This window comes from Helianthus annuus, chromosome 2 (assembly GCF_002127325.2).
Source record: "Helianthus annuus cultivar XRQ/B chromosome 2, HanXRQr2.0-SUNRISE, whole genome shotgun sequence".
Taxonomy (NCBI): Eukaryota; Viridiplantae; Streptophyta; class Magnoliopsida; order Asterales; family Asteraceae; genus Helianthus; species Helianthus annuus.
The window spans coordinates 13,515,383-13,587,471 of record NC_035434.2 but is presented as its reverse complement, the minus strand read 5'-3'; positions in this window follow the sequence as shown (position 1 = coordinate 13,587,471).

Below are 72,089 nucleotides of genomic sequence, written 5' to 3'. Positions count from 1 at the left end.
AGTGTTCATCTTATGTTCTTATGAGAAACTCGAAAAATTCCTATATTTTGGAACTAAATTTAGATTATTAGGTGTTTTTCCTAGTTTTGATCTAAATTTTATCTCTTAGAATTCGAAATCTGTTATAAAAGTTAAATAGATATTATCTCGAAATCTTTTTGATAAACTTAGATCAGCATTAAAAATAGGAAACTTAATCTCATAATCCCTAAACATTCGAATTTCCAACCTTATCACACTAACAATTGTTGACAGTAGATTTCGAGACTTGGAAAACAAGTTTCGATACTCATAAGAGATTTCGATATAAACATACAACTCGAAATCTCATCAATAACTCGAAACCATGAGATTTCGACTCGCAATCATAAAGGTTTTTAGTCTTCATGACTCGAAACCATGAGATTTCGACTAAGATTGCGACTCGAAATCATAAAGATTTTTAATCTTCATGACTCGAAACCATAAGATTCCGACTGAGATTTCGACTTGAAATCTCACTAAAATACAAGGACAGCTGAGACTGCGACTGAGATTTCGCCTCGCAATCAAGTGGTTGCGACTAGAAATCTCATAATGAAGTCGAAATCTCATTAAGGCATTAATCTTCATTACTCGAAACCTCGAGATTTTAACTGAGGTTTCGACTGGCTTTAGTGATTCTCAATCAGATTGTTTCGACTCGAAACCTTAATGACTTGAAACCTCATAATGATTCATAATGAGTTGAAACCTTACTCGAGATCTCAAAATTGAGTCGAGATCTCATAAACCGAGTCGAGATCTTACTCGAAATCTAAGGTTAACTCGAGATCTCACTCGAAACCTTATTACTTTATTAAGCTGTTAATGTGAATTAGAATTTGGCGCTAACAGGTGGTTTGCTATTAAATACTTGGTTTTGTAAATACTTAATTACTTAATTAGAATCAGATAATTTTTCACAAAACCAAAATAGCTTAACTTGAATAAGCTTCTGATGTATCATTTCTGGCCAAAGCTGATTTGATGCATCTATTTATTGTTCAAGTATTATAAAAGCTAGGTTAAGTATGCATTAGAAACGTGAATGTCTTAATTTCTGGCCAAAGCTGATTTAATTCATTCATGTATAGCATACTTAACAAGTGCATAACTAAAGTGATTGTCTCATTTCTGGCCAAAGCTGATTTGTCATGATTACTTTGCACATATACTTAAATGATTACACTTTTGGCCAAAGCTAATTTGTCTTCGTTTAAGTAGAATTTAACTAAGTCTATTATTTTGATGTTAGTAATAGACAATATCACAGCTTCATAATTAAAATGGTCATTATTTATGCCTGCCTTAGTATAACATGCACTTAGATCACATTAGGAATTCTTGATTAGTTTCATAATTTGCTCATCTTATTTCCACTATCAGCACCCAATTTTGGGATTCCACCTTTGACTGGTGATAACTTTGCTACATGGAAGGACTCTCTCATGCTTACGCTTGGATTGCTGGACTTCGATTATGCTCTAAGAGAGAATAAGCCAGCTGACCTTACTCCTCAGAGTACTGCTGCTGAGCAGATGATTCATGAAAAGTAGACTAGGTGTAACTGCATGTCTCTCATGTTTATGAAGCAGTCCATAAACAATGCAATCAGAGGAGCCATTCCTGATTCTGATGATGCTAAAACTTACTTGGCTTCTGTGGAGGAGAAATTCAAGGGAACCTCAAAAGCGCACGCTAGTACTTTAATCCTCAAGCTGGTGAAAACTAAGTATGATGGGAGAAGCGGCATTCGCGAACACATCATGATGATGAATGACATGGCCAATAAACTGAAGGGGCTAGAGATGGAAATTAGTGATGGTTTTCTTGTCCACTTCATCATTACTTCGCTTCCTTCGTCCTATGAAGCATTCAAGATCAATTACAACACTCAGAAGGACAAATGGCCGATGAGTGAGCTGGTCGCTATGTGCGTACAGGAGGAAGAGCGTATGAAGATGGATCACACTACTGATGTTGCTAACTTCACCACCTCCAACTCTAAGAAGAGGAAGAACAATTATCAAAGAAAGAATGCTTCCAAAGTCCAAAGGTCCAATCCTAATACAAGTGCACCTTCCAGCTCTAAGAACTCCTTAGGCAAACCCTACTGCAAGTTCTGTAAGAAGACAGGAAATAAGAAAAAGGAATGCCCTGACTTTAAGGAGTGGTTGGCTAAGAAAGGTAACGATTTTTTCATGATACTTGAGTCCTATAATTTAAATGTTCCTGCTAATTATTGGTGGTTTGATTCTACTTCTATGGTTCATGTAACCAATTCTACTCAGGGATTCCTTTCAATCCGGAAGCTGGGAAGAAACCAAAGAACACTTAAAGTTGGAGATGATTGGGAATTAGAAGTGAAGGCCATAGGAACATTACAATTAATTTTGAAAACTGGTTTATGCATTGAACTTTATGATACCTTATATATTCCTAAGGTAACTCGGAACCTTGTATGAGGACCAAAGTTAGACATGGATGGTTTCGTTGTTTCCCATGGTCATCGCAAACTCTCTATTCTCTATGATTCCGTTGTTTATGGTACCGGCATTCTGGATGGTGGTCTCTATAGATTAGAACTAGATGATTACTTTTCCAAATCTTTGTTGTCATATAATATTAAAGAATCACTCACAAAGATGAAACAGAATCGAGATTTAGAGACTTGATCCATGTTGTGGCATTAACGTTTAGGCCACATCTCAAGAGAATGATTAAATCGTCTCGTAAAGGATGAAGTCTTATCTCCTCTCGATTTCACTGATTTTGGAATATGTGTCAAATGTCTTAAAGGTAAAATGACATTAACGAATAATAAAGGTGCCACTAGGAGCTCTAATTTATTAGAACTCATTCATACCGACATTAGTGGTCCTTACCAAATCGCTGGCATAACTGGACATACTTCATTTATCACTTTCATTGATGATTATTCTCGTTACATGTACTTGTATCACATTAAGGAAAAATCTGAATCTCTTACAACTTTTAAAGATTATAAAGCTGAAGTTGAAAAACAACTAGATCGTAAAATTAGAGTTGTGAGATCAGATAGAGGTCGGTGAATATTATGGAAGACATATTGATGTGGGTCAAGCTCCTGGTCCATTTTATGAGTTTTGTAAGGGCCAGGGGATTGTGAACCAATACACCATACCTGGTACACCTCAGCAGAACGGTGTAGCTGAACGAAGAAATCGTACCCTTATGAACATGGTGCGCAGTATGTTAGCCAACACTAATTTACCATTATTCCTCTGGACTGAAGCGTTAAATATAGCTGTTCATATACTCAATAGAGTTCCTTCTAAGTCTGTCCCTAAAACTCCTTATGAACTTTGGACAGGAAGGAAACCGAGTCTTAAATATATGAAAGTATGGGGCTGCATTGCTGAAGCAAAACTTTACAATCCTTTCCTAAGGAAACTTAACCCTAAAACAGTTACCTGTTTTATTATCGGGTATCATGATCACTCAAAGGGTTATCGTTTCTATTGTCCTTCCCATGTCACCCATATTGTTGAAACCAAGCGTGCTGCGTTCCTGGAGGATTTCAAGGTCAATGGGAGCAGTACCAATCCTTACGAAGAATTGCATGAAGTATAAGACGCAGGGGGGGGAGACTCGTCACTTACCATTACTCCATTTACTCCTCTTGTACCCAATGCAACTACTACACCTGAAGCTACTACACCAACTCCAAATTTACCTCCACAATCAGACCCCATTATACCTAATAACGAAGGCACATCAAACGCTCAAAACCAAGACAACGCTGAACTCGATAATCAACTTAGGAGGTCATCCAGGAAAAGAAGGCCTACTAATTGGGATGATTATGTTACCTACCTGACTGAAATGAATGCCAGAAAGCTCAATGATCCTATCTCTTATAATGAAGCCACTAGCAGCGATCGGTCTTCTGAATGGAATAAAGCAATGATTGAGAGTCCAGGATCCGACGAGTTTGACGGAGCTTTGGTCGCGAAAAAACCGGTTCGGTGATAAAGAAATGAGTAGAAGTAGAAATCAACACCGAACAAGTCAATTTAATCTGGTTTCTATTAAATGTTTAACAGTTACATACCCGTGAAACCAGTTGGACAACATCTCCCCTCAGGGAACCAAAAGCTTGTCCAACACAAGACCCAACACCCATATATATAGACATCATAGGTGTCACACCCCCAAAAATCCACCCGCGAAGTATCACCGCTTGGAGGCGTGACTGACCAGGACCAAGCCACCAATCATATTGAACAATATATAATAAGTAAATGTAATTCAACCAAACCAATATAAGAGGTGTTCAAAGCATAAGTATAAGTTCAATGTTTAGCGGAAGCATAAAAGTAAACCCAATCATAAGTATAAGTATGAAATGTCATAAAGTTTAACAAAACATTCGCGATCCTTGTCCACAACGACCGCGCCTCCCAGTGCAAGCTCCATGTGTACCTAACGACCTGCAAGGCATGTAACAGAGAGTCAACAACTAGTTGAGCGAGTTCACAGTGGGTTGTTTAGTTATAGTGTTCATTTCGTAAACCGTCTGTTTATTTAGTAACCCATGTATCGTTTATAATTACATCACGGCCCTCAAGGCATGTTTGCGAAGATTAGTGGGAGTTTCCCATGTGTTGTAGACTAGTTATATTTGTATCGCGGCCCTCCAGGCATGTGTGCGAAGTTTAGTATCAGTATCGCGGCCATTCCAGGCATGTGTGCGAAGTTTAGTATCAGTATCGCGGCCATTCCAGGCATGTGTGCGAAGAGTGGTGGGGAGCTTCCCCATGTATCACTAGTCTAGCAGTATCTATAAGTGACCTTTCTTTAACAAGGTCAGTAATCCGTAATTCCCAATAACAATGTAAGTACAAATAACCATTCAATCCGTTCCCTACCCCGGGAATCCCATGCCTTGGTAAAAGTGTGAACTCACCTTGGTTTGCTCGGTATGCTTAACTATGTGCTCGCAAACAATAAATCAAGTCCTATAGTATGCACGTATACTCAGTCAGTTCAAGTTCGTATGTCATTTATGTCACGACGTGTGTGTTTAAGCAGTTTTCACATATCATATACGCAGTTAGTCAAAACTGTACAAATCATACTTGACAGGATTAGCAGGCAGTTAACATACTTCACTAAGTTAACACACTTACAGGATTCACACACTAGCAATGTTACATGTCTAACAGAGTTAATCATGTTCACTGAATTAATAACTAACAGAGTTGATAACTAACAGAGTTATCTTGCTTAACAGAACATCTTAGTTAACAGCGTTAACAAGGTTAAATGCATATCCCTAACAGAGTTACATACTTAACGCCGTTTGTACTTAACAGGGTTAATTATTTAACATCGTTTCCTTAACTTATTAGTGTTCACTGTACAAAAAATCAACGAAATCACTTTGTGGGTGAAAACCCTTGGACGAAATCACTAGGTGGCCGAAATCACTTTGGGCCGAAATCCAAGCTTGGGCCGAAAACCCTTTTGGGCGAAAACACTTTAGGACGAAAACTGTTTGGGCCGAAAACACTTTGGGCCGAAATCCCCAAGGTGTTTTCGTCAAGATAGTGTTTTCGTGGAGGGTTTGGTTTTCGTCGGTTAATTGGTCATCATTACTAACAGTTACAAGTTTTCCAGAAACCCTAAACATCACTCACAGTTGCATGATCAGTTATCGATGGACCCATATAATCAATTCATGATATGTAACACATAATCTAGCAAATAATTGTGAAACCAAGATCATAATTCAATCCGCATATCATTCATTAACAGACACACACTGTTGATCAAATCATCCAACATACCAGACAGTTCGTAGACATTATATATCAATCATGATTTCTTACGTTCATAGAGCAATCATAGTTAATACATTTAATCAAACAACGATGCATATATATACATGATGAAACCAAACAGATACTAGCCACAGTTGGTTACTAACCAGCAAGATGAACAACGAGTCAGTTCGATACGAGAGGTTTCGAGATCTTAAACTTGCCGTCGGGTTCCAAGGTAGCGAGAGAAAAAGAGAGATAACGTGATTTAGGGTTTTCTAATTGCCGTTCACGCGTACAGGTTAAGCAAATCCTATATACAAACACTACTGGGCCAAAGCCCATTTGGTTTTCGTTGGTGAGCAGTGGACGGAAACACTTAGGTGTTTTCGAACATGATATGTTTTTGGGTGGGGGCATTTGGATTGGGGTAATTTCGTGAGGGGGGGGGTCGGCTAGAGGGTTTCACATTCACAACAATACACATACACATATATTACCCATACAACCATACAAACATATATCAACAAATACAGTTATGTTGCACCTCAAATACTCAAATCAAACACAATACGATTCAACGTATTACAAACGTATACAGTTGTGAAACAAACCAGTCGTGTAAACAAACAAACAATTAATGTGCGATTAATGCAAAGATGTAAATCTTGGAAACTCGAGTTGTCACATTATCCCCAACTTGAAAGAAATTTTGTCCCGAAATTTAGCATGCGGTTACTGAGGAAGCTAGTTGTGTTGCGTTGTTTCCTGGTTTTCCTGGGGTGTCACATCATCCCCCGGTTGATTTGGAATTTCGTCCCGAAATTCTGTAGTAGCTTCAGCCTCAGTAGTAGTTGCATTGTTTTCGAACAACTGGGGATATTTGAGTTCCATTTGGTCTTCTCGTTCCCAGGTATACTCTGGGCCACGACGGGAGTTCCAACGAACTCGAATAAGAGGTATTCTGGTGTTCTTGAGGACTTTAACATCCCGGTCCTTGATTTCAATAGGTTCCTCGATGAAATGTAACTGTTCGTCGATAGTGAGCTCCTTCAAAGGAACTATAAGGGTCTCATATGACAGACACTTCTTCAGATTCGACACGTAGAAAACGTTGTGAACTGCACCGAGTTCTGCTGGTAGGTTCAGTCTGTAGGCCACTTTGCCTATTCTTTCTGTGATTTCGAACGGTCTGACATACCGCGGATTGAGTTTGCCTCGTTTACCAAAACGAACCTCACCCTTCCAGGGTGAGACTTTGAGTAGCACTCGATCCCCAACTTGGAACTCGAGCGGTTTCCTGCGCTTATCAGCGTAACTTTTCTGACGGTCACGAGCTGCCGCCATGCGTTGTCGTATCTGTGCAATCCGTTCAGTAGCATCAACTACCATTTCTGGGCCTGTGATCTGACTATCACCCACCTCTGCCCAACAAAGAGGTGATCGGCATTTACGTCCGTACAATGCCTCGAATGGAGCGGCTTGAATGCTGGTGTGGTAACTGTTATTGTACGAGAACTCCACTAACAGGAGATGTTTTTCCCAGTTGCTGCCGAAGTCGATAACGCATGCACGTAACATGTCTTCCAGAGTTTGAATAGTGCGCTCAGACTGCCCATCCGTCTAAGGTGATAGGCTGTGCTCATGTCTAATCGAGAGCCAAAAGTTTTGTGCATTGCTTGCCACAGTTCTGAAGTAAAGCGCGCATCACGATCAGAAATAATGGAGGTTGGCATTCCGTGCCTCGAAACAACTTCTTTTAGGTGTATGTCTGCTAAAGTAGAGAACTTGTCTGTCTCTTTGATAGCCAAGAAGTGAGCAGACTTTGTGAGTCGATCCACGATCACCCAAATAGTATTGTTCCCACGCTGGGATCTAGGCAGGCCAGTAACAAAATCTATGGAAATTTCCTCCCATTTCCATTGTGGTATCCTTGGTTGCTGAAGTAGGCCTGATGGTTTCTGGTATTCCGTCTTGACCCTCGCACAAGTCAAACATTTGCCGACGTAGGTTGCAATGTGGGCCTTCATACTAGGCCACCAATATGTAGTTCTGAGATCGTGGTACATTTTGTCCGAACCTGGGTGTACCGAGTAGCGGGAGTTATGAGCTCCATCCATCACAAGCTCGCGTAAGTCGCCATAAAGTGGGACCCAAATGCGTCCTGTTACATAATAGGTGTCGTCTTCCTTCTGTTCTAATCGTTGCCTTGAGCCGCGTAAGGCTTCAGCCCTGACGTTTTCTGGTTTCAATGCTTCTACCTGAGCATCTCGTATCTGTGCAGGGAGACTAGACTGAATAGTGAGTTGCAATGCTCGCACACGTCTAGATACAGTATCCTTTCGACTGAGAGCGTCGGCCACAACGTTGGCTTTGCCTGGATGGTACTTGATGGCGCATTCATAATCGTTAAGTAGCTCGACCCATCGACGTTGTCGCATGTTCAATTCCTTCTGCTTGAAGATATGCTCGAGACTCCTGTGATCGGTGTAGATAGTGCACTTGGTACCGTACAGGTAGTGTTGCCATATCTTAAGCGCGAAAATGACAGCTCCCAGCTCTAAGTCGTGTGTAGTGTAGTTCCGCTCATGGATCTTAAGTTGGCGCGACGCGTAAGCAATAACTTTATCCCGTTGCATCAATACGCAACCAAGACCCTGTATTGATGCGTCACAATAAACCACGAAGTCGTCTGTGCCCTCTGGCAATGAGAGAATAGGTGCGCTGCATAATCTATCCTTTAAGTGTTGGAAAGTTGTTTCCTGTGTATTACCCCAACGATAAGTAACACCTTTCTGTGTCAACAGTGTAAGCGGCTGCGCAATCTTTGAGAAGTCTTTGATGAACCGTCTGTAATAACCTGCCAAACCCAAGAATTGACGAATTTCTGTTGGTGTACGTGGTGCAGGCCAGTTCCTGATCGAGTCTACCTTGGATGGATCAATACGATCGATAAAGACTGCAGGCGCGTTTGTTAACCCGAATGGCATAACTAAAAACTCGTAATGGCCATAGCGAGTTCTGTATGCGGTTTTAGAGACGTCCTCATCCCGGACTCTCAGCTGATGGTAACCTGACCTCAGGTCAATCTTTGAGTAGTAGCTCGACCCTTGCAACTGGTCGAATAAATCATCAATACGTGGCAGAGGATAGCGATTCTTCACGGTCACCTTGTTCAGTTCGCGGTAATCTATGCACATACGGAAGGTACCGTCTTTCTTCTTTACAAATAGTGCTGGAGCTCCCCAAGGCGAAGATCTAGGACGAATAAAGCCCTTATCCAAGAGCTCTTGTAGTTGTTTGGACAATTCTTCAAGTTCAGTGTGAGCTAAGCGATACGGTGCACGAGCTATTGGTGCTGCTCATGGAGCTAGTTCAATCTGAAATTCGACCTGGCGATGAGGCGGTAGGCCAGGTAAATCTTCAGGAAACACTTAAGGAAAATTGCGTACAACTGGTATATCCTCTAGTATCTTTTCTTTCGTTGATGCGTCTGTAACAAGTGCCAAAATGGCAGTGTGACCCTTTCGCAAACATTTCTAAGCCTTCAAAAAGGAGATGATGCCAACCACGGCACCACTCTTGTCGCCTTGAACTTCGAGAGATTCTTTACCAGGACGGGGAATACGAACAATCTTCTCCTTGTATAAGATCTCTGCTTGCTGTTGGGATAACTAATCCAACCCAATAACGATGTCGAAACTACCCAGAACTATAGGAATGAGATCGATGGAGAAAGTCTGACCCGCTAAGACGATGTTACAACCCCTGACTACGTGTGTGGCCTCTAAACTTTTACCGTTGGCTAACTCTACGACATGTTTGGCGTTTAAGGGTGTTGGTGTACGTTTTAACATTTGACTAACTTTTAGAGACACATAACTTGTATCCGCACCCGAATCAAACAGTACAGTAACATAAAAGTCGTCGAGAAGAAACTTACCCATAACCACGTTAGGATCATTCCTTGCGTCACCTTGCCCTAGCACGAACACACAACCCCTAGCGCCGTTGTTTCCATCATTATTTCCCCCGTTGTTGTTCCCATTGCCCTGATTATTGTTGTTGTTGTTCTGGTTCTGGTTTAACTGGGGGCGGTCTCGCTTGAAGTGGCCTTCAGAGCCACATTGATAACATCCCATGTTGCCTCGCTGCTGTTGCTGCTGCTGGTTTCGTGGAGCAGGTGGTTGTTGCTGCTGATTCTGATTTGCTGGCCGTGAGCTCCTACAATCTTTAGCCTCATGACCCATCTTGAGGCATCGCTGACAACGACCCTTGTTGCACTGGCCATTGTGGTGCTTGTTGCAAGTATTGCACCTTGGAAGGTTTCCTCGATATCCACCCTGTCTTTGATTACCCGAAGTTTGCTGACCAGGGCTCTGGTAGTTATCAGTCTTTCGCTGCTGAACCTGAGACTGAGCTGTAGCTGAACCTTTGCTGGAATCCCCATCCCATTTCCGCTTGTTATCACTGGGAGTAGCGGAAGTAGTAGCATCGGTAGCACTGATACGTTTAGGCAGCCTGTTCTGTTCCACTGCCTGATCTGTGAGGCGATGAGCAAGACGTTGAATATCCTGGATATTATTAAGGTTGGCTGATGTCACGTGGCTTTGAATTTTTGGTGCCAGCCCTTTGAGATACAACTCAATACGTCTGATAGGTGGGTCCACCATAGTTGGACACAGGACGGCCAGCTCGTTTGACTGTTTAGTATATGCCTCGATTTCCGACCCCGTCATCTTCAAATGAAAGAACTCCACTTCTAACTTGTGGATGTCATCACGTGTGCAGTATTCCCGCTTGATCAGTTCCTTGAAATCATGGTAGGGTTTGCACACTCTGTTCATAAGACCCATAAAGACTGCAGGCGCGTTTGTTAACCCGAATGGCATAACTAATAACTCGTAATGGCCGTAGCGAGTTCTGAATGCTTTTAGAGACGTCCTCATCCCGGACTCTCAGCTGATGGTAACCTGACCTCAGGTCAATCTCTGAGTAGTAGCTCGACCTTTGCAACTGGTCGAATAAATCATCAATACGTGGCAGAGGATAGCGATTCTTCACGGTCACCTTGCTCAGTTCGCGGTAATCTATGCACATACGGAAGGTACCGTCTTTCTTCTTTACAAATAGTGCCGGAGCTCCCCAAGGCAAAGAGCTAGGACGAATAAAGCCCTTATCCAAGAGCTCTTGTAGTTGTTTGGACAATTCTTCAAGTTCAGTGGGAGCTAAGCGATACGTGCACGAGCTATTGGTGCTGCTCCTGGAGCTAGTTCAATCTGAAATTCGACCTGGCGATGAGGCGGTAGCCCAAGTAAATCTTCAGGAAACACTTGAGGAAAATCGCGTACAACTGGTATATCCTCTAGTCTCTTTTCTTTCGTTGATGCGTCTGTAACAAGTGCCAAAATGGCAGTGTGACCCTTTCGCAAACATTTCTGAGCCTTCAAAAAGGAGATGATCCCAACCACGGCACCACTCTTGTCGCCTTGAACTTCAAGAGATTCTTTACCAGGACGGGGAATACGAACAATCTTCTCCTTGCATAAGATCTCTGCTTGCTGTTGGGATAACCAATCCATCACAATAACGATGTCGAAACTACCCAGAACTATAGGGAATGAGATCGATGGAGAAAGTCTGACCCGCTAAGACGATGTTACAACCCCTGACTACGTGTGTGGCCTCTAAACTTTTACCGTTGGCTAACTCTACGACATGTTTGGCGTTTAAGGGTGTTGGTGTACGTTTTAACATTTGACTAACTTTTAGAGACACATAACTTGTATCCGCACCCGAATCAAACAATACAGTAACATAAAAGTCATCGAGAAGAAACTTACCCATAACCACGTTAGGATCATTCCTTGCGTCACCTTGCCCCAGCACGAACACACGACCCCTAGCGCCGTTGTTTCCATCATTATTTCCCCCGTTGTTGCTCCCATTGCCCTGATTATTGTTGTTGTTGTTCTGGTTCTGGTTTAACTGGGGGCGGTCTCGCTTGAAGTGGCCTTCAGCGCCACATTGATAACATCCCCTGTTGCCTCGCTGCTGTTGCTGCTGCTGGTTTCGTGGAGCAGGTGGTTGTTGCTGCTGATTCTGATTTGCTGGCCGTGAGCTCCTACAATCTTTAGCCTCATGACCCATCTTGAGGCACCGCTGACAACGACCCTTGTTGCACTGGCCATTGTGGTGCTTGTTGCAAGTATTGCACCTTGGAAGGTTTCCTCGATATCCACCATGTCTTTGATTACCCGAAGTTTGCTGACCAGGGCTCTGGTAGTTATCAGTCTTTCGCTGCTGAACCTGAGACTGAGCTGTAGCTGAACCTTTGCTGGAATCACCATCCCATTTCCGCTTGTTATCACTGAGAGTAGCGGAAGTAGTAGCATCGGTAGCACTGATACGTTTAGGCAGCCTGTTCTGTTCCACTGCCTGACCTGTGAGGCGATGAGCAAGACATTGAATATCCTAGATATTATTAAGGTTGGCTGATGTCACGTGGCTTTGAATTTCTGGTGCCAGCCCTTTGAGATACAACTCAATACGTCTGATAGGTGGGTCCACCATAGTTGGACACAGGACGGCCAGCTCGTTTGACCGTTTAGTATATGCCTCGATTTCGAAACCCGTCATCTTCAAATGAAAGAACTCCACTTCTAACTTGTGGATGTCATCACGTGTGCAGTATTCCCGCTTGATCAGTTCCTTGAAATCATTCCAAGGGGTGGCGTTAGCAGCTGCCAACCCTAAGATCTGTACTTGCGCATTCCACCAAGTCAGTGCAATGCCTTCTAGAGTACCAGTGGCGTACTTCACCCTGCGAGCCTCAGGGCATTCACACATCACAAACACAGACTCGAGCTTTTCAAACCAATGGAGGAGTCCTACTGCTCCGTCCGTGCCACTGAACGTGCTAGGACGACAGTCCATGAAATTCTTGAAAGTGCAAACAGGTGGCTGAGCGTGTTGACCTCCTGCTTGTGCGGCTGCAAGTGCCGCAGCAACTTGTTCGTTAATGAGAGCCGTCAACTGGGCTTGTGTCAAGTTAATGCGTCCAACCATGATCTTCATAGCAAATGTAACATAAGTGAGAGAGGTTCGCGAACAGTGCGATGACAGAAGAGAGTAAGCACACAAGTGTTCTCAAGCAATAACGAATAGTAGGCAATATAATCTAAGCATACCACGAGCAAAGTTCTATGTAATCTAGCAAGTAGGCAATGTAAACATGAATAGTAGTACCTATGGTGTTGAGTCTTGCATGTGGAGCGAAGCGTCGTTGTGGATCGTTGAGCATTGTACTGGTTATATTCTGGTTTTAATAAAAACGTTTTCCCCTTATTAAAACCGAGTTCTCTATAACCAATGGCTCTGATACCAATCTGTCACACCCCCAAAAATCCACCCGCGGAGTATCACCGCTTGGAGGCGTGACTGACCAGGACCAAGCCACCAATCATATTGAACAATATATAATAAGTAAATGTAATTCAACCAAACCAATATGAGAGGTGTTCAAAGCATAAGTATAAGTTCAATGTTTAGCGGAAACATAAAAGTAAACCAATCATAAGTATAAGTATGAAATGTCATAATGTTTAACAAAACATTCGTGATCCTTGTCCACAACGACCGCGCCTCCCAGTGCAAGCTCCATGTGTACCTAACGACCTGCAAGGCATGTAACAGAGAGTCAACAACTAGTTGAGCGAGTTCATAGTGGGTTGTTTAGTTATAGTGTTCATTTCGTAAACCGTCTGTTTATTTAGTAACCCGTGTATCGTTTATAATTACATCGCGGCCCTCAAGGCATGTTTGCGAAGATTAGTGGGAGTTTCCTATGTGTTGTAGACTAGTTATATTTGTATCGCGGCCCTCCAGGCATGTGTGCGAAATTTAGTATCAGTAATTCCAGGCATGTGTGCGAAGTTTAGTATCAGTATAGCGGCCATTCCAGGCATGTGTGCGAAGAGTAGTGGGGGGCTTCCCCATGTATCACTAGTCTAGCAGTATCTATAAGTGACCTTTCTTTAACAAGGTCAGTAATCCGTAATTCCCAATAACAATGTAAGTACAAATAACCATTCAATCCCATTCCCTACCCCGGGAATCCCATGCCTTGGTAAGAGTGTGAACTCACCTTGGTTTGCTCGGTATGCTTAACTATGTGCTCGCAAACAATCAATCAAGTCCTATAGTATGCACGTATACTCAATCAGTTCAAGTTCGTATGTCATTTATGTCACGACGTGTGTGTTTAAGCAGTTTTCACATATCATATACGCAGTTAGTCAAAACTGTACAAATCATGCTTGACAGGATTAGCAGGCAGTTAACATACTTCACTAAGTTAACACACTTACAGGATTCACACACTAGCAATGTTACATGTCTAACAGAGTTAATCATGTTCACTGAATTAACAACTAACAGAGTTGATAACTAACAGAGTTATCTTGCTTAACAGAACATCTTAGTTAACAGCGTTAACAAGGTTAAATGCATATCCCTAACAGAGTTACATACTTAACGCCGTCCGTACTTAACAGGGTTAATTATTTAACATCGTTCCTTAACTTATTAGTGTTCACTGTACAAACAATCAACGAAATCACTTTGTGGGCGAAAACCCTTGGACGAAATCACTAGATGGCCGAAATCACTTTGGGCCGAAATCCAAGCTTGGGCCGAAAACCCTTTTGGGCGAAAACACTTTAGGACGAAAACTGTTTGGGCCGAAAACACTTTGGGCCGAAATCCCCAAGGTGTTTTCGTCAAGATAGTGTTTTCGTGGAGGGTTTGGTTTTCGTCGGTTAACTGGTCATCATCACTAATAGTTACAAGTTTTCCAGAAACCCTAAACATCACTCACAGTTGCATGATCGGTTATCGATGGACCCATATAATCAATTCATGATATGTAACACATAATCTAGCAAATCATTGTGAAACCAAGATCATAATTTAATCCGCATATCATTCATTAACATACACACACTGTTGATCAAATCATCCAACATACCAGACAGTTCGTAGACATTATATATCAATCATGATTTCTTACGTTCATAGAGCAATCATAGTTAACACATATAATCAAACAACGATGCATATATATACATGATGAAACCAAACAGATACTAGCCACAGTTGGTTACTAACCAGCAAGATGAACAACGAGTCAGTTCGATACGAGAGGTTTCGAGACCTTAAACTTGCCGTCGGGTTCCAAGGGTAGCGAGAGAAAGAGAGAGATAACGTGATTTAGGGTTTTCTAATTGCCATTCACGCGTACAGGTTAAGCAAATCCTATATACAAACACTACTGGGCCAAAGCCCATTTGGTTTTCATTGGTTAGCAGTGGACGAAAACACTTAGGTTTTTTCGAACATGATGTGTTTTCGGGTGGGGGCATTTGGGTTGGGGTGATTTCGTGAGGGGGGGGGGGGGTTTCGGCTAGAGGGTTTCACATTCACAACAATACACATACACATATTACCCATATAACCATACAAACATATATCAACAAATACAGTTATGTTGCACCTCAAATACTTAAATCAAACACAATACGATTCAACGTATTACAAACGTATACAGTTGTGAAACAAACCAGTCGTGTAAACAAACAAACAATTAATGTGCGATTAATGCAAAGATGTAAATCTTGGAAACTCGAGTTGTCACAATAGGTTCGTACGAACCCACTATGCTGCCTTCGTACGAACCTACTATTCTGCATTCGTACGAACCTGGGTTGGTCTTGTGGATTCGTACGAACCGACTCAAGTGTCCGTTCGTACGAAGGGACTCCCTTCGTACGAAGGCACTATTACATCACAGAACCTTTCAGTTCGTACAGGATTTCACACTAATCTATACAATATTCAACACACGCTCTATTTAGCCTATTCGCACAGTGGCGGACATACACAATATGCACCAACAATGATTGATGAGCTTGAATCCACGAAGAAAAATGACGTTTGGGATTTGGTAGAATTACCCAACAGTGTCAAACCCGTAGGATGTAAATGGGTGTTCAGAACAAAACTGTATCTGAATGGGAATGTTGAACGCTACAAAGCGAGATTGGTTGCAAGGGGCTTCACTCAGAAAGAGGGAATTGATTATCAAGAGACGTTTTCACCTATCTCTCGTAAATATTCATTAAGGATCGTTATGGCCCTAGTAGCTCATTTTGATTTAGAGTTGCATCAGAGGGACGTTAAAACCGCTTTCCTTAACGGGGACTTAGATGAAGATGTTTACATGAAACAACCTGAAGGCTTTAAACCTGAAGGTCAGGAGCATCTAGTCTGTAAGTTGAAGAAATCCATTTACGGGTTAAAACAAGCATCACGTCAATGGTATCTCAAGTTTGATGAAGTCATGAAGAGACAAGGTTTTATAAAGAATTAAGTGGATCAATGCACCTACCTCAAGATGAGTGGGAACAACTTTACTATACTTGTCCTTTACGTAGATGATATTCTATTGGCAAGTAATAGTTTAGACATGTTGCATGAGTCGAAGCGGTTACTCTTGCATAACTTCGACATGAAGGATCTCGGAAATGCTTCTTACATCATTGGCATCGAAGTTCATCGAGATAGACACAAAGGGATCTTAGGACTGTCTCAAAAGACTTACATAGATCGTGTCCTTACATGTTACAACATGCAACAGCACAAGCCCTCAGTCGCTCCAGTAGTGAAGGGAGATGTTTTCGATTCATTCTAGTGTCCGACAACAGAGGTTGAGAAGGAGCAAATGAGCCAGATACCTTACGCGTCAGTAGTCAGGAGCCTGATATATGCTCAAGTCTGTACTCGCCCAGATATCGCTTATATTTCTGGAATGCTAGGCCGTTATCATACTAATCCTAGCCTAGATCACTGGAAAGCAGCTAAGAAAGTACTTTGATATTTGCAAGGGACGAACGACTATAAACTGACTTATAGAAAAAGTGATCACTTAGAAGTGGTAAGTTATTCTGATTCTGACTTTACCAAATGCAAAGATGACAAGAAATCCACTTCGGGCTATATCTTTATGTTAGCAGGCGGACCTATCTCATGGAAGAGTCATAAACAACAGCTAACCACAACTTCCACAATGATGACAGAATACATTGTTGTTTATAACGCAACCTGTCATGGACTGTTGCTTAGAAATCTGATCATTGGACTCAAAATCGTTAATTCCATTTCTAGACCATTGAAGCTTTACTGTGATAACTCAGCTGTCGTTAGTTTTTCGAACAGTAACAGTTCGACTAGAGCTGGTTTATATCTCGATACAAAATATATGTTCGTATGTGAACGAGTTGAGGAAAATAATCTTTGTATTGAGTATATTAGTACTAAAGATATGCTTGCGGATCCGATGACTAAAGGTCTCCCACCTAAAGTTTTCGAAGAACATGTTTCGAATATGGGACTTACTATAGACCTTAATTAATGGCATATTGTACTAGCGTATGTTTTAATTAATGAAATTTCCTCAGTTTGATTTTGTATGTCTCTAACATATGTTCTGCCGGTGTAATGACATATAGACAAATATAAATCAAACGCTAAAGGGCTTATGCGTATTTTGATCATAACTATTAGGTTTTAAATTGAGGCTGTAGTATAACTAATGGGGATCCTGAGTCGCATAATGATTCAACGGTTGTATTTCTCTGCTACGGTTCTTGGTTTAAAGCTAAAATGAGTGTTAACTCCTGGTCAGGCTCATCTAATACTCATGATAAATGATTACTCGGCTAAGTGGGAGAATGTAAGATTAAATATATTATTGTAATATTTAATCTTGTAGCCATTATAATCATTTATATTATATAGATCAAAATATATTGGCAAATCGGATTTAAATAATCCCAACTCACTGTTATTGGCCAATAATAATCCCAACTTATTTAATCACCAATAATAATCCGAACTATTCACTTTTGTTTGTAAAATACTCCCAGTTAAAAAAACACTAACTAGGTTAAAAAATTGCTAATGTGGCATGCCACGTCACCTGCCACATCAGTTGCCACGTCATCAAAAATGGCACGTAGACAGCCACATCAGCTACCACGTCATCAAAAAATGCCACATCAACTGCCACGTCAGCAAATTTGCTGATGTGGCATGCCACGTCACCTGCCACGTCAGCAATTTTTTAATCTAGTTAGTGTTTTTTTAACTGGGAGTATTTTACAAACAAAAGTGAATAGTTCGGATTATTATTGGTGATTAAATAAGTTGTGATTTTTAGTGGCCAATAACAGTGAGTTGGGATTATTTAAATCCAATTTGCCAAATATGTTAATAACCTATTAATAATTAGTTGGTAATTGTTGATGGACCGTATTACCCTTATTAACTAATTAGGTTTCCTCTTGGGTGTATATATAAAGAGATTATTAGAGAGTTTAGAAGGTTACACAATTACACAAACCTAATAATCATAACATCATTATCGGCTCTATCTCCCTAAACCAAAACCTCCATTGTTTCGGTTCATCACCATCATAATCTTACACCCTAAGGAGGAACCAGATCATCCTGACAAGAATGTCGAACTCAATGGCTGCATCTCTGACTGGATTCTCTACTGCCCTGTCTGTTGTAACAGGTATGTTATTCATGTTTTCCATTAAGTTTAAACAGAACTGATCAACAATAATGATCAATTCAAAGGTTATGATCATATACATAACTAAGAAAGTTGTAATGATGCCACCATGAATGTTGTATGGGTATAATCTATTCCTTGAATATAATGTGATGATATAATAATTGGTGTAAAGTTCATGATGATGGTAATTGAGGAAATTATTATGATGATCTGTAATATGATCAACCATGTTAATAGTGCAATCACTATACAATGATCGTTATAAAGGTCATGATCATGGTAACTAAGGAAATTGTAACAATCCTCATGTTGACAACCATTTTAATATTGAAATCGACCACAAAAAGTGGTACACTTAGGGAGTGATTATACGAACATAAAACATGGGAAACATGTTATACCATGAATGTTGAAATAATATTACATTATTCTCTCATACTTCCTATCGTGTATTGAACAAACACGATTGCAACTAAAACATATACGATCATAAACCAGAAGTTTATGGATCGTGGTTGTTTAATTCAATGGCATGACCGGTCAGACCTTCTCGAGTCATTGATGATGTGAAACATATTGAAGAACTGGAAGGAATTAGAAGATTCTTCAAGATAATAATTAGCATGTAATGTTTGCTCTCAAGGGAAATTATATATTTGCAAAATAAACGAGGGTGTGTATAACTAAATATTCTGGAAGCGATTAAACGATATGCATATCCCAACACGATACCATTGGGTATAAATAATCGTCTATGATTAAATACTTAAAGCCATTAGTGAGAAATTCGTTTATGGCTCATTGGTTTTCACTTTAGTGAATGAATGTTCCCAACATTAGGGGGAGATAACAAGCAGTTGGAAAGTGAAAATTGGAATGAATTATCATGTAATCTTGATCCTCATACTATAAACAGTGAACCAGAAGTTCAAAGGATAATTCATTTACCAATATTAAAAAAACAAATTACCAGACAAGTTCACTGACCTAAATAGAGTGACTAAGTAAGTCACATAATCAACTGTTTATGCTCCAGTCATATTTGTATCCCAAGAGGACAACCACATATTTTGTAATGAGTCTATTGCACGCCTAAAGTGTAGTAGACTAGGTGATTCCAAAAAATAAAATTTCTCGAAAATTGGAGCAAGTAATGAAAATGGTCAAGTCGAGGTTATAGTAAGAGGGTCTCCTAAAGAGACATTAGACATGATGGTTTAAGAAGAACCTCAGGTACCTGAAAATAAAGAGATCTCGATAAGTTGTATCATGTCTAAGATATGTATGGAATCGAAATAAAAATCAATGTCGTTATACTTTTATATATAATGTAGCGCTTAAAATTATTAAATGATGAGGATCAAGATTTATGCTTATGAATGAATATTAAGAAATTATTGGCCAAAATAGAAAGACGTAAATAAAGCAGAGTTTAGTTCTCTAATGAAATGGAAAGTTTCTGGACCAACAGTCCATACAACTGAAGTTGTAAAATATGTTGGATAAAAATGTGTCTTTTACGCAAATCATGTGAAAATCAAATTAACTGATATAAGTCAAAATTGGTGGTACAAGAATTTTCACAAAGACCTATGATTGATTATGAGGAAACGTATTCTCCAGTGGTGGATCCATTGACTTTCCAATATTTTATTAGTCTGGTAATATAAAGAGAGAATTGATATTCGTCTTATGAATGTTATGTATCTCTTGATACTGAAAGTTTACATGAAAGTCCCGAAGGATTAAATTATGTAAGTCATGTAAAGTAAGTTCTCGAGAACAATGAGATCATTCTATACATATTCGGATTTTGAATAGGTTATGATTTTTTACATGTTGGATATAACTGAAACTCCTGATGAGTTTCTAAAGCAATTGGGTGCTTAAAAGGTTAATTGAAACATCTTAACGATGTAATACTTATGCACCAAGAAACGTGCATAGAAACTTGTACCCAGTGATTGTGATATCTCAATAAATAGTGTACACGCATGGTATGGATTTTGAAAGCAAGTGTTCATGACATTTTGCATATGATATAGATATCTATGTGTTATATGGGTAAGTTTATGTAGCAAAACTCATGAAGAGTGAATGTGTGACAACTCGAAATTCTGAACCTATCTTTGTGTAACGTTTATGAACATGTCATGACTATATGAACTTGACTTATTAAGTGAATGATTATTTGATATGTGCTATGTTTAATATGTGTGCTTACCATGTGTGTATTAATTGAGCCCAACCCGAACCGCACAACACCGTTCGACCGCACAAGCCCAATTGGGCCGCACCTCTTGTACTCGGAACATGGACAACCCATTAAGGGGTTTTGGCCCACTTCTCCTTAGCGAGTAAAACACCCGTAAGGGGTTTTGTTCTCTCATTTGTCACTAAACACAAGAAAACACACAAGAACCCTAGACTCCTTTCTCTCTCTCGTTTGCTTGGAACCCGACGGCAAGAGCATCCCCTATTCGGATCACTCTCTTCTCCTCCTCTAATCCGGTTAGTGGTTTATGTTATTGGTTGTGTTATTGTTGTACGTTGATTGTTACCGGAGATGTTTGCTTGTTACCCGAAGGATTCTTGTTAACATGTTGTTTATGTTAATAGTTAATAGTGGTTGTGAATCGGTTCACATGTATGGTTACTATGATTGATTATGTTATTGTATTATGATTAGGATGGAAAGATGTAATCGGCTGTTATGTATTGTCATAATCGGATGTAGTTTGGTAATCGAGAATCATGTTAGAATGTTTAAGTATTGTTAAGATGTTGTTCATATTATGGTTTGATTAGGGTTCATGTGATTTGGTGTTGCAATTGTTCTGTTTGATCGATGATAGGTTAACCGAATAATAGAAATTATGTTAATTGATTGTGGTTTAATCGGATTGTGAAACTGCCAAACTTGTTAGCTGTCATCAAGGAAATCTTGTGCATGAAATCAGGAAAGTTGTTACAGTTGAAAGCCTCACGGTTGCGAGTCGGTACCTCCAGTTGCGACTCGAAACCTCACACCGACACAGCAGCACGAGCCGCAATCACGGTTGCGAGTCAGGTTGCGACTCGTAACCAGACCATGACGAGCCGAGACCAACCATTGCGACTCGAAACTTCCCGTTGCGACTCGAGACCGCTGGTTGCGACTCAAGGCCCATTAGCTCGCACACACTGTTTTGGATTCACGCTATCACGGGCCCAATTGATTGGGCCAAGTAATTGGACTTGTTTTCATATTTGCTAATCGGACTGCTATAATTATTTGGATCGGGCTTTATGGGAATTCGCACAACAGGTTGGGCCGATTAGTATTGGGCTTACGTGTTTAAACCGTACAAGTTGTATGTATTGCTTAACTGTCAAATGTTGCCATGATTTATACGTGATTAGTAACGTGCTAGACTATGTGAAACAAACGTGTAATATCTAAGTCAAGACCTGACTCGTATTGTAACCATGATAGGACGTGGTTGACCATTTACTAGCTTACCTGTACTCCTTGTGTATCTGCCGAGCAAACCAAGGTGAGTTCACACAGCCAAGGCATGGGATTCCCGGGTTGGGAATTGGGTTGGAAATGTTGATATGGAATGATTACTCGTACTTACGCATTTACTAGACTATAGACCATCGTCCTCAGGATAGTCAGGACACGTTACGTAAAGCCTACGTAACCCAAGAAATTGCCATTTGGCTCCCGGGTCGGGAGGACACGTTACGTAAAGCCTACGTAACCCAATACCTTCTACTGTCTTCCGGGTCGGAAGGACACGCTGCGTAAAGCCTACGTAGCCCCCACACGTACCACTGTCCTCGGGGAAGGGCACGTCACGTAAATCCTGCGTGACCCAGTACGTATTCCTGTTCTCGGTTTAAGAAGAACACATGGTTGCACTAGTCTAGTAAGTACCATAATGGGAAACCCCCATTATTAAGAATAACTATGAGAATCCCTCACCAATAGTATATACATGTATGGGAAGCCCCCACAAGATGAACTTACGCATTACTGTTAAGAACTTACTTTCTGTGAACTCGCTCAACTAGTTTGTTGATTATTTGCTGCATGCCTTGCAGGACCTTAGGTACATTATGGAGCTTGCACAGGGAGGAGCAGGTCGTTGTGGGATACGGATCGTGAACGATATCTGAACTTATAACTGTTTTGAGATTACATTACTATGCTTCCGCTACTTAAATAATGTTTGGTTTGAAACATCAATCATGTCATGATGAACTACCTTAATTACTTTTATTATTATTAAATGTTATGTTTGATATGATTGATGGCTTGATCCTGGTCATGTCACGTCTCCAAGCGGTGGTACTCCGCGGGTGGATTTTGGGGGTGTGACAGATTGGTATCAGAGCCATTGGTTATAGAGAACTTGGTTTTAATATGGGAAAACGTTTTTATTAAAACCGGACTATAACCAGAACAGTGCTCTCAACGATCCACAACGACGTTTCGCTCCGCGTGCAAGACTCGACATCCTAGGTAATAAGGTTTATGTTTATTGCCTGTTTGCTAGAACTGCATAGAACCTTGCTCGTATTGCGCTTAGATACACATGATACTATAGCATGAGAATCCCTACGTGCTTACACTTTTCTGTCATCGCCCTACTCGCGAACCACTCTCATTTACGTTACTTTTACTATGAAGATCATGTCTGGAAGAATTAACATGACTCAAGCCCAGCTAGAGGCTCTCGTTCAAGCTCAAGTTGCTGCGGCACTTGCAGCTGCTCAAGCAGGTAGTGTATCCTGTAGTCATAACTTACGCAAGGATCTTTAGATCCTACACTCCTAAACTAGCCCTTGTATTTAAAGTTTGCCCTATTCGTACACAATAGGTCAACCAGCGCAGCAAGTTTGCACCTTTAAGAACTTCATGGACTGTCGTCCAAGTACCTTCAGCGGCACAGAGGGGGCAGTGGGACTCCTCCACTGGTTCGAAAAGTTAGAGTCAGTATTCGAAATGTGCGAGTGCCCTGAGGCTCGCAAGGTCAAGTATGCCACCGGCACCTTGGAAGGAATCGCGCTAACCTGGTGGAATGCGCAGGTACAAATTCTTGGGTTGGCAGCTGCTAACGCCACACCCTGGAACGATTTTAAGGAACTTATCAAGAGAGAATATTGCACGCGTGAAGATATTCACAAGCTGGAAGACGAGTTGTATAATCTGAAAATGGTTGGATCTGAGATCGAAGCGTATACTAAACGGTCAAACGAGCTGGCCGTGCTGTGTCCAACTATGGTAGACCCTCCATACAAGCGCATTGAGATGTATCTCAAGGGATTGGCGCCAGAAATCCAGAGCCACGTTACTTCGGCTAACCTTGATAACATCCAGGAAATTCAACGCCTCGCTCATCGCATCACCGACCAGGCAGTGGATCAGAATAAATTGCCTAAGCGTGTCAACGCTACTGCTACAGTCACTCCTTCAGCTACTCCTGCTACTACTAGCGACAGCAAAAGAAAGTGGGATGGAGATTCCAGTAAAGGTTCAGCATCTGTTCAGTCTCAAGCTCAGCAACAGAAGACTGACCACTACCAGAGTCCCAGTCAGCAATCCTCTGGTGGTCATAGACGGGGAAGATATCAGGGATTTCACCCCAAGTGTCACAATTGCAATAGGCACCATAGCGGCCCATGCAGCAAGGGTCGTTGCCAAAGGTGTCTCAAGATGGGTCACGAGGCCAAAGACTGCAGGAGCCCACGGCCTGCAAATCAGAACCAGCAACCACAACAACCAGCTCCACAGAATCAGCAGCAGCAGCAGCCACAGCGTGGAAACCGGGGATGTTTCCAGTGTGGGGCTGAAGGTCATTTCAAACGCGACTGCCCTCAGTTGAACCAGAATCGCAACAACAATAACCAGGGCAACGGGAACAACAACGGTGGAAACAACAACAACAATGGCAACGAGGCTAGGGGACGCGCTTTTGTGCTAGGTCGAGGTGACGCAGTGAACGATCCCAATGTGGTTATGGGTAAGTTTGTCCTCGACAATATTTACGTTACTGTTTTGTTTGATTCGGGTGCGGATACAAGCTATATGTCTGTGAAAATGTGTCAACTGCTAAAACGTGCACCAACACTTTTACCCACCAAACATGTAGTAGAGTTAGCTAACGGTAAAAGTCTAGAAGCCACGCACGTAGTTCAGGGTTGTAATCTTATCCTAGCTGGTCAAGCTTTCTCTATCGACCTCATTCCCATAGTTTTGGGTAGCTTCGACGTCGTGATTGGGATGGATTGGTTATCCCAACACCAGGCAGAAATCTTATGCAATGAAAAGATAATTCGTATTCCTCGTTCTGGTCAGGAACCTCTCGAAGTTCAAGGTGACAAGAGTGGTGCTGTGTTGGCATCATCTCTTTCTTGAAAGCTCAGAAATGCTTACGAAAGGGGCACACTGCCATTCTGGCTCTTGTTTCAGATGCATCAGCAAAAGAAAGGAGACTGGAGAATATACCAGTCGTACGTGACTTTCCTCAGGTATTTCCTGAAGACTTACCTAGATTACCGCCTCATCGTCAGGTCGAATTTCAGATCGAGCTCGCTCCAGGAGCAGCACCCATAGCTCGCGCACCATACCGTCTAGCTCCATCAGAATTGGAGGAACTGTCGAAGCAGCTACAAGAGCTCTTGGAAAAGGGTTTCATTCGTCCAAGCTCTTCGCCTTGGGGAGCTCCAGTACTTTTCGTGAAAAAGAAAGACGGTACGTTCAGAATGTGCATCGACTACCGTGAACTCAACAAGGTGACGGTGAAGAACCGTTATCCTCTTCCACGCATAGACGACTTATTCGACCAGTTGCAAGGGTCGTGTTACTATTCGAAGATAGATTTGAGGTCGGGGTACCATCAGCTGAGAGTCCGGGATGAGGACGTCTCCAAAACTGCATTCAGAACTCGCTACGGCCACTACGAGTTTCTTGTCATGCTGTTCGGGTTAACGAACGCGCCTGCTGTATTCATGGACCTTATGAACAGGGTGTGCAAACCCTATCTTGACAAGTTTGTCATAGTATTCATCGACGACATCCTGATTTACTCCAAGAGTCAGGAGGAACACGAGCAGCATCTTCGCCTTATTTTGGAACTCCTTCGGAAGGAACAGCTATACGCTAAGTTTTCGAAATGCGACTTCTGGCTTCGTGAAGTCCATTTTCTATGACACGTAGTAAACAAGGATGGGATCCATGTCGATCCATCCAAGGTAGACTCGATCAGGAACTGGCCTGCACCACGTACGCCAACGGAAATACGCCAATTCTTGGGTTTGGCGGGTTACCACAGACGGTTTATTAAAGACTTTTCGAAGATTGCTCAGCCGCTTACGTTACTGACACAGAAGGGTGTCACCTATCGCTGGGGAGAGCCCCAGGAGACAGCTTTTCAGTACCTAAAGGATAGGCTTTGCAGCGCACCTATTCTCTCATTGCCAGAGGGCACGGATGACTTCGTGGTATATTGTGACGCATCAATACAGGGTCTGGGTTGTGTATTGATGCAGCGGGATAAAGTTATTGCCTACGCCTCTCGTCAACTAAAGATTCATGAACGGAACTACACGACGCACGATTTAGAGCTGGGAGCTGTAGTTTTCGCGCTTAAGATATGGCGACACTACCTGTACGGTACCAAGTGCACGATTTACACCGATCACAGGAGTCTCGAGCATATCCTTAAGCAGAAGGATTTGAACATGCGTCAACGGCGATGGGTTGAGTTACTGAACGATTACGAATGCGCTATCAAGTACCATCCAGGCAAGGCCAATGTTGTGGCTGATGCCCTCAGCCGGAAAGACACTCTACCACGGCGCGTGCGAGTGCTACAGCTTACAATTCAGTCTAGCCTTCCTGCACAGATACGAGATGCTCAGGCAGAAGCATTGAAGCCCGAAAACGTCAAGGCTGAAGCCTTACGCGGCTCACGACAACGAATGGAACTAATGGAAGACGGCGCCTACTATGTAACGGGGCGTATTTGGGTCCCACTTTATGGCGGTCTACGCGAACTTGTGATGGACGAAGCACACAAGTCTCGCTACTCGGTACATCCAGGGTCGGATAAAATGTACCACGACATCAGCACTACTTATTGGTGGCCTAGTATGAAGGCCCACATTGCTACGTACGTTGGAAAGTGCTTGACCTGTGCGAGAGTCAAGGTTGAATATCAGAAACCAGCTGGCCTACTTCAGCAGCCTAAGATACCTCAATGGAAATGGGAAGAAATTTCCATGGATTTCGTTACAGGCCTACCTAGATCCCAGCGTGGGAATGATACCATATGGGTGATCGTGGATCGACTCACCAAGTCTGCACACTTCCTACCTATAAAGGAAACGGATAAGTTCTCCACTCTCGCAGACGTCTATCTTAAAGAAGTTGTTTCGAGGCACGGGGTGCCCATCTCCATCATTTCGGATCGCGATGCACGATTCACGTCAGAGCTATGGCAAGCGATGCACAAATCTTTCGGCTCACGACTAGACATGAGCACAGCATATCATCCTCAGACGGATGGGCAGTCTGAGCGTACGATCCAAACTCTCGAAGATATGCTTCGGGCGTGCGTTATCGATTTCGGCAATGGCTGGGAAAAGCACCTCCCTTTGGTGGAGTTCTCGTATAATAATAGTTATCACACCAGCATTCAAGCCGCTCCATTCGAGGCATTGTACGGGCGTAAATGCCAGTCACCTCTCTGTTGGGCAGAGGTGGGGGATAGTCGGATCACGGGTCCAGAGATTGTAGTGGACGCCACAGAAAAGATCGCACAGATACGACAACGCATGGCGGCAGCACGCGACCGTCAGAAAGCCTACGCGGACAAGCGTAGAAAGCCATTGGAATTTCAGGTCGGGGACCGGGTTTTACTAAAAGTCTCACCCTGGAAGGGTGTGGTACGTTTTGGCAAACGGGGCAAACTGAATCCGCGGTACGTCGGACCATTCGAAATCATAGAAAAGATTGGCAAAGTAGCATACAAGCTAAACCTACCAGCTGAACTCGGGGCAGTTCACAATGTCTTTCATGTGTCGAACTTAAAGAAGTGCCTATTAGATGAAACCCTCATCATTCCTTTTAAGGAACTCACTATCGACGAGCGGTTGCAGTTCGTCGAGGAACCAGTTGAAATCACGGACCGGGATGTGAAGGTCCTCAAACACAAGAGAATCCCTCTTGTTCGAGTACGTTGGAACTCCAAACATGGCCCAGAGTACACCTGGGAACACGAAGACAGGATGACAGAAAAGCACCCCCAGTTATTCGAAACCAATGCAACCACTACTGAGGCTGAAGCTACTACTTCGGAATTTCGGGACGAAATTCCAGATCAACGGGGGGAGGATGTGACACCCCAGGAAAACCAGTGAACGTTATAACTTACCTAGCTTCCTCAGTGAGTGCATACCAAATTTCGGGACGAAATTTCCAATTAGTTGGGGATAATGTGACAACTCGAAATTCTGAACCTATCTTTGTGTAACGTTTATGAACATGTCATGACTATATGAACTTGACTTATTAAGTGAATGATTATTTGATATGTGCTATGTTTAATATGTGTGCTTACCATGTGTGTATTAATTGAGCCCAACCCGAACCGCACAACACCGTTCGACCGCACAAGCCCAATTGGGCCGCACCTCTTGTACTCGGAACATGGACAACCCATTAAGGGGTTTTGGCCCACTTCTCCTTAGCGAGTAAAACACCCGTAAGGGGTTTTGTTCTCTCATTTGTCACTAAACACAAGAAAACACACAAGAACCCTAGACTCCTTTCTCTCTCTCGTTTGCTTGGAACCCGACGGCAAGAGCATCCCCTATTCGGATCACTCTCTTCTCCTCCTCTAATCCGGTTAGTGGTTTATGTTATTGGTTGTGTTATTGTTGTACGTTGATTGTTACCGGAGATGTTTGCTTGTTACCCGAAGGATTCATGTTAACATGTTGTTTATGTTAATAGTTAATAGTGGTTGTGAATCGGTTCACATGTATGGTTACTATGATTGATTATGTTATTGTATTATGATTAGGATGGAAAGATGTAATCGGCTGTTATGTATTGTCATAATCGGATGTAGTTTGGTAATCGAGAATCATGTTAGAATGTTTAAGTATTGTTAAGATGTTGTTCATATTATGGTTTGATTAGGGTTCATGTGATTTGGTGTTGCAATTGTTCTGTTTGATCGATGATAGGTTAACCGAATAATAGAAATTATGTTAATTGATTGTGGTTTAATCGGATTGTGAAACTGCCAAACTTGTTAGCTGTCATCAAGGAAATCTTGTGCATGAAATCAGGAAAGTTGTTACAGTTGAAAGCCTCACGGTTGCGAGTCGGTACCTCCAGTTGCGACTCGAAACCTCACACCGACACAGCAGCACGAGCCGCAATCACGGTTGCGAGTCAGGTTGCGACTCGTAACCAGACCATGACGAGCCGAGACCAACCATTGCGACTCGAAACTTCCCGTTGCGACTCGAGACCGCTGGTTGCGACTCGAGGCCCATTAGCTCGCACACACTGTTTTGGATTCACGCTATCACGGGCCCAATTGATTGGGCCAAGTAATTGGACTTGTTTTCATATTTGCTAATCGGACTGCTATAATTATTTGGATCGGGCTTTATGGGAATTCGCACAACAGGTTGGGCCGATTAGTATTGGGCTTACGTGTTTAAACCGTACAAGTTGTATGTATTGCTTAACTGTCAAATGTTGCCATGATTTATACGTGATTAGTAACGTGCTAGACTATGTGAAACAAACGTGTAATATCTAAGTCAAGACCTGACTCGTATTATAACCATGATAGGACGTGGTTGACCATTTACTAGCTTACCTGTACTCCTTGTGTATCTGCCGAGCAAACCAAGGTGAGTTCACACAGCCAAGGCATGGGATTCCCGGGTTGGGAATTGGGTTGGAAATGTTGATATGGAATGATTACTCGTACTTACGCATTCACTAGACTATAGACCATCGTCCTCAGGATAGTCAGGACACGTTACGTAAAGCCTACGTAACCCAAGAAATTGCCATTTGGCTCCCGGGTCGGGAGGACACGTTACGTAAAGCCTACGTAACCCAATACCTTCTACTGTCTTCTGGGTCGGAAGGACACGCTGCGTAAAGCCTACGTAGCCCCCACACGTACCACTGTCCTCGGGGAAGGGCACGTCACGTAAATCCTGCGTGACCCAGTACGTATTCCTGTTCTCGGTTTAAGAAGAACACATGGTTGCACTAGTCTAGTAAGTACCATAATGGGAAACCCCCATTATTAAGAATAACTGTGAGAATCCCTCACCAATAGTATATACATGTATGGGAAGCCCCCACAAGATGAACTTACGCATTACTGTTAAGAACTTACTTTCTGTGAACTCGCTCAACTAGTTTGTTGATTATTTACTGCATGCCTTGCAGGACCTTAGGTACATTATGGAGCTTGCACAGGGAGGAGCAGGTCGTTGTGGGATACGGATCGTGAACGATATCTGAACTTATAACTGTTTTGAGATTACATTACTATGCTTCCGCTACTTAAATAATGTTTGGTTTGAAACATCAATCATGTCATGATGAACTACCTTAATTACTTTTATTATTATTAAATGCTATGTTTGATATGATTGATGGCTTGATCCTGGTCATGTCACGTCTCCAAGCGGTGGTACTCCGCGGGTGGATTTTGGGGGTGTGACAGAATGCACATGTATATTTTGATAAGATGGGCCGAATTCCCTCATGGATTGATAATGTTAGAAGCATTGATATAAAAACCTCAAGAACGTACTATACGAAGTTGACAAAATACGTATGGGCTAAAATAGTTGGGTCGAGTGTTGTACAACTCGAGACATTCTCATAAAGAGGGATATAAGTTTGATTAAATTAGCCATGTTCTATGAATATTCTAGTTTTAAAAGTTCACTATAATCGCAATTTACAATAATGATGTCTAGGCGTCATCGAGAGAAATTGTCGAGTTTTAAAAGGGAGAATTTTTGAATAACCTTGGCACGGTCTAATTATTACTCGAACTGTAGTTCGAGTATATATGTAATTATATTTTACTAATCCTTCAAGTACATCTAGAAAATGATGTTTGGATATTTTAGTATGGACATAGTTGAACCTTAAAGAATATTAAAGGTTGTTAAGTCATTTGTTATAAGAAATGCCTATTATCATCTCCTACCAAAGTAGAGATTCTTATAGGATCGATTTCAGACCCGAACGAGTCGATCAGAAGAGTTTTTCTCCAAAACAAGAGGCGGAAACAAATGTTTTGGTGCTATCTCAACCGTATTCACTTTAATCTGTTGTTTTATTGATCAACAATCCGTTTACACGCTTGACAACACTTCGGCAGCACTTCGTGGCTCACCGGAAGACAATGACACAACTAACTAATGATTTCGCTCCAGGAGACACTATATATAGTGTATGCTATTCCGCTTGAACTGAACAAGTAGTGTTCAAGCGGAATTACAACTTAACAACTCAAGCGAAATCATGAGTTAACCTCTCAAGCGGAATCAGCAATCTATGTGGTTTCGCTTGAAATGACATAGGGTCATTTCAAGCGGAATCACTTACAAATACAAGTTTCTTGGATTCCGAGCCATAAACAGACTAATCCTAATCAAGACTCGATACAAGACGTAGGCGACAGACGGATGCACCAACAAACTCCCCCTCGGATGTTGACGGAGTCTTCAGTGTCGAGTCTTCGGTTGTCAAACCTTCAGTCTTTATCAGTCTTCGTGCTTCTCTCCGAAGTATTCACCATTGTTAGCATCCTTACTCAAACTTAATCACCAACAAACTTCTCTCCCTCGGATGTTGAGTCTTTAAAATTCATGAGCATTAGCAATCTCAGGATTAAAATTCATGATTAAATCTTTAAAAATTTAGAAATCAATGTGGTAAACATTCAAAATGATTTATTCTATGAAATCTTCTTTTGAAAAGAACAATCATTTTCACTCACTCTTTATCCAAACCTGTTCATCAAGTTTAGCACTTGGGATTTTGAAAATCAGCTCTTCAACACCAGTTGTCGAAAATCTTTTTGGATTTTTCAAAATTTATGCTAAAACACACTAAACTCTTTTTGGATTTTTAATGAAAATAAATGCAGTAAAGAAACTATTTACAGACAATATTTTTGTGAGTTCGTGCAAGAGGATCATATCAGTTTTTGAGACACATCACCAACACCGTTAAGCTTGATTTCATTTTAAGTTCTAAACAATTCACCTAGATTGTCAGTATATTGGTCCATTTAAATTTTCACACAAATTTCAATTGTTCCGAGATACTATATTAATGTCTTAGATACTTAAGCTTATTCGCGTGTCCCATTACTTGAATATACTCCTGTATCCAGATCCCAATATTTAGTCTTACAGGTGATTATACCACAGATGATATCTGTAAAGGGGTTAAATTGCGAGGGCCGTGAGAGCTCAGGTCGATACTTCCTTATACGCAGAGAGATGACGGCTTCGACTTTTTGAGTGTCCCCTTTAGAGGATCTTTTTTACAACAGCAATGATTATCAATTTTATTGTTTAATCAATTTGCTGAGGGCAATGCTATGTTTCAAGCATTTGCAAAAAGTATTATACAGGGACTAGGTCAGAATTTCCATTCAGCAGAAGTCCCAGTATAATACCCCAGATATCACTGAGTATAAAGACCTAGTATCTCAGAAAGAGGGACCTTTCAAACAAGATTTCGGGGGTTACCCATATATCCAAGAAATGTTCCCCACGAGATAAGCAAGTTTGAATTTAGTTTTATATCTCGTTACAATATACTAAATGTGTAAAAACCTACTGACACATCTGCAGTGAGATTGTTTATCACGTTTTGACTTTCCATTTCTTTAGCGTGTTGTGATAGTCCACTGATGTACTATCATTTCCTCTTTTATGCAACAAAAACTCATTTTTCATTTTATCATGTTTTTGGCTTTTTCAAATTTTCTAATGTTTTTGGATTTTCTGAAAAAATTTCTTACTCCCCCTAAAATTCAAAAACATTTAAAGAAATTGAAAACAAACTGTACAAAAACATGACAACTGATATCGAATTGCCTCAATTCTCCATCCACTTGGCATAAACAATCAGAACTCCCCCTCACAACAAACTATTTTCCCATTATGATTTCAAAACACTTAAGTTTGTTTTAATCAAAATGGTTTTTCTGGAAAATAAGTTCGTTTATCAACCACTTGTAGGTTTGGGGTCACTTCATCACTCTGTTTACCAAAACTTTTGAATAGATAGTTAAATCAAGTTCAACTTAATGACTTTGATTAACCACTTGTAAGATCAACTATCAAACATTTTCAACCAATTACCATCTGTTGGTTGAATCTCAAGGTGCCGATTCCTACTCCACACTTACCAACCTGGGAGTTCCGGCAATTCACACTTCTCAATTTAAATTTCAAAAACATTTACAAGAAAGATGCCGACTCATGCTCCGCGATTACCAACTTGGGAGCTCCGGTAAGTCAGGTTTCTATTCAACGAAGAATATATCCACCCAAGCCTGACCAGCCTTGGGTGTAACCTTCTCAGTCTCATTTGGGGTTGTATCTTTTCTTTTCAATTGATAAAATTCCTTTACCCCTTTAGCCTTTCCCTCAATCATTTTTCCAAAAATATTTTTCACAGCAGGATTAAAGGCTTTTTCAATATTCAATTCTTTCTCTTTAGGAAAGAATTTGTTTGAAATTTCAACTTTTCCAATTTTAGATTTCAAATTTTTAGCATTCAGTGGTGGAAAATTCACGTCATCCACTGTCAGAACTTCCTTCTCATCTTTCACAACAACCTGTGGCTCCTCTGATTTTATGGAATCAGATTCATCACCAGAACTGTCTCTTGATTTCTTAACAACCCATATTTGATTGTTAAGTTTCTCCTTCTTTTTTAAAACATTTTTCGAACACTCACCAACTTCATAAATTGAATTTTCAAAAACTTTAAGTTTGTTCGTTGGTGGTTCAACTTCCTGTTTTGGTTTGAATGTTTTCGGACAGTTCCTAGCAATATGACCAGTAGTTTTGCACTGAAAACAGGTTCTTGTTTCTATCTTCTTCTGAACAACATTCTTCTTCAAATCTTCTTGCTTATTGGCAAGAAACTCTTGATTCGTCTGCTTCCTGAATGCTTGTTCTTTCTCATCCTCGGAAGATTTTCCTGAAACAAACACAATTTTTGGTTTATAAACTTTTTCATTTTTATGATTTTTCTGTTGATTAAATCCAAGACCTTTCTTTTTGATATTACCATTATGGTTTGGTTTCTTTTGGAAACAATAACCATAATTGTAACCCATTTTCTTGTTAATTCTTTGTTGGTCTCTTGAAGTGTATTGTTTCGGTTTTCCAGAAAGATTTAAATTTTTTATTTCAGAAATATTAATTTCTGTGATTTTGAAAACCTTTTTAATCATTTCAAGTTTAACACTTCTTATTGGAAAAGCTTCATCAGAATATAATTTGTCAGAATCTTTCAAAGTATATGCAACTTTGACCGGTTTGTCATTCAAATTAGATTTCGATAACAAAAACTCTTTATCATAAACCTGTTTGTCCTTTTTGATTGTTGGCTTTGACACATCGAACTCAGACTTTGACTCGGGTTTGGACTCTATTTTTGACTCATCACTTTCATCTTTATCCAACACCTGATCGACTACACTTTTTATCAATTCGGACTCATGATCAGTGTCAGACGATGTGTACGTGACATCAATATTTTCTGGCAAGTTATCTGACGGCCCAGACTCCCATTGTAAGTTAATTGCCTTTTTGACTCTTTCGGAATTTGGATTTCGAGGCGAATATCCATTTTCGACCGGGGGCGGACATCTATTGTAGACACCACTTGGTTTCTTACCAGAAATTTCTACTTCATCCTCGTCTTTTGTCTCTGACTTCTTTTCTTCTGACGTCTTCTCTTCTTCAAACGTCTCCAATCTTTCCACAATCGGATAAATCCTGTCAACAACAAAAGTAGAACATGAGTAACTTTTTAATAAATTGTTAACTCTCTCAGTTTCTATTCTTTGTGTTGCCAACTTCAATTCCAATTCAGCACACTTCTTTGTATGGAAGTTGACATCATCAAGCTGTCTCATGTAAGCTCCTTTTAGTGTATTCATTGCTACAGCTTGTTCACTGTTCGACTCAGTGTGCTTGTTAATCTCTCTATTCACGGTATCATATTATTCTTTCAACCTTTTAATGTTGTGTAGCAACTCATTGTTTTGCTTGATCAAAGAATCACAATTTAAGCACTTTTCAGGAACTTTGACTGCTTCAGTATCAGCTTTGATTTCAAATTCTGGAACTTCTTTGACTGTTCTTCTCACTTGGAAAAACTCAGCTCTTTTCTTTTTCTCGGCTTCAGCTTCAGCTTTTATCCTTTCTTCTTCTTCTTCCTCTTCTTCAATCTTTCTCCATTTTTCTTCTTCAGCTTCCCTGACTTTTCTGTATTTTGCAGCCCAATATTCATCATAAGCATTAGCAACAAAGGCTTTAACATTTGACATCTCTTTGGCCATGAATTCTTGGTCTGGGCAAAAATTGTCCCAACTAAAACCTTCAGCCAACTTTTCATCGCCTTGATCTGCCAAACACACTTTGCTGTCTGTTGGAATGTATTTATCCAAACTGAAACCACCATCCTTTCCCTGATTAACCAGACATGCTCTCTTTGAATCTTCAAGCACATTTCTACCATGTGCAGTTTGTGCTTGATGCGGTGCTTGTTGTTGTTGATATGGCTGTTGAGTGACTTGATGATAAATTGCCTTCTTGTGGTAGTCGTTGTTTCCGAAACGGTTTTGTGCTCCACTTGCTTCTCGATTTGTGCACTCTCTCTTGAAATGCCTCTTTTCCCTGCAACAAAAACAAGTAACTTTAGACTTATCAAAACCTAAAGTTGACACATAAGCCTCGCGAAAATCATCTCTGCCTGTAATTTGTTTGAACTTTTCAGCCCGTCTCAACACACTAGCCATGCACCATTTTATATCCATCAATTCCATTTCCTCGGCATCAATTTTGTGACACCTGTGTCACCACGACCATCAAACAAATACCAAGCCGATGAAATATTGTATTTCATACTTGGGATCTTGTATAAATATGTGTATGTTTTGCACATATCAATTATTGTTCAATTTCAAACTCTACATTGCTTTCTAGAGCATTATACGCAAACTGGTGCATAAACGTACTCAGTTTAATGCGACAAATACTCCGGAACATCAACATATACTCAACATACCTCAAATAACCTTTACATAACTTAGAAATAAGTTTTGAAGGCTTGGGTATAGCAAAAACAAGTTAATTCGCTTACAGGGACTAAACTTGACAAACTGCGAAAGTATGCCAATTTGAACTGTAACGAACATTCCGGAACATGTTCATAAGTTAAACATACCCTAAATATCCTCTACATAGCTTAGAAATAGGCTTTGAGGTGTTTGGTATGCTAAAACAAACTTTTGGATCATTCAGGGACTAAAAGTGTCAAAAAGTGCACAAGTTTGCACTTTCGCGCATAACTTACGTTCTGAATACATCCGGACATCCAAAAATTTATGTAAGCATCCTTATATTATGCCTTAGTGTTGGGCATGAGAAAAATCCATTCGTCGCCTCATTTGAATCGTCTTTCGCGCTTATGCGCATTCCGTCGTAATTAAGCGAACATCGCAATTGTACGGCCAAACGAACCGACATCCGGAATATTTTTGAGCATATTTCATGTCCCCTACACTTTAACTTCATCTTAGAGCCTTGAAATGAGGTTAACGGGGCTTAAACGTGCCAAAAATGGGCCAAAATACGTGTTTCTGAAGTGCAGGGACCAAAATTGTAAATTCTGATCTGGGAACCTTAGGCGGGGAGCGTAAGGATTTACCAAATCCTTACGCGGGGCGCGTGAGACTGTCAGACAGAAAAATCTTTGCATTTAATGCAGTTTGGCCTTTCGTTCGATCAAGGGGCAATGCCCTTTCACCCAATCAGGAGCCAAGGGCCAAGTTCTGACTTACCACAAGAATTTGACAAGTGTACGCTCGAGATCGCGGCACGATATTCGATAAACGATCCTAACGGTTCCACTTTTCCTATAAATACCCCCCCTTTGTTCCAAAAACCCACAAAATCTGATCTTAAGGCTCTAAGTTGGAACCATTGTTCCATACCTGAGCTATTTGATCTAGATTAGCACTCGGGGACCTTCCGTAAGTCTTCTTTCGCTCTTTTATCGCTTTTCGAGTCCGAAAGTCAACATTTTGTTGACTTTCTGCATTGACCAGCTTATGGTCGATGCGAAATTCATGGAACTTCATAACGTGAGCGTGATCACGATGGTTATAGTCCGTAGTGACTATACCTACTGATCACCACGTTAACTAGGCTCAGTGACGGTTCGTAGTTTCAGCCGAAATGTGCATTCTTGCATATTTTGTAACCAAACTACTCGTGAGCATCAAAGCCGTTTGTTTTGATGTCAAACCTGTTTTCTAAACTTAGTTAAGCATGTTCTAACATGCTTAGCTCGTCACTTTTAGTTTAGTGCTTATACAGGGTCGTAAGGTAAGCGATCTAAACCATCGCTTATACTTTCGAACCCGACCCATTTGGTCGATCTTTAGGATCCGACCAAACACATTAGGTGACCATAGCTATAACCTTCCGAGGTTATACCTTGTGGTCACGATGTTAGGCGTTCCAGACGCGTTCTACGCGAACGACGCGTTAGGGTAGCCTAAGCTACCTAAACGGGTCATGATGGGGCGTAAGCACTTAGGTTAGGTTTCATTTTAGTATGTAGGCTTTGTTAAACCATATTACACGAGTCTCCATACTCGTTTGGTTTACGAACCCGCATACTATCCGACCCTCCGATTTTGGTCCGGTATATTAATATAGCTACCTATTAGGTGCCGTTTGATATCCCGTGACCTCTAGCATTATCTGGTTATTATACAAGGAATTCAAAGCAATCTCAGGTGAGTACATTGAACCCCTCTTTTACTGTTTTCCAAACTGTTTTGGGGTGAAACACATGTGCCTACTTGCTACTTTCATGCTTTCCGGTTTTCACATCATATACTGCTATGTTCGATAGTACATATATAGTACATGATTTCATTGTGTTTATGCTATGTATGCCCATTGTGTGCGTACTTAGTACATTGCTTTACATCACATTTATGCTACGTACGCCCATTGTGTGCATACGTAGTACATTGTTTCACATTGCATATCTGTTGCATATGCTCATCCAGCATATGAACACATTATTCTACATTTTGAACCGTTGTACTCTACAATACATTTCATGCTACGTACGCCCATTGTGTGCATACGTAGTACATTGTTTCACATTGCATATCTGTTGCATATGCTCATCCAGCATATGAACACATTATTCTACATTTTGAACCGTTGTACTCTACAATACATTTCATGCTACGTACGCCCATTGTGTGCATACGTAGTACATTGTTTCACATTGCATTTCTGATGCATATGCTCATCCAGCATATGAACACATTACCCTACATTTTGAACCGTTGTAACCATTTGACTATGTGAACCGTCTTACCCTTTTGATTTCATGAACCGTCTGTAACCATTGAACCGTGTAAACCAGTTGTATCCGTTGACATGAATTACATTTGACAATAGACATTTAACTATACATGAACATTTCTACCGTTGTTAAACATTTCATTCTGATGGTTTGGTTTGAGTAAGTGATTTAAGTAACGAGGCATGTGTAATATGATACAAGCATGGTGGATACGCCGCTGGTACTTCCTATATATAAGTGTTTGTATGGTATTACATATCGTAGCGTTACTTGAATCATTTCAATTTGAGACACATAACATTTTATACAAATAACACACTTTTCGCAAGACATTGATTTACAAACAACATATCTTATACAAACTCAGTTTATATGGTTATTCATTTAACCATACATTATTCTCCTACTTATACATATCAATTGATCTTACCGTTTTTCAAATGATTTATAAGACAAAGCAAAATACAAGGTTCATGACTAAACATTTTCTCAAACATAAGTCATGAATTCTGTTCTCACAAAACCAATGTATCTCACAGGCATTTTTATGCTGACGTACCTATTTTCACATGTGTTTTCAGGAGATGACGCATAGGACTTATCAAGACATACTTAGGCAGACCTGTGCCTTAGTGACTTAAAACAAAGACAAGAACTAGTTAATTTATGTTATGTACTCTTTGGTTCTTGTTTAAACAATGTAAACCTTCATGTTTGATTAATAAAACGAAACTTCGTTTACCATGGATTTGAAACAATTGATTCTGTTACAACACTCCCTGACGTTTCCGCCACGTTTTGTATGTTCTACGTGGTCAGGGTGTGACAGAAAAGATGGTATCAGAGCCAATGGTTATAGGGAATTAGGTTATTAGTAATGCTTTGACCTAGTCTATAACCTTCCTAGGAACCTAACGCGAGTTTACTTGCGTTTAGTCACAAAACAATACCGTCACCTACCCTTAGGCGACGACCACAACAAGAACATAAATTTCAAAACCGCCTTGAAAGCTAATCATCTGTTCTAGGATGATTGATTACTAGGTTTTGAACCCTCTATTGTAAGGTTTTGAACCCTTTGTTATAAGGTTTTGAACCCATTTGAATTTTCAAAACTCCCGTCAAAGTTTTGGGTCCTAAATAGTGTGAACACGTGCGAACTGGAAGGGTGAATGCCTGTACCCTGGGTTTTCTGTCTAAGGTTAGAGTGTTCGTACAAATCCGCATAATCGGACCAGTCACTCTTACCTGGGAACTCTTGGGGTGAGTGTCCACTTATAGGCGAGCATGTCTTCGCGATACACTATGAGGATCTATTTGCTTTGATTCAGCCCTGGTGTTGTTTGTTTGCTTCATGATTCAAACAAGTGACCATCAACCGTGATTATGGTCAGTGATTGTAACATCCTATTCTTACCCAATACCATTTTATTTGTTTCCTTTCATGTTTTCCTCTTTTAGAATGCCTCCTCGACGCGAACACCAGATAGCAACTGCCGAGCTGGCAGAAATTATTGCGCAGCAGATGGCTGCTCAATTCCCAAATCTCTTTGCTCAATGGAACCAAGCCAACAACAACAACAATGGTACATGCAATTTCAAGAACTTTAACTCGGCTAAACCACTCAAGTTTAGTGGTTCTGAGGGAGCAACTGGGCTTCTCCAATGGTTCGAGAGCATCGAGAATACCTTTCGCCACGTGCAGTGTCCGGAAAATCGCAAGGTCGAGTTTTCTTCGAGTGTGTTTCAGAAGAGGGCTCTTACATGGTGGAACGGGGTAATGAGAGACCGTGGTGCAGATGTTGCTCTAGCACAAACATGGGCTGAACTGAGAGCACTTATGATGAGAGAGTTTTGTCCTCGTCATGAACAACGAGCGTTGGAGAAGGAGTTTGATGATTTGAAACAAGATAGTGGCGAACACAGGGCATATACTGGTAGGTTTGAGGAGTTGAGTCTACTTTGCCCGACTATGGTCGCCCCACTCGACAAGGCTATCGAAAGGTACATCGACGGCCTGCCTGACTCGGTACAAGACATTGTCACTGGTAGCAACCCTACCACACTCCGTCAGGCCATTGAGCTATCTGCAACCTTGACTGAATCGCAGATCAGAAAGCATAAACTTTTTCGAAAAGGTGACAAGAAATCGGCCGGGGAATCGAACCCAATCGAGGAATCAAAGACCATGGATGAACAGACTGAATCTCCTAAGAAGTCAAGGAAGCGAAAGGCTTCTCAGAACTTCGCCGTGGTCGCTCACAATGGTCAAGCCGTCCTCAACCAACCAGCTCAACCCCCTGCTAGAAAACCATACAATGGAACTGCACCCTTGTGCAACCAATGTAGCCTCCATCATCACGGCAATGTACAGTGCCGCAAATGCCAAACTTGTGGACTTATAGGCCACACAGCAAAAGTCTGCCCAACTGCAGCTGCACCAAACCAAGCTGGCAACAATCCTGCTCAAGGTCGCTTTCTACCAGGCTCTTGTTTCAACTGTGGCGAGATGGGTCATTTCCAAAGAAATTGCCCGAAGCTTGCTAATGCAAATCCAGCATAGGGATGAGCAACTGACTGACTAGAAGACAACAACATTTAGAAATAATCATGTCTTATGTATTAGTTTCTTTTGTTGTCAAGATCCAAGGAACAGTTGATATCGTTGTTTATAAATAAATCTTTCATTTACATTGCAATGTATTTGTGTGGTTACATGTATAAACGACATATCCCTTTACAATACCGACAATCAAGAAACCGTATTCCTTGAAGAACAAACTACCCCCAAAATTCTCCCATTCTATAATCGCTTGCGTCTTCCACAAAATTCCTAAGTACCCGTTTGTTCTAAGGAAACAAAGTACAAGGCGCAGATTACAACACAAGACGAATACCCAATGTACCAATATAAACCCGTAATAGGGTGCCTAAGGATTTCCAGTAAGTCTTTGATTGTTGTATACCTTCATTCGAATGTGGTGATTCTTTGTAATCAAAAATCGAATTTTGGGAAATCTGTCTATCTTCTCAGATAGATTCCAGTGAACATTGAGACCCGTCGATTGGTTTCCATATCCGTATTCAATCAATAACAAGTTAATAACAAATTATAATCAAGTTAAACAATTATGTGACTGTGTGCTTATGTGTTTCCTTATGTGTTGTTGTGTGATCCAAATCATGCTATCCAAATCCTCCTAGAATCTTACATATCCTTGTACAAGAGATTCATCGTAGGATACCCAGGGGTATTACTTAAAATCCTCAATGGACTTCTATGTTATAGTTAAGTCCCTCGGATTATAAAGTACTACTTCATAATTAGACCCTTGAGTGGTCTAGTTAAACAGATTCATCCAAAAATCTGGATAAGGATATCATGTGATGATATAGCTGAAAGGACTCTTTGGTGGCCTAACTAAGAAGATCCCCTGTCGATCTAATTAAAAGGAACCGATGGAAGTCTAGTCACCCTCGTCACAAGTTTGATATCCTTCCCCAAAACATTACAAAACAAATTGTGCGGACTGTGCAAGGGATTACGTAATTATGGATGCATACATAATTATGGAATTTAGTGCACAGAAATCACAGCAAGTTCTGTCATGTGTCTAGAGTTAACCCTATTCATTTCCAATTCTGATGAAGCATCCGTTGAGGAAAAATGAACTAGCTATTCATTTTTCACTTCTGAAGAATATTCGTTGAGGAAATGAATATCCGTTTATCCTTCATTTCCAAATCTGAAGAATACCCGTTGAAGATGACCCCGTTTGTTCATTTTCGTTTCTGAAGATTATCCGTTGAGGAAATGAATATCTGTTGTGTAATCCTTCATTTCCAACTCTGAGGAAGCAACCGTTGAAGATGACCCCGTTAGTTCATTTTCGTTTCTGAAGATTATCCGTTGAGGAAATGAATATCCGTTGTGTAATACCTCATTTCCAACTCTGAGGAAGCAACCGTTGAAGATGACCCCGTTTGTTCATTTTCGTTTCTGAAGATTATCCGTTGAGGAAATGAATATCCGTTGTGTAATCCTTCATTTCCAACTCTGAGGAAGCAACCGTCGAAGATGACTCCGTTAGTTCATTTTCGTTTCTGAAGATTATCCGTTGAGGAAATGAATATCCGTTGTGTAATACTTCATTTCCAACTCTGAGGAAGCAACCGTTGAAGATGACCCCGTTTGTTCATTTTCGTTTCTGAAAATTATCCGTTGAGGAAATGAATATCCGTTGTGTAATCCTTCATTTCCAATTCTGATGAAGCAACCATTGAAAATGACCCGTCTGTTCATTTTCGTTTCGGAAGAATGACCGTTAAGGAAATGACAAGATATTGCCTTACATATCATTGGTGGTTATTTGGCAAATTCACAAATAGACTCCTACGAATAAATTTCGGGACGAAATTTCCTAAAGTAGGGGAGACTGTGACACCTGTGTCACCACGACCATCAAACAAATACCAAGCCGATGAAATATTGTATTTCATACTTGGGATCTTGTATAAATATGTGTATGTTTTGCACATATCAATTATTGTTCAATTTCAAACTCTACATTGCTTTCTAGAGCATTATACGCAAACTGGTGCGTAAACGTACTCAGTTTAATGCGACAAATACTCCGGAACATCAACATATACTCAACATACCTCAAATAACCTTTACATAACTTAGAAATAAGTTTTGAAGGCTTGGGTATAGCAAAAACAAGTTAATTCGCTTACAGGGACTAAACTTGACAAACTGCGAAAGTATGCCAATTTGAACTGTAACGAACATTCCGGAACATGTTCATAAGTTAAACATACCCTAAATATCCTCTACATAGCTTAGAAATAGGCTTTGAGGTGTTTGGTATGCTAAAACAAACTTTTGGATCATTCAGGGACTAAAAGTGTCAAAAAGTGCACAAGTTTGCACTTTCGCGCATAACTTACGTTCTGAATACATCCGGACATCCAAAAATTTATGTAAGCATCCTTATATTATGCCTTAGTGTTGGGCATGAGAAAAATCCATTCGTCGCCTCATTTGAATCGTCTTTCGCGCTTATGCGCATTCCGTCGTAATTAAGCGAACATCGCAATTGTACGGCCAAACGAACCGACATCCGGAATATTTTTGAGCATATTTCATGTCCCCTACACTTTAACTTCATCTTAGAGCCTTGAAATGAGGTTAACGGGGCTTAAACGTGCCAAAAATGGGCCAAAATACGTGTTTCTGAAGTGCAGGGACCAAAATTGTAAATTCTGATCTGGGAACCTTAGGCGGGGCGCGTAAGGATTTACCAAATCCTTACGCGGGGCGCGTGAGAGTGTCAGACAGAAAAATCTTTGCATTTAATGCAGTTTGGCCTTTCGTTCGATCAAGGGGCAATGCCCTTTCACCCAATCAGGAGCCAAGGGCCAAGTTCTGACTTACCACAAGAATTTGACAAGTGTACGCTCGAGATCGCGGCACGATATTCGATAAACGATCCTAACGGTTCCACTTTTCCTATAAATACCCCCCCCCCTTTGTTCCAAAAACCCACAAAATCTGATCTTAAGGCTCTAAGTTGGAACCATTGTTCCATACCTGAGCTATTTGATCTAGATTAGCACTCGGGGACCTTCCGTAAGTCTTCTTTCGCTCTTTTATCGCTTTTCGAGTCCGAAAGTCAACATTTTGTTGACTTTCTGCATTGACCAGCTTATGGTCGATGCGAAGTTCATGGAACTTCATAACGTGAGCGTGATCACGATGGTTATAGTCCGTAGTGACTATACCTACTGATCACCACGTTAACTAGGCTCAGTGACGGTTCGTAGTTTCGGCCGAAATGTGCATTCTTGCATATTTTGTAACCAAACTACTCGTGAGCATCAAAGCCGTTTGTTTTGATGTCAAACCTGTTTTCTAAACTTAGTTAAGCATGTTCTAACATGCTTAGCTCGTCACTTTTAGTTTAGTGCTTATACAGGGTCGTAAGGTAAGCGATCTAAACCATCGCTTATACTTTCGAACCCGACCCATTTGGTCGATCTTTAGGATCCGACCAAACACATTAGGTGACCATAGCTATAACCTTCCGAGGTTATACCTTGTGGTCACGATGTTAGGCGTTCCAGACGCGTTCTACGCGAACGACGCGTTAGGGTAGCCTAAGCTACCTAAACGGGTCATGATGGGGCGTAAGCACTTAGGTTAGGTTTCATTTTAGTATGTAGGCTTTGTTAAACCATATTACACGAGTCTCCATACTCGTTTGGTTTACGAACCCGCATACTATCCGACCCTCCGATTTTGGTCCGGTATATTAATATAGCTACCTATTAGGTGCCGTTTGATATCCCGTGACCTCTAGCATTATCTGGTTATTATACAAGGAATTCAAAGCAATCTCAGGTGAGTACATTGAACCCCTCTTTTACTGTTTTCCAAACTGTTTTGGGGTGAAACACATGTGCCTACTTGCTACTTTCATGCTTTCCGGTTTTCACATCATATACTGCTATGTTCGATAGTACATATATAGTACATGATTTCATTGTGTTTATGCTATGTATGCCCATTGTGTGCGTACTTAGTACATTGCTTTACATCACATTTATGCTACGTACGCCCATTATGTGCATACGTAGTACATTGTTTCACATTGCATATCTGTTGCATATGCTCATCCAGCATATGAACACATTATTCTACATTTTGAACCGTTGTACTCTACAATACATTTCATGCTACGTACGCCCATTGTGTGCATACGTAGTACATTGTTTCACATTGCATATCTGTTGCATATGCTCATCCAGCATATGAACACATTATTCTACATTTTGAACCGTTGTACTCTACAATACATTTCATGCTACGTACGCCCATTGTGTGCATACGTAGTACATTGTTTCACATTGCATTTCTGATGCATATGCTCATCCAGCATATGAACACATTACCCTACATTTTGAACCGTTGTAACCATTTGACTATGTGAACCGTCTTACCCTTTTGATTTCATGAACCGTCTGTAACCATTGAACCGTGTAAACCAGTTGTATCCGTTGACATGAATTACATTTGACAATAGACATTTAACTATACATGAACATTTCTACCGTTGTTAAACATTTCATTCTGATGGTTTGGTTTGAGTAAGTGATTTAAGTAACGAGGCATGTGTAATATGATACAAGCATGGTGGATACGCCGCTGGTACTTCCTATATATAAGTGTTTGTATGGTATTACATATCGTAGCGTTACTTGAATCATTTCAATTTGAGACACATAACATTTTATACAAATAACACACTTTTCGCAAGACATTGATTTACAAACAACATATCTTATACAAACTCAGTTTATATGGTTATTCATTTAACCATACATTATTCTCCTACTTATACATATCAATTGATCTTACCGTTTTTCAAATGATTTATAAGACAAAGCAAAATACAAGGTTCATGACTAAACATTTTCTCAAACATAAGTCATGAATTCTGTTTTCACAAAACCAATGTATCTCACAGGCATTTTTATGCTGACGTACCTATTTTCACATGTGTTTTCAGGAGATGACGCATAGGACTTATCAAGACATACTTAGGCAGACCTGTGCCTTAGTGACTTAAAACAAAGACAAGAACTAGTTAATTTATGTTATGTACTCTTTGGTTCTTGTTTAAACAATGTAAACCTTCATGTTTGATTAATAAAACGAAACTTCGTTTACCATGGATTTGAAACAATTGATTCTGTTACAACACTCCCTGACGTTTCCGCCACGTTTTGTATGTTCTACGTGGTCAGGGTGTGACAAATTTGATCGTAATCCTCTTTCGTGAGCATTGGATTTCCGATCCTCCCTGCAACTAAGCCTCCATAGGATTCAAGCACGGTTACCAACAAAGACATGTGACTTTTAGCAACTTCCTCAGTATAATTCTGAGCATTTTCAAGTTTTAAGGCAATGTTGCATTGAAGAACTTTGCCACTCTTTGTTGTAGAAAACTGTGGATCATATGTTGGAAATGAAGAAAATCCTGTTGTGCTGCTTGATCCCTGAGATGAACTTTCAGAAGAACCTTTTGCATTATAAGCAGTTTCAACCTTTGGAGAGAGATTTGTCTTTTCACTAACGCCATTCTTAAAATACAAACCAATATCCTGTTCTCCATCATAGTTCTTCATCCTAGCAATCTTCCTTTGCTCCATCTCTTGAGCTTCCAAATGTTTGATGAACTCACCTAATGTTAGCTTTTTATACTCTTTTCTGTTATTTCTTATCATCAAATAAGTTCCCCAAATATCATGTGGTAACGCATCAACAAGTTTCTCAATCAGCTAATCAGTATCCTTTTTTATCCCTAATTTCGTCATATTTCTCACCAAGTTACAATATCTCTCAATAATTTGCTTGGTGTTTTCAGATTTCAACCCACGAAATAGATCAAATTCTTTTTTCATGAGTGACATCTTGTTTTTAAGCATATCATCACTATCTATAGACTTAGCTTCCAATTCAGTCCAGATTGAATATGCACTTCCATCATGTTGAAGCAAAATCAAAATGTCCTCTTTAATTGCTTGCTGAAGCAGACTCACCATCAATTTCTCATCTCTATACTTCTTTTTCTCCTCAGCACTCATTTCTCTGATTGTCATTATCAGATTACCGTTCTTTGTGGGCCTTTCATATGGGACTTCAGTGTGTTCCCAAGCATCCAAGTGATAAGGTTCAACCCAATTTCCAAAACGTTCGGACCAACCATTGTAATCATAAAAATCCAAAAGCTTAGGCGGTTTCTGTGATGTCCCCGTTTCATTCTCAAGTAATGTACTCTGAGTGATAGTCATTGGTCCAGCAAAAGCATTATAGAACTCGTTTTCCATGTTCTGATTATCAAAAGTTCACAATCGTTCAATTTCAAGCGAAATAGCAAAACTACTGTTTCAAGCGAGATCAGTTTTGGAGCAGAATCAACAATAATTCTTCAAGTGAAATCAGAATTTGGAGCAGAATCACCAAATTCTGTTCAAGCGAGATCACCAATGTCGGTTCAAGCGAAACCTACTGAATGTTCAACTGAAGCGGAAACAGGTTATTTTTCAAGCGGAACCTCTGTTTCGAGCGGAATCAACCTCAAACTTTCAAGCGGAACCTCGTAATTGAAGCAGAATCAGAAGATGATTTCAAGCGAAATCAATGTGACGTCATCTTTTCCGAAAACAGTTTCAAGCGAAAGGTCAAAAATTTCAAGTTTTAGGTCGATTTTACTTCTGAAACTTTCAAGGGTTTATCAAAATATGATTGCATGTGCTGTGTGTGAAATTGAGCCGATTTTACCATGAAAAATTTTCGATTTTGATGAAGAAGGAGTAGAAAATCAGAAAACACAGCTGAAATGGCAAGAACTCTTCCTCCTGAGCTCTGATACCACTTGTAGGATCGATTTCAGACCCGAACGAGTCGATCAGAAGAGTTTTTCTCCAAAACAAGAGGCGGAAACAAATGTTTTGGTTCTATCTCAACCGTATTCACTTTAATCTGTTGTTTTATTGATCAACAATCCGTTTACACGCTTGACAACACTTCGGCAGCACTTTGTGGCTCACCGGAAGACAATGACACAACTAACTAATGATTTCGCTCCAGGAGACACTATATATAGTGTATGCTATTCCGCTTGAACTGAACAAGTAGTGTTCAATCGGAATTACAACTTAACAACTCAAGCGAAATCATGAGTTAACCTCTCAAGCGGAATCAGCAATCTATGTGGTTTCGCTTGAAATGACATAGGGTCATTTCAAGCGGAATCACTTACAAATACAGAATTCTTGGATTCCGAGCCCTAAACAGACTAATCTTAATCAAGACTCGATACAAGACGTAGGCGACAGACGGATGCACCAACAATTCTCATTCTAGAAGTACCATCGTTAAATGCATAAGTGCATTAGTATGTTTTGCTAGCTATGTATGGTTATAATATCTTTCACTTGAGCTTATTGTCATATATAACCTTTGTCAAGCGAAGAGACATTGGAATGAGTTCAAAGAAATTTCATGTATAAAAGAACCCATCAAAACAAGTTCGGTTAGTCTTGTAGATGCAGGAATGTAACGAAACACAGTCGTGGACATATGATAATTTTTGAAAATGGGCACCTAAAGTCTCGCTAAAAGATTATACAACATTGCTCAACATAAAGGATTGCACATTAAGGGATCAAGCGACAAATCATTCGCTACAAAAGCTTTATTCGACTTTCAAGGAATATGGACACACGTCACTTAAAGAATACATGTTAAAATGAGGGGGAGACTTATTCAAGTTGCACTCTTTTTCCCTTGACTAAGTTTTGCCCCATTGGGGTTTCTTAGTAAGATTTTTAATGAGGCAACATACCTGATCCAGAAGTATTAGGGGGAGACAATACGTGCTGCACTATTTTTCCCTTAGCTGAGGTTTTGTCCCACTGGGTTTTACTATCAAGGTTTTTAACGACGCAGCATCACCAAATGTATTGAATAGTATATCATCATGTGGATAGTTAAGGGGGAGTGTTATGAATGCATCTATTATTAGTGACTATCCACATATCTAACCATATCACATTTATGTTTGTATTAATGTCATAGTCTATATATAGTGGCTCATATATTTTGTATGAGACACGTCAATAACAATGAGCTTCTTACATTCTCCATTTTCCCTTTATCTCTATGATCTATCTAATCTTAGTTCATATGTTTATATAGTTTATACCTTATTGCTATTAGGTTGTTATACAACACTATCTTTGTTTTTTGGGAAAGGAAATTGTATTTTCATGACACTGCGATGTCATAGATAAGCTCAAATCTAGATCTAGATGTGAATAAAATGATACATAGATAAAAACATAACCATTGCTGTTAAAAACAGAGAGATAAATCATAACCATCTCATGTTTGATGGTTTTGAGTTAAGTGTAATATGTTTCATGGTTTTGAGTTAAGTGTAATGAAGCTTCTATTTATGGTATAAAAGCAACCTGAAAAAAAGTAATAGACGAAAAGTATATGATCGTCTTTGTGTTTCTATTCCCGATTTGTATAATACTATATAACTAGTTTTTGCCGTGCCCGCATTGTGAGACACTAAACCGAATATTTCTCTCTCATAACATATAACATGTACATATGTGTTTCGGTTACTTATACATACTACTCATAACACGATCTTAAAAAAATTACATTGAGTCAACCGATTAAAACAACACACTACAATACTTTTGCTAAAAAAAACTAAAAAGATGGAAAGACTATAATTTTAAACTTGGGGCAAAATCGTAACTTTTCAAGATAAATGAGCGTGTGCCAGGCAGTCACCTGACACGAATAAAAATTACCCCGAGTCAACCAGTTAAAACAAAACACTACCATAGTTTTGTCTGAAAAAAAAAACACTTAAACAATCGCATGACTGTATTTTTTCACCAGAGGCAAAATCGTAATTTGATAGGGAAAAAACAAAATTGATGGCAAAACTGTAAATTTGAACTGAGGGCAAAATCATGATTTGGCTGCGAGGGAGAAAAACAAAACTAATAGCAAAACTGTAAATTTAAATGAGACAAAATCGTAACTTAACTGGACCAATAATGAAATACCAAACAGCTGTCTGACACTATTCTCTCCATGTGAATGTTATGTATAAAATAAAATTTGAAAATTACAAACACACTAGATTTTTTGAGTTTCTTATTCTTCTCAAAAGTTTTTAAACTTTTTATTTTGCAAAGGAAGAAATGCTGCCTGATATGAGGGCTTTACACCTAAAGTTTTTTATTTTGCAAAGGAAGAAATGGTGCCCCATATGAGGGATTTGCAACAAGATTTTTGGTTTTTCTAATAAAATATAATTAATATGTTGTTTTTTTTCTTTTATATATATATTTAAAATGTAATATTTTATAAAATTCTGAATATACTGTCATCATTTTTATGTACGTTTGATTTGATACTAAGTAGCGGTATTGTAACGAACCGAAAAAAACCAATCAAAACACACTAGATTTTTTGAGTTTCTTATTCTTCTCAAAAGTTTTTAAACTTTTTATTTTGCAAAGGAAGAAATGGTGCCTGATATGAGGGCTTTACACCTAAAGTTTTTTATTTTGCAAAGGAAGAAATGGTGCCCCATATGAGGGATTTGCAACAAGATTTTTGGTTTTTCTAATAAAATATAATTAATATGTTGTTTTTTTTCTTTTATATATATATTTAAAATATAATATTTTATAAAATTCTGAATATACTGTCATCATTTTTATCTACGTTTGATTTGATTCTAAGCAGCGGTATTGTAACGAACCGAAACAAAACCAATCAAATTCACGACCCGTAGTGCATTACCGAGTTGGCTCAAATATAACATATATATTTTTTATGTTTTCTTTTTCGGTTGATATAACGAGTGTCTATACCGTAACGAGGCAAAACAAAACCGACCAAACGAAACGAGCCAAAACAAAATCGACCGACTTTCCGCAGTGTAGTGCAGGAACCCAATAGCTATAACTAATTTATATGTCATTATATATAATATTACATTATATTGTGTAACTACATTATAGTTTATTTATACGGTTGCTACAACAATAAAACCAAAAGTAAAATGGATAATAAACCAGTGTTATATAACTATTATACACAAATACTGATTAAGTATCTAATCTAATTCTAATAAAAAATTTTAAAAAATACCACATGACATTCTCTCATTTAATTTATTAATAATATCAGTTAAATAAAATTAATATCATATTTAGTTCTACAATAATTCTAATGAGTATCTATCTAATTTTATAATTAATAACCGTAATGCAGTTTCTTTTATTGAAGATGTGTGAATTATATTAGTCTATTAATAATATTATTAATATATTATATTAATATCTAATATTATAATAATTCTAATGGATATATAATATTATAATTAATAAACGTAATGTATTTATTTTTGTTGAAGATGTGTTATCTAATTCTAATAAAAAATCCCACTAAATATCATGTGTCAATTTCTTATGCTTCCTCAACTATAATAAATTCCAAAGAATGTCATGTGGCAATATTTTCACCACTCTTTAGAATAATATATACATATATATATATATATATATTAAAATAATCTTACATTAAAGATTATATCACTTCGATATTATTAATAATTAATATTAGTTATCTACTTATCTCTACTTTAATAAAAAAACAATTTTATCGAAAGAAGATGGGATAATAAAAATATTTATACAATATTTATTGTTAATATATATATATATATATATATATATATATATATATATATATATATATATGTGTGTGTGTGTGTCCTTAGATCATGAACAAATTCCATTCCATTTACTTTGATAACACTTTCCAAAATAGCTAATATTAAGTTTGAAATAAAATTCATACACACATATTTATAATGATTAATATTATATTTTCTTTAATTTAGCATGTATAATTCACATTAGGCTTATATGTATTCATATCAAAATTTATATTTATTATGTCTGATACAAGAAAGAATATAAAATATAATTCAAAAATTATAACGATTATCTTCCTCGAACACAACCAATCTCAACAATAACATATTTATTTAAACAAAATCATTCAAGTTTATATAGATGGAAAACACAATTTTTTCGAAGATCTCGATCAACTCCACGATCATCTAAAGGCCTTTTATTTTCTATCATCAAATTCACGTAATACATGGGTCTATAACCTGGTGAATTATAATAGATAAAAATCTTTTTGACACATGTCACTCTTTGATGCCTTAAATAAGGATATTAAATATCTTTATACAAATTATTAAATATATACATTTTCTATCTCCTACTAAATAATAATAATATTAAACAATAATTTAACTAAATCTAATTTAGATTATTACAATCGTAATGCATTTTCTTTTATTGAAAATGTGTTAAGAATTATATTAATCTATTAATATTAATAATATTATTAATATATTATATTAATATCTAATATTACAATAATTCTGATGAGTATATAATATATAATAATTAATAATCGTAATGCATTTTCTTTTGTTGAAGATGTGTTACGAATTATAATAAATGAAAATCTTTTTGACACATGTCACTCTCTGATGGCTTAAATAAAGATATTAAATATCTTTCTACACGTTATTAAATATATACACTTTCTATCTCCTATTAAATAATAATAATAATAATAATAATAATAATAATAAACAGTAATTAAACTAAATCTAATTTAGATTATTACAATAACGTATATAACACAACAAAATAATATTAAATAATAATTTTTTTCTTTATACACGTTATTAAAATAGCCAAAAAAATAACCCGAGAAAAAAATATTGACAATTTAATCCGAGCATAAAAGCTTAATAATATAAAATATATCATTTAGATATAAACAATAATTATACATAGATGGAGTTAAGAACGTTTAAAGCATACTCCAAAATCTAATTAATTTTCTAAAAACAAATCTATTAACTTTCTCGATTGGTTTCGAAACTAGTTTCCAAAGAGAATAAAAAACTGTTTTTTTACACACTATCTTAGTTATATAGATATAGAGAAAACAACTCTTTTTTTTTTTTTTTACACTTTACCTTAGTTATATTCACACTAATCACATAGGTGTTCATGCTTTTAACACAAATAATATAGATCTAGAAACTACTATTTTGGTTTTTGGGGAATAAAGCACATGGTAGTAGCATGATATGGTGATGTCATAGATAAGTTCAAAAAGTTTCTTAGGGTTGAAATGATAAATAGAAAATAAAAAAAAAAAACATAACCATTTGAAAATCAACAAAACTTGCGTACATGATTTGATGATTCCTTATCACTTTCGATTCCGTCCACCTGTAAAAATAAAAAGAGTATCAGTAATTTTTATACTATTATAAAGGATTTGATATATTTTTGTTATAATATTATATTATATAACTAACTAGGCTAGAACTCCGTGTATTACATGGGTTGAATAAATATGATTTTATATATTAAATAATAGAAAAATTACATCTTCAAGAATCCGTGTATTGAATGGTTATATAAATTTATATAAAATTAAATATTAATAAACTTAATACATAAACCGAAAGTTAATAACAAACTCGAGCATGAAATCAAACCGATGACTAGTTTGATCGGTTTTACGGTTTTAAATCGAACTGTGAACACCCCTAGTAAAAATTAATAAGGTTAATTTGTGTGTTTTTTATAATATAGTGTAGTTATTGAAATAACTTTTGAAGACAATATAAAACCACAAAGTTTGATATATAATTTATTTATTTGATGAAGATATAACTTAATTAGTATATATATATATATGTATATATATATATATGTATATATATATAGAGTAAGGTTAACATACAAAAAGCCTTATCATACATCACGTAGGAGACAATGGTAACCGTTGGATCAGGGGTATAATCACGCATGGGACCACATAATCACGCATGGGACCACATAATCACGCATGGGACTATAATCACGCACGTTCTATGATAATAACGCACGTTATATTTTTTGTCATGTATGTTAATGTAGGTTAAGCCTTGAAGTACATTATACTTTCTCTCTCTCTATATATATATATATATATAGGGTAGGGCTATATAGAAAACCCTATATATATAAAAAACCCTAGAAAACCCAACCTCTCGACATTTTTTTTTTGAAAAAAGAGTTAACTGCCATTTTCGACCCTGTGGTTTGGTCACTTTGGCCATTTCAGTCCATTTTTCAAAAATGCGCCATTTTCCTCCCCGACGTTCTGGAAAGGTGCCATTTCAGTCCAAAAATCATAACTCAGTTAAGTCAGTTAGTAAACAAGGACTGGTTGTGTAAATTTGTAACATAAAGGACTGTTTGTGTAAATTTGTAACACCACCACCACTAGCCCTGCCACCACCACCACTCCGCTGCCACCACCACCACCACCGCCACAACCGCCACCACAGCCACCACAGCCACACCGCCACCACAGCCACACCGCCACCACAGCCACTGCCACCACCACCACCACCGCCACCACCGCCACCACAGCCACACCGCCACCACAGCCACTGCCACCACCACCACCACCGCCACCACAGCCACACCGATGTTCTCGTTTTATACATTTTCTGGAACGTTTACGTGCAAAACGAAATGGAGGATGCAGACGATGGAAGTGGTCGATTTGCCTGAATTCGGATGAAGTTGCAGGTTCCGGTGAAGTTGCAGGTTCCAGTGATCACAGCTCGGCTCCGTTCATCACCACCATTCGAAAGCTTCCGAAACAAGATCATCTTCAACGTTCATCTCCTGCAACTTCTATTCGAAACATAACTTCCCGAAAAACCGATTCTGATTCCGCTCACCGCAATCTCCATTCATCACTGTTGTTTCGACATAAGGCAACTGTCCGTTCATCACCGTTCATCATCGCTCAAACCTGCAACATTACCATCTTCTCCGGTCATCACTCCGAACATCATTGTTTTTCACCCCTCACTCCGGCGACCACCATCGTTCCGCATAACCCGACAACCTTTATATCTCCAGCGCACACCTCGCCGTCGATCACTTTCACCACCGTAGCACCATTCTCCGACCACCCTTCTCATCTCCGGCTAACCTGCAACTCCGGTCACCATTGTTGTCATCATCGGACATCATTCCCGTCATTCATTATAATTACCATCATACCATCTCCACTGTTGTCACCTTTGTCACTGTTTGAAGCAGCGTGAAACGGGTTTTGGTTTTGGACACACTATCTTTCATACAAGTTCAAATCTTTCATACACACAAAAACCAAAATGACGTTGATGGTGATGGTTCCGGCGGCGGCGGTGGTGACCACCGGAGCTCCGGTTCCGGCAGTGGTGGTGGTGGTGGCAGTGGCTGTGGTGGCGGTGTGGCTGTGGTGGCGGTGGTGGCTGTGGTGGCGGTGGTGGCGGTGGTGGCGGTGGTGGTGGTGGTGGCAGCGGAGTGGTGGTGGTGGCAGAGCTAGTGGTGGTGGTGTTACAAATTTACACAATCAGTCCTTTATGTTACAAATTTACACAATCAGTCCTTGTTTACTAACTGACTTAACTGGGTTATGATTTTTAGACTGAAATGGCACCTTTCCAGAACATCGGGGAGGAAAATGGCGCATTTTTGAAAAATGGACTGAAATGGCCAAAGTGACCAAACCACAGGGACGAAAATGGCAGTTAACTCTTGAAAAAAATAACACATGTAATATACATGTTTTTAAGAGTTTTGGGCCAAAAAAAATCAAAAAAGCGCCGAAGGGATAATTTAAAAAAAAAATTCAGCAATTTCTGTCTTTTATGCCTAACACATGTTAGGCAACCGGACATTGCTGAAATTTGTTTATTTTTTTTTTTTAAATCCCTTCGGTGCTTTTTTGTTTTTTTTTGGCCCAAAACACTTTAAAACATGTATATTACATGTGTTAATTTTTTCAAAAAAAAATGTTGGGAGGTTGGGTAAAAATGGGGGGAGATTTGAGTTTCCAGAGTTTTCTAAAAATTTAAGTGTTTTTTTCTAGCATTACCCTATATATATATATATATATATATATATATATATATAGAGAGAGAGAGAGAGAGAGAGGAAGTGTAGAATACAAATACCCTAATCCTACATTACGTACGTCATGTCCACAGTCGTACACGTGTCCTTGATTCATTTTTCTTTCGTAAGGGTATATCAGACAATTCATTCAATCAGCAGAGGGCAAATTAGTCTATTCATTCAAAAAGCAGATCGTGAGAAGTTCGTTACACCACTATCCTGGTAATTATGAATCATATCAGTTTCAAATTTTCATAATTCTCAAAACAATACACTGCAGTTTGCGTTTTTGTGCGTTAGGTTTTGAATCGATTATTGTTTTCAATGGATCCACAGAGCAGTACCGGACGGAACACAAATGTTGAGTTTGAAGATGCTGGATTGGTCGGTGATCACGTTCAATTATCTGCTTATCAGAGAGTTACGATTGATGAAGTCATAAATCCTAATTCTGCAAATGCAAATGCAAATACAAGTGGTGTCAATGAGTGTTCCAATAGTAAGTTTGTTAATTCAGATGTTTAAATTGTTCAATGTCAGTTGTTTTGTGTACTTGGTGTAATGATTTTTGTATGATTATAATTGATTGGAAAGTTTTTCAATGTTATTAGAGGATAATTGATATGGAATCAAAGTGTTTAAGTTCCCATGTTATGAGTCTAACAATTTGCATGCGAAGTTAGACATAAATGCTAGTTTCGCATGTTATGATATCATAAATCCCATGTATAAAACATCTAATTAAAATGTCAAGTCCGCATGTTATGAGTCCAACAATTCACACATTCATAGCATGAAAGTTTGGAGTTTCAATAAATCGCATGTTATGAGTTTGATAAATCGCATGTAGTTTTCATTATATATAAAAGATGTTGGTGTCTTGTTTTATTTAATTCTATAGATGAAAGGCTTTATATTCCGGAGGTTGAAGCATCAGCTACACCTGTGGTTGGAATGCAATTTAATTCTGTCGAACAAGCATACGTGTTTTACCAAACATATGCTAAGTTAGCTGGTTTTTCTTCCGGCAAAGGTGGTGAAGTCCACAGTGGTGGTATAATCAAAACTAAGTATTTTGTTTGCTCTAAAGAGGGACATAAGCCATTGTTTATTGACGATGCTTATTCGAAGTCAAGAAAGCCATACAAAACAAGGAATGGAGGAACCATTAGAACTGGGTGCAAAGCTCAACTTATGATTTGTTCGGTGGATGGGAGATCACTTACTGTCAAGAATTTGTTGATGGTCATAATCATAAGTTTGTATGTCCACAAGATATTCATTTGCTGCCAGCTTACAGGCAACTTTTAGAAGTCCAAGAGGAAATGATATGCGAACTAGGTACTCTAAACCTTGGCCCTGTCAAAGCTTTTCATATAATGAGAAAACGATATGGCGGTTTCGAGAAAGTTGGCGCCACGGTCGACAATTGCAAAAACTTTAGAACTCGAATTAATAACTATATAGGAGAATATGACGCAGACATGGTGATCAATAGGCTGACGGATAAAAAAGAATATTTAGTTTATTTTTCTTTTGAATATTCTGTTGATGAGGACAAACAGTTAATTGGTTTGTCCTGGGCCGATGGGTTATGCAAGCGTAACTTTATGGAGTTCGGGGATGTGATATCGTTTGATGTTACTTTCAAAACAAACAAGTGTTACATTAATGTTTTTAATATTTTCGCATGTTATATGATTTCGCAAACTGGGAATATCGCATGTTAATAAACATGAAAATTAGGTGTTCAATATATCGCGTGTTATGCTGCCGAAATCGCATGTTACTAAAACATGATCCAAAACGATTTGATCTTTTTGCAATAATTTTTAATTATATTGAATTTTAGGTATAAGATGGTGTTTGTACCGTTCACTGGGATTGACAACCACTGTCGGAATGTAACCCTTGGAGCTGGGTTGTTGGCATCGAAGAGCATTGAGTCTTATAAATGGCTTCTCAATTCCTTTGTATTTGGACGTCAGCCAAAGGTTGTAGTGACTGACCAAGACCCTACGATGAAACAGGCTATCGAGGGTGTTTTTACTACCAGCAGACATAGATTGTGCATGTGGCACATAATGAAAAAATTGGCAGATAAGGTAGACTATGCTATACTGTGTGTCATTACCATTTTTTACACTATATATATTACATGCTGATAAGAAAAGCATTTATTGGTGTAGGTTGGACACGAGTTGTGCAATAATGAGGAGTTTAAAAGGAAGATGTGCGATATTGTATGGACGATCCATTGAGCCAGAAGTATTTGAGAGACAGTGGAAGTTGGTAATGATTGAGTTCAGTCTTACCCAAAATAAATGGATTGATGATATATTTGTGATGAGATCCATGTGGATTCTGACTTTTTACCGGCACGAGCCAATGTCTGGACTTATGAGAACAACTTCAAGATCAGAGAGTGAAAACCATTTTTTTTGCCAGGTGGCGAATTCACAACTCACTCTTGTAGAGTTTATGAATCATTTTGATGGTTCAATGGATGTCCAAAGGTTCAATCATAGAAAGAATGATCATATTTCAAGATATATTGAACCTGATGATTGGAGCAAAACTACTCTGGAAGCAGATGCTGCTAAGATATACACCAGGTCTATATTCTTCAATCAGCAGATAGAGATATACGGAACTATTAGTGAATGTATGCCGATGGACACCAAAATCGAGGGTGACCAGTTAAGGATATCGTTGAAAGACTTTAAAGCTCATGGAGAAGGGTTTATAGAGGTAATACAGAATATATTTTACAACATGTGATTTTAACGAACCCCATGCGAATTTAAGTTATTTTTCAAGAAACTCTTTTTTTTACACATGCGATTTTGTTCACCTACACATGCAATTTTAAGTTTAGATTTTGTTTTATTGTTTCTGTAGGTGTGTTTCAAGAAACTTGAAGAAGATGTAACTGCACAATGTAGCTGTCTGTGTTTCGAACAGTATGGCTGCTATGTAAACACGTCTATTTTCTTTTCAAGATGTTTGGTGTTAAAGAAATACCAAACAAATATGTTATGAAGAGATAGATGAAAGATGTGGTTCCGAATGAATTAAACTCCAGGTTTGATGTAAAGGTCGATGCAAAGGATGAGCAATACAAAGCTAAACAGATTACTCGTGAAATCATGTATACAGGGGAGTATCTGGTTAGCAATTTGATTACTGACCTTGATCAACTCGTTCTAGTCAGGGATCAAATGAAGGAGATTAAAGAAAAAGTGGACTAGAGTCGCATAACCAAGCCGCTTGATCCAAAGTTTGGACCGGTTTTCAAAGTTAATTGGTTATCAACAACCAGCAACTGATGCACCACCTACTGTCCGTGTCCCAACTGGTATAAGAAACAAAGGTCGTGGCTCGCATAAAAGGATTAAATCAAAGAATGAACAAATGATTAGCCACAAAGGGAAGAGGACAAGGACATGTAGTGTATGCAATGGAAAATGTCATGATATTCGGACTTGCGAGGTATTAAAAGGTAAAAAACAAAAGAAGATGAAGGGAGTCCAGATTGACAAAGATCCCAGCCACGAAGTCCATGAAGTCGAAGATGAAGTTGATGAAGAGGAAGATGAGTTCGAAGATTATAGTGGAGGGAGTGATGATGGCAGTGACGAAGATGTTTGGGAAGAGGTTTCAGATGATGAAGAATAAAGAAACATGCCATTTTTTAATTATACATGCGATTTTACACGATAAACATGCTATTTGATACACATGGGGCTTTATTATACTAACATGCGATCTTACGATGCAAACATGCGATTTCTTATACATGAGGTTATAAGTAATGTAACATGCGACTTTATTGTGTTTCCATGCTATGACATGAGATTTTTGTTAACTTGCATGTGTTACCAACATGCGATATATATAGATTTCAGTCATGCGATTTTAAAAGCAGAACAATCAGATGTTTAAAATAATCATACAAAATAAGCAGAATACATAATAAACATAAAAGTATTGTTTTAACACAATAAAAGACGATAAAATGATCAAGAGAAACCTAGTCCCTTGAAGAAAAGATCTTGTTACGTTCTGTCGAGCTGAACTCCATCTTCTCTTTCACTGTAGACCTAGCATCATTCAGAAAAGAGAAGACCAAGTCATCAGCTCGAGATTGTTCCTTAATGTGTTCCAATGCGGCGTCTCTGAAGCTCGATGGTGGTTCTTCAAGGAGTCTTTCCCACATGTCTTAATTTTTCTTGATTCTGGCAAGAACCTTTCCCTGCACATCAAGAATCGGGTGAGAAGAGCTGACATCAGTGCTAATTTCTGTCAACGTGCGAGTTGACAATATTTCCTTGATTGCAATGTTCTTCAATTGTTCAGAATCAGAAGACATTTTTTTTGTTGTATTATGCTAAATTTCTTGTGTGTGTTTTGTTTTGGTGTCTTAATCTAGAAGGTTGTTATGTCAGAGTATTATACATTAAAATAGTAACTTTATTATGTAGATAGGGTGGTAAGTTTAGGGTATTTATGTTAAAAGTGATCATTACAAGCCACATTACAGTCACATCGATATTAAATTCATTTCTTTCTTCTTATAGAGGTTTTTTATATTTATTATAATTTTCAATTCACAATTTCTTGTTGTGCACTTTCATCAACGTGGATATAGCTATATGAAATCATCAGCATCAATGTCTACAAAATCGCATGTGGCTCGAAACAGACTTCGCAGATTATAAAAAACCATGCTATTTTTTTCAAAAGTTGTTTCGCATGTTACAATAAACCACACACAATATCACCTTTATTTTCGCATGTTTTAAACCACGCTTTCATATATTTCGCATGTTATAATAAACCAAACCTATATGCAATGAAGAATTAGAATTCGCATATTATAATAATCCCAACATAACCTATTTTCTCATGTTCAAATCTTTTTCGCATGTTAATAAAAATCATAACCAAGACATAACTTACTATTTTCAAATGTTTTTCTCATGTTCAAATGCATTTCGCATGCTATAAAAACCCTGCTTTGAAAACACGTTCGCATATTATAGTAATCAACCTGGATCATCTTCTTTGATTTCTAGTCGATCAATGTTAGAGTTGTTCCATTAGAACTCCCAAATCAGCAGTTCTTATTGTCGTATGATGAAATCGCAGCAAGAAGAACGAAGGAAGGTTGGGAAGAAGAATCTCACGTTGTTAAATTTGATTTAGGGTTTGATTTTGAAGTATCTTCGGTCAGTTACAGAGATTATGTCTCGTAATGACGATTTTAACCTTTTTAGTAAGATTTGAATATATTAATATGTTAATTTAATGATATAAATTAGTTTCGCCCACGTTTGATAGATTGAAGATCGTACGACTGTGGGCATCACGTACATAATGTAGGATAAGAGGTATTGTATATTAACCGGCCTCTCTCTCTCTCTCTCTCTCTATATATATATATATATATATATATATATATATATATATATATATATATATATATATATATATATATATATATATATAGGGGACCGCTAAAATGAAAACCACCTCCAATTGTAAGAACCATGAGAACTACACCGTACGGGGCGAGTTGGACCAAAAATTTTTTTCATAAACGTAAATGCGTGTATTATAAACACATTTGTAAAAAAAATGTCGTGTTTGTAGTTTTTAGCACCACAAGTTTGTGTTTACGGGTGCCGTAAATTTTAAATAAAATTTACGGTACCCGTAAAAACAAACTTGTTGTGCTCAAAACTACACTCACGACATTTTTTTTTAATTTCTTTTAGAGTGAATTTCAAGGATTGTCCTTTATTTTTATACCCATTTTCAAGCGCTGTCCTTTATGTTCAAAATTGACGAGTTTTGTCCTTTATGTTTTCATATCATACACGTTTTGTCCTTTAGGCCTAACCCAGTTAGTTTTTTGAGTTAAATTTGGTCATGTGCTTTGCACATGAGGGCATTTTTGTCAATTCAAAGGTAAGTTCAACGGCAGATTTACAGCTCAAAGCTTCTACAACCTTTGAATTGACAAAAATGCCCTCATGTGCAAAGCAAATGACCAAATTTAACTGAAAAAATTAATTGGGTTAGGCCTAAAGGACAAAACATGTATGATATGAAAACATAAAGGACAAACTCGTCAATTTTGAACATAAAGGACATCGCCTGAAAATGAGTATAAAGATAAAGGACAATCCTTGAAATTCACTCTTTTTTTTAACAAATGTGTTTACAATACACGCATCTACGTTTATGAAAAAAAATTTGGTCCAACTCGCCCCGGATCAAAAAGTTCTCATGGTTCGTACAACTGGAGGTGGTTTTCGTTTTAGCGGTCCCCTATATATATATATATATATATATATATATATATATATATATATATATATATATGTATATATATATATGTATATATATATGTATATATATATGTATATATATATGTGGAGAGTTCAAATGAGGAGAAATTTTTTGTAAGAAGAAATTTCAACCAATAAGAATGCTTTATTTTACTTCATTTAATATAAGTATTTAATGTTACTATAAGGGTACATTGGTAAATCTACATAGGTCATTAATGTGTAGTCTTCCTCTTTAATAGCTAACTACATTAAATTTTTTGTAACTTATCTTCAAAATATATATTTTTTCAAAAGAAATAAAATAAAATAATTTAAAATGTAGAATAAATTACGAGTTGTGTAGGATAAATTACGAATTGTGTAGGATAAATTTCAACGTGTAGGATGAAGTTCGAAATATGCAGGATAACTTTTGATGTGTGTAGGCAAAAAAATTAGAGTGAACGATAATAGTCTTTATGACTAAGTAATTAGTCAAGAATAATAATAAATGAGATAAGTGAAAAAACTATTTAATGTTTTACAAATTTACCCTTTGTTCTTTTTCTTCTCAAATGAATCTACCCCATATATATATATATATATATGGTACCCTATTAGTTATTTACACATGGCATTTAGTTTATGATTTGTTTAACGGAAATAATACTTTAAATGCAGATTTATTAGGGGTGGGCTAAATATACCCCCTTTGTTACTTGTCATATCTCCTCCGTTAAAATACTATTTTAATAGTTGTCAAAATCTACCCCATAAAAATCTTAATCTTTTTAAAACAAAATATTTTTTCTTGACGATCCTCAAAATCTACAACAATATTTACCAACCAAAAATTTTGATATTGACAACAGATGCACATGTCGAGTACAAAAAAAAACTTTTCAATTAAAAAGTAATAATCATTTTTTAAAGAATTTAAAGTGAGAAGATTATATTTTTATTATTATTTTATCAAGATAAACAAACAAATTCCAATATAGATGAATGTCCTATATATTAGCTATCTTTAGTTAAAAATATAGTGGAGAGTTCAAATGAGAAGAATTAAAAATTAAGAATAAAAAGAATAAAGGATACAAAGGTAATTTGAACAAATCATTTAATGAGTGTATTATTTAACTTTGCTATTCAAATTAATGAACTCTAATCATTTAATAAGCCTATCTTATAAGATAGTTGTGCACCTTACACAATAAAAACAATCTTGCATATGATGTTACATTTTCAACGTTTCCTACATCATTAAAACAATATTTTGGTGTAGGATACAAAATGTGTAGGAATCGAACACTGTTAAATAATTTTGCGACTCATAATAAAATATATGTAGGACACAAAAGTTTTAAATAATTTTGTCATTTCTAATAAAATTTATGTAAGAGCCAATACATTAATGATAGTGAAGGAGGAATTTATGGTTGTATTAATAAGGCTTGAGTAACTCTTTAAAATATTTATTGATATTCTATATCAAAATTTCTATACTATCCTTAGTAATTAAAGAATTAATTAAAAGTGGACAAAAATGAAATCTTGATTCACAACCATTAATCAAAAAAATATAATGTCTATATTAATTCATTTTTTCTTCTTTTAAGAAGATTTTTCTCAAATGAACCTCCCCCTAAAAGATAAGTATCCATAATTAATTAATCAAAAGACAGAGGCGAGAAAACCAAAAAGTAAATGCCTACAATGAATAATACGTGTCATCATATGGTTTCTTTTATTATTTTTATTATATGTATAGACCATAAAAAATCTTAATATTTAAAAAAATGTTTTTTCTTAACGATCCTCAAAATTCTACAACAATATTTATCAACCTAAAATTTTGATATCGACAATAGATGCACATGATGAGTAGAAAAAACATTTCTATTAAAAAGTAACAATCATTTTTTTAAAGCAATCTAAAGTGAGAAGATTATATTTTTATTATTATCTTGTTAAGACAAATAAACAAATTCTGATATAGATGAATGTTCTATATATTAGCTATGTTTAGTTAAAAAGATAAATATGAATAATTAATTAATTAGGAGAGAGACGAAAAAACCAAAAAATAATACCTCCAATAAATGACATGTGTCACCTCATGTTTTTTATTAAATGAATACATAATACAAAGCACAAACTACTTTATAGTTATCGAATTAAACAATTGTGAACTAATATAAAGAATTAATAATATATGAATATCTAATTTGCAGATATAAATTTTCACTTATATATGATTAAAATTTACACATACAAACTATAAATTTATGATAAGAGTTAAATGCCATTTTAGTTCATGTGATTTGAGCCGTTTTGCCACTTTAGTCCAAATGTTTCATTTTCTGTGGGTTCAAAAAGGTTTCACCGTTGCCACTTTAGTCCACTGCGTTAACTTCATCCATTTTTCTGTTAACGATAAGGGCAATTCGGTCATTTTATATGTAATTCTGTTGACTAGAAGGGCAATTTGGCCATATAAAATGACTGAATTGCCCTTCTCGTTAACAGAAAAAATGGATATAGTTAACCTAGTGGACTAAAATGACAACGGTGAAACCTTTTTGGACCCACAGGCGAAAAATGAAACATTTGGACTAAACTTGCAAAATGGCCAAACCACAAGGACTAAAATGGCATTTAACTCTAATAATAAATAAGATGTCTCAAAATGTTAATAATGACGTAGGGAAAAGATCAAATAGGAAGTTTAGTTTTGGTAGGAAGGATAAGAAGCAATAAGAGGATGACATGTGGCAAAGATGAAAAAACATAAGGAGGGGCATTTTAGTCAAAACTCCCCATCTTCAAAAAGAACCTAGCATCTACAATTCATTTCTCTTCCCTGTATATTCAAATCCATCATTTTCAAAACCATAAACTACCACATCACAACCAACACCACCACCTACGATCGCCACCACCTTGCCGGAAACTAGATCTGAAACCCCAACAACCACCTTCAACCATCTGTTGGGTTTTTCAAATCTGAAACCACCATTCCACCATCCACGACCACCGCAACAAGTTTCCCCACGGTGTATCAGGGTTCTTTCTCTGTCCACTGTCGTTAATCGGAGTTCTTTTGTAAGTTGTGTTATTTTTTATTTTCATTGCGTTTCAGGTTATCATACCTCAGTTGCGTTTTTCACCTCATTATGTTTTAGTTAGAGTTCTTTTCATTTTTGTTCTTCTGGATGTTAAAGCAGAGGCATGACCATGCTAAAATAGAAGCATGATCATGTTGGAACAAAGGCATGACCACGTTAAAACCCATTACGTTTTAGAACCTGTAGTGCAAAGAACATGAGCATGCTAAGACAGAAGCATGATCATGTTGGAACTAAGGCATACCCATGTTAAAACTACATTGCTTTTTAGAACCTATGTTAAAACTCCATTGCTTTTTAGAACCTGCAGTGCAAAATATTGATTTTGGGTTTCAATGCGTCTTACAACCTAGAGTGTAAAGAACATGATCATGATAAAATAGAAGCATGGTCACGTTGGACCAAAAGCATGACCATGTTAAAACATTAATATGTCCATGTTAAAACTCCATATCTTTTTAGAACCTACAATGCAAAATATTGATTTTTGATTTCATTGCGTTTTACAAGTAAAGAACATGATCATGCTAAAATAGAAGCATGGTCATATTAGAACAAAAGCATGACCATGTTAAAACATTAACATGGCCATGTTAAAACTCCATTGCTTTTTAGAACCTACAGTGCAAAATATTGATTTTTGGTTTCATTGCGTTTTACAAGCAAATGACATGATCATGCTAAAATAGAAGCATGGTCATGTTGGGACAAAAGCATGATCATGTTAAAACATTAACATGGCCATGTTAAAACTCCATTGTTTTTTAGAACCTATAGTGCAAAATATTGATTTGTAGTTTCATTGCGTTTTACAAGCAAATGACATGATCATGCTAAAATAGAAAGCACGGTCATGTTGGAACAAAAGCATGACCATGTTAAAACATAAACATGGACATGTTAAAACTCCATTGCTTTTTAGAATCTGTAGTGTAAAATCTTGATTTTGAGTTTCATTGCATTTTAGAACTAGAGTGTAAAAGAACATCAAAGAACATGATCATGTTAAAAGGGAAGCATGATCATGTTGAAACAAAGACATGACCATGTTAAAACTCATTGCGTTTTAGAACATGGATATTGGAACAGATGCATGACCATGTTAAAACAGAAACATGATCATGTTAAAACAAAGGCATGACCGTGTTAAAAGAGAAACATCACCATGTGAAACCCATTGCGTTTTAGACTTGAAGTGTAGGTTTTCAGAATTTGAGTACAAAGAACATGATCTTGCTAAAGCATAAACATGATCATGTTAGAATAGAGACACGACCATGTTAAAACATAAACACAGCCATATGAAACCCGATTGCGTTTTAGAACCTTGGTTAGAGTGTGTTGTTTTATCCATTGCGTTTTACACATCTGAGTTTTCGAAAAAAAATCAAAAGTATAGCAATAGTGTGCTCGTTTTAAAGATAAAAAACGCTCGTTTTTATGGTGAAATTTTTATTAAAAAAATATTGTCGTATGAAAAAGTTATTAACGTTTTAAAAAACGATGTGGATTGGAGGAAAGAGAATCTATTGACTTGGTTGGATTAGAATACCCTCAAACTAACTCACACGCCTCTTTTTTTTGTTCAATTTCACCCATTTAATCTTAGTCATTGATTATTTAATAGATGGTCAAAATTACTTCCTAACCTTCCTACCTAAATAAATTTTCTAGTATATCATGACCCTAATGACGTATTATATATATTTATTTTATAAATAGTGGGTTATAGCGGGAAATTTTAAGAAAAAAATACATCCTTTGTTTGTATATTTAGTCATATAAATTAAACATGTCAATAGGTCTCAAACCATTTCAACCTTAATTTCATTTTAAGAGTATGATATGTAAAATAAAGAAAAAAATTATTTAAATAGTTAACTCATACACTTACTAATCATACTCCAAAATTACATATTTAGTCATCAATAAGGCTAGAACTCTCAAGTTCATAAAAAAAACATATTTTCAACACCTTGATACAACATAAAAAAAATAAATATTTTCAACACCTTGATACAACTAGACTAGAAACCCTTAACTATAAATAAAATAGATAAAATGAACAAAATAACATATATGTTTATGGTGTTGGACTGGCTTTCGATATTTTTCTTTTATTTATTACACATAAGATTGTGTTTATGAAAGTTCCAAAATTAGATATCAAACAATTTAACACTGTATCTGTAAATCTTAAAACTTCATGTCATCCACTAGAAATGATTGGGATACAAATTCAATTAACCAATAACACTAATACAAGTTGTACAGAGTCACATTATATTATAACGTACAATAACACATCATGTATTTTTTTAATGGAAATACTTACTGGCTTTTAATTTACACCAAATTAATCCTAATTTACTTCTTGTTTGGATTTGAATCCAAAACCTCCCACTAAGAGACAAGTTACAAGTATGCCTTAAATAGGGCCTTGTTTTGTCATTTTAGTTCATTTAAAGCTATAAAACGTTGTAGTGAGTCACATTATATTATAACGGGCAATAAAACATCTTGCATGTTTGAAATGGATCATACTAGACCATGATAGCTCTTAATGACCCATTATGCCCTTTATTACGTGATATTAGGTCTTAAAAGGTTATATAAGGCCCTATTTGGTTGTCAGAATTCACAGGTATTCAAATAGGAATTGGAGTTAATTCCATGATGAATTATATTTGACTGATAAATATGGAATTGCATTTGGAATTAAATCCAACATATAGTGGATTCCAACTTTCCTTCCACCTAATGATGGAATTTAAACATTTCATTGAAATGTTTCAACTTTATAAGAAAAACCCTTATCTCATCGTTAAAAAAATATAACATCCCGAAAATATTATATATAAATATAATTGTATATTTATGTGTGTGTGTATATATATATATTGTGAAATAACATAGGTGTCGTAACTAGGAATATTCAACCTAGTTAAACTTAAGGACTGAAAGTGATCATGTGCCAAACTTAATTAATTAAAAGCTGAGTTTTTAGAAAATTCACACATATATGTGTGTGTGTGTCGTTCTAGAGAAAGAGGGGTGAAAAACCCTCTTCCACATTAACAAACACAAAAATCTGCAAATCAAAAGGGAAATCAAGGTGATTCCCTTGCATGTTGAGAAATTTTGATAATCTATAACATCAATCAAACTTAAGGTAAGTTACAATTTCACTTTTGGTAAGATTTACTAGTTTAAAGAATCCATGAATTAAAAGAGTTCAATGATTTTGCTACTTTAAGGATGAGCTTTGATGATTGTAGAAGTTGCCATGATTATTGAATATGTGAAGAAATTGATATATGACATGTTTAAATGAATTATCTAGTATGAATGAAGTGCGTTTTTAACCTAAGAGTGAAAACCCCCAAATTGATATGTAATAATTGAATGTAATAGTCTTGATAAACTGCAATTACATGTTAATTGATTGTTACTTGAAGTATGAAATGGTTGACTTGCAATAAGAGGATAGGAAATTAACGAATTGAGCTAATAAGACTAGCTTAAAAATTATGCACATAAGGTGTTTGGTGAAATGCCTAAGTGAAAGCTAGATGCTAACAACTTATGAAAAACTTTGGTAAAAAATCCTATGAATGGTTGCTACCAAGTATTGGTAAAATAGCCTTATAGGATGGTGTCCTAATGATCAATTGGGTTGTATATGAAAGGCAACTCAAGTGATACATGGGGAGACTAAATGGGAAAGGATACTCATCTCAAAGGGAAGCTTATTAGATTATGCAAGTACCGTAATACTTTATCACATTTAATTCTTATTATTATGCACTCTATTTGGTAATCAAATATAACTTATTAGGACGTTAAAATAGTTAAAATTAGCAATCAATAACCAAGTGGTTGCCAATGACTCTTATATCAACTGGTTTGAGAGAAGGCATCTCATGACCTTCCAATGTGGAGGTTATGGGTTCGAGTTCCACTAGGTGCAATTTGCTCCAGGTGAGCTAGTGGTTTTATTGCAGTGGGTCTTAGGGTGGTGGGTTTCCCCTAGAATTAGGGTTGTCCAAACTGCTCGACGATCGCTCGAAAAATGCTCGAAAGATGCTCGTTCGATTCCCGCTCAGTTTGTAAATGAGCCGATCGGATCGGTTCGATTCAAATTCAATCCAAGCATGAGCATAGCTCCGCTCGCTCGTCGATCGCTCGGTTTCGCTCGAATTATTTTTATTAATAATTAATATATATATTTATATTATAGATTTTATAGATTAAAAACCCAAAAAAATATAATAGCCCAAAAAAAATTAAAAGCCCAAATAACATTCAACCCAACTTAATATTTAATATGTAAATAAATCTAACCCTAAATCCAATTCCTAAAAGAGTATTCACTATTCAGTGAGTTGTATCATATTCATACGCTGCTCTCTAATCTCCGACTCTCACTCTCCGGTCTCCACAGTCACACTCACACATAACGCCGCTCTCTAGTCTTTGACACATCGTCTGCAACATATCGCCGCTCCTGTGTTCACTCTGCAACAGTTCGTCAGACGGTCTTTAATCTTCGGTCTTCAATCTGCAACAAGTGTTGGACATTATGTATTGCTTTTGTTAGTAAAGTGTTGGACATGATTTTAATTAAGTTAGAATTTGGTTTTGTTGAACGAAGCCTTATCATTCAATCGAGCGAAACCGAGCGAAAACGATCTGCTTGGTTTTTTTTAGGATTTGATAAAAACCGAGCGAAACCGAGCCGATCGATTCAAATTCAATCCGAGCATGAGCATCACTTTTGCGCTCGGTTTTACAAATTTGATCCGCTCGGATCGGATCGGATCAGTTGTAATTCAATCCGAGCATGAGTAGACCCTCGATCGGATCGGATCGGCTCATGAACACCCCTACCTAGAATGGTGGCGGGCCAGGTCATCAACATTGTATGTGTTTGCAGGGCGTGGATGGCCTTTTGCCAATGGGTTTACCCGGGTGGCCAGGCTTATATAGTATTCATTGGCCTTTCAGAAAAAAAATCAACCAAGAGTCTAAGATACAAAGAAATGGCCAAAATCAGCAGCCAATAAGATTATTAATAGAAAGTTAAGAATTAGAAATCATCAACCAAGAAATAAAGAGACCATAAACTTAGAAACAATTAGTGTATTAAATAAACATCTATGAGTTTGAGAAGTGAAAACCCCGATAAAGATTCTGAGCGAGTGATTGATGCATGAATGTCAATGTAAGATTTAGATATGCGGTTTGCTTTGAATTTTAAAACAAAAGGCACGATCATAAAACTTTTAAATCGCATTTAAACACTACATAGTCGTATTTCATAGCAGATGTGTTCTAGGTTATTTGGTAGCATTGCGTATATTACTTTGTTAACACAAATTACAGATTCTTTTACACCGTGAGCGTTTATTTACTTTGTTGAACCTTTTTGTATTTTCTCAATTATACCACATTGAATAAAGGTGTACCAAATATTTAGGGGGATCTGGGTCTTAGTTATCATCCACTACAACAACCTAGATCTTTAAACTGCAAAACAGAACACTGTTAAGTTTGCCACATGAATTGGGTTGTCCCTGTGATCGCCCTCCAGCGTGAGAATAAGTATCTGCTTAGGAGATTAAAGGTGTATGTGAAATTGAGAGAGAGAGAGAGAGAGAGAGAGAGAGAGATTGCATACCATTTCCGTTAACATGCCTTGTATTTCAGTGTTTGGTTGTTTAGGGCTTTCCCCTTAGGAACCCGAAAGGTAGGAGATTTAGTATTATGTTATTTAATGATGTATATAATATATAATTCTGAGAATTCCTGAATAACCGATTTTAAATGGGTGTTGACCGATTTAATGTAGGTAAACTGGGTCATAACTCGTCATACATCATTATGTGATGTAGACAATAATATATAGAACTTTCTAAATGAATCACATCAAACCCATGAGGTAAATTGTGATACGCCATAACTAATGGCAAAACACCTCTATAATTACATCATTATTTTTGAACATATAGCAACAAATAAAAATATAACGTTTAAAGTAAATCGCAAATCTATACAATGTTAGGTAAATTAAAAAAACGTAGAAAAATTAAACATAAATTTCTTAAAAAATACCATTAATTATGAACTTACACACGGTTAAGTGATAGTTTCTAAAAGTGTTTAAGTATCCATTTTAAAGCAAAAACATGTGACACAAGTTAAGGGGGGAACGAAAACCGATATTCGTCCTGCCTCGTGATGTTTACCAAAATTATACATGTTTTATGAATCAATTAATCCTTAGTCAATTAGTATTCTACTACACATTCATTAATGTTTGTTCTTATTCATGTCATAAGTGAATTTGCAGGTATACTTGATAGTTTAAAGAAAATTTAGCTAAAAACCAGGTGAACACCAAAAAAGGGGACTTGGTTGCAATTTTAGATAGTTGAAAAAGCATGCGTACGACCATATGGATGCGTATGGCCATATGGATGCATACATGCCATATGTCGAGAAATCAGGGTGTGTTATCGACAATTGAAGACATTGTACGATTGTATGGCTGCATACGGTGGCACATATCATGACGCAAATAACCCTAATATGCATCTATTTAAGGGACATAACGACCACAACTTAGAGGATCACAAATTTTACCCTGTAAAGTATCTGAAAGAGAGAGTAGAAAGATACAAGGTCAAGTACATTAATTTGGGTAAAAGACACTACAGAATTGAAGATTGGAGACTTAGAGCCGTTGCATCGTTTTATCTTTCTATTTTCATTATATGTTTGTCTTTTGACTCGTTTGTTTTTATTTTTATTACT